Source organism: Dipodomys merriami, unplaced genomic scaffold (genome assembly GCF_024711535.1).
Source record: "Dipodomys merriami isolate MVZ:Mamm:240054 unplaced genomic scaffold, mDipMer1.0.p SCAF_672, whole genome shotgun sequence".
NCBI classification, from domain to species: Eukaryota; Metazoa; Chordata; class Mammalia; order Rodentia; family Heteromyidae; genus Dipodomys; species Dipodomys merriami.
The window spans coordinates 1-54768 of record NW_027206260.1 but is presented as its reverse complement, the minus strand read 5'-3'; the positions used below and the strand labels follow the sequence as shown (position 1 = coordinate 54768).

Below are 54768 nucleotides of genomic sequence, written 5' to 3'. Positions count from 1 at the left end.
TATCAGTTAAGGAGATGGGCTCTGAAACAAAACTAGTTCAACTTCCAGTTCCTACACTATTATCTCTATACGGCCTCTTACATCTGTAAAACAAGGACAGTGATTTCTTTGACTAGGACTGCAGATATTTAGAAGTGGCCAAATTCTATCTATATACTTTGAAGGCAGAGTCAAGGGTTTTGTTGACAGATTGGATATGAAAAAAATTATAACTACTTCCAAGATTTTTGTCCTGAATAATGGGAAGCAGAGAATTGCCATTTCCAAGCTAAGGAAGGTGATTAGAATGTTTTTTTTTGTTTTGTTTTGTTTTGGTTTTTTTGTGCCAGTACTGGAGCTTGAGCTCAGGATGCTGGTGCTGTCCTGTAGCATTTTTACTCAAGGGCCAGCACTCTAACCACTTGGGCCACAGCTCCACTTTCCAGCTTTTTGGTGGTTTGTTGAAGATAAGAACCTTACAGCCTGGCTGATGGCTCATGCCTGTAATCCTAACTACTGAGGAGGCTAAGATCTGAGGACCTCGGTTCAAAGCCAGCCCAGGCAGGAAAGTTCATGAGATTCTTATCTGCAATAAACCACTCAGAAAACGGGAAGTGGCACTGTGGCTCAAGTGGTAGAACACTAGCCTTGAGCTGAAGAGCTGAGGGACAGTGCCCAGGCCCAGAGTTCAAGCCCCACAACCAACCAAAACAACAACAAAAAAACAGACTTTATTAACAAAAACAGACTTTATTGCTAAAGCTGGCTTTTCAAGTATTAACTGTAAAATTCTGTTTAATGATGGTGTGTGTGTGAGAGAGAGAGAGAGCGCCTTACAGACTTTTATTGCTGGGGTTGGCTTTTTAAGTATTAACTGTTAAATTCTGTTTAATGATGGTGTGTGTGTGTAAGAGAGAGAGAGATACGGTATCCTAAAAACCTACCTACAGAAGTCTCAATTTACATAAACATCCAATTCCTCATCAGAAAAAAGGGGATTAATACCATTTCAAATTGTGAAGATTAAAGCATATAACACAAAATCAAACCCAAATCCAGTGAAGTGATTAATAACACTCCTTTAGAAACCGTATTAAACATATTTTACATGGTGTCAGGCGCTTTACAGCAAGAGCAACTAATTTCTATGCCTAACAGAAACTCTAAAAGCTCTTATGTGGGCCCTCACAAGTAGGCCAGCAACTCTGTTGAGGGTTAGAAAAAAGCGAAATACGAAAGAGATTAAACACGGAGTAGTGACAGGCTGCCCTGGTGACTACGTTTCCCGGCAGCCCTTGCGCAGCCAGCCGACTTCGCTGATTGGACGCCTGTGCAGAACGGGTGTCCGGGCAGAAGGAGGGGCGGGGGGGGGGGATAGGCGCGAGGTAGTGTGGGTAGGAGAAGGCGGTCGGCGGAGTCGCCATTTTGTGGAGCGGCCGAACCCTTGCAGGAGGTTCTGGGACGCAGAACCGCTACGGCTGCTGCTTCTCTTTCTCTTAGGGGGTGAGTGTGGGTCCGTCCGTAACAACCATGGGTATTTGCCGTTGGTAGCGTTCCCTGAGGTTTCCCGACACTTGACAGGCCCTAGCGGGATCCCTCCGGGGACGGAACTACCTCCAAACGTTGAAAGGCCGCGCCCCTCCCGCCAGTTCTGTCAGCTTCCAGAGGTCGCCCCCAGCGGAGCCCAGCCCTGACTCCACTTCTTTCGAGCTGTACATTTGCCGCCCTGGCTGGAACGGAGCGGCGGAACTTGTCTTGGGTCCCGCGGGCACCACTCGGCGGTGCCCGGGGCAGACTTTGTAAGCCTCCATCGCCCCGCCACTGCAACGGAATCGCGCTGCGCCCGAGGCCGCTCGGCGGCGGCGGCGGTCGGCGAGCGGGGAGGGGGCGTCTGCCGGGGCCGGGGAAAAGCCCGACGCCAGACCCGGGGCCACAGACCCGGGCTCGCTCTCTCCGCCGCCACCCTCAGCCGAGGCGGGTGCGGGCGCCCCGACGGGTAATGCGAGGGGCGGCCTCGCGACGCCTTCGCCTCCCCCGGCGGCGCTCTCACTTATTCATTCAACACATGTTCACCGGGGCCCGGTTTTTAGATGAGGCGCTCGAGACTGCAGTAACTGGTTTCCTCGGACCTTGGAAGCGTCGAACGCGGTCCAGCTTTATGATGTTTGATTACAACCTGGGGGAGGGGACGGGGCGCTTTTCGGGGGCGCCGGGGGAGGGTGGAAGGCGAGGAGGCGGTTTGTTATACTCCGTGGTCGCGGGCTCCGGGCTCAGAGGCCCTGGTGGTGATTACAGAAGAATTAAGTCTAGGTTTGCCCTAATTCTTTCCTGAAATAAAGATTTGGATCCGGCTTGGCGTTTATAAATTGACGATTTCAGTCAGATCGTTCCAGCTGTTTAAGGTTGTTGGGTTTGTTTTTTGTTGTGGGCTTTTTTTTTTTTTTTCATTTTTCATCCGAAAATTTTGACTTTACTGTTTCATTGTTTCAGTGTTGAATTTTATGAAAATCAAGACACTTTGGTTAATAATGGTTTAACGGTCAACTACCCCCATTGATTTGATTCAGAATGCAATGAGCTAATTACAACTCTGCCCTTTTTGCTTTGTAATCCTAAATTAGGAGAAATGACTCTTCTGCATGCTTGCTTTCTGGGAGTCTTTAATACATTAAACTATGCTTTATTTTACTGCTGTGCGTATTCTTAACAAATTGTTAGCATAATTTTAATGTTGACAGATTGCTACCTTATCCCCTCCCCCCTACCTTAGATAATACCTTAACAATTTGATGAAGATTTGATGAAATCCCGGCCTCAGTAGTATCTCAGCTTATAGAACAATTGACCTAAGTTATATCCAAAATTTGCAACCATCTCTTTTGTTTCCTAGAAAAAAAATTAAAAAATTAAGCCTTTTGGATCCTCGTGTTAGATCTTCAGTAGGACAATGGGTTCAGACAAACGGTAAGTTACTACTACTTTACAGGCCATTGATCTCAACATTTCAGTAAGAACTAGCTATACAAAATTGAATATCACAGAAATATTTGAGCATCTGTTTTGTTTCAGGCATTGTTAATGAGCACCTCATGATCCTGCCCTCACGAACTAGTGAGGCATTAAAAGTACTATGTGAACCATGCTTGATGTTTTAAATGCTGTTAGAACATAGAGAGGAAGCATGTTTTTTCTTGCACACAGCAAAGAAAGCTTCCTGGAGAAAATACTGAAGGTTGAATAGGAATCAGGCAAAGGAGAGCAGGGTGAGGTAGGTCACTGAGGGTTCCAAGTACGGGCAACAGCCTATTCAGAAGCCAAGAGATCATACAATCTTGGTATTTAATAGCACAGTGCCTGGCTGGGACAAGCAGCTGTAAATGTTAGTTATTATTGTCCCCTGAATAGCAAGATGCTCCAGGTTTGTAGAGCTGAGACACTTAGAACTTTGTTGTTACATGAAGTAAAAAAGTCAAAGAATTAGTAGAGAATTAAGTTGAGGAGATATGCCTTCTGTGTCACCTATAGTTTGTCCTTCTCAAGACCATTTGACTTAAAAACACAGTCTTACTGGGCTATCCATCTTTTTTTTTTCCCCCTCGGTTGTGGGGCTTGAACTCTTGGCCTAAGGGCTGTCTCTCAGCTCTTTAGCTCAAGGGAGTGCTCTACCACTTGAGCCATAGCGCCATGTCCAGTTTTCTGAGTGGTTTATTAGAGATAAGAGTCTCATGGACTTTCCTGCCCAGGCTAGCTTTGAACTGCAATCCTCAGATCTCAGCCTCCTGAGTAGCTTAGGATTACAGGCTTGAGCCACTGGTGCCCAGCTTCCATCTTCTTAATTAATATTGAAGGCAGTCCCTGTGATAGATCAAATTGACAGCCCAGAGTAACATGTTTATGTCACATAGTGTCAGCATTTTAATGCTATGGCACATTTGTGGTTCCAAGTTAACTTACTGGGTTAACATCTACTCTTTAGACTTTCAGTCTCAAACATGAAGTATTCTGTTTCCATTTTTTTATTAAATATGCTTATTTTAAATAAGTCTCTTCCCAAGCCTTTCTTTTCTCTTTATAGTTTTATAAACGTGTTCTGTGATTTGTTGGGTTATACCTATTTTCCTACAAAGCCAGTATTGCAAGTAGCCAAAAATAAAGTAGATATTATAGGAGATAAATGTTCTCTGAGGTTGCTACTTTTGAGTATACAGTTACATCTGCAAAGAAACTATTGGATTAATAGCCTGAGAAAAAAGACTAATTTAGGTCATCTATGTTGTTCCTCCATATCCTAGTACGTGTGGTACTCTTGTGAATAGATGAGCTATGGTGTATTTATTTAAACTGGGTAAAAGTCTGTGGGGATCACCATTGGTAATGTGTGTATCATAGGCTTGAGAAAACAGAAGATGAATAAACTTTGAGAATATGACCCTTTCTCAAAAAATTTTTTTTAACTCAGCTATATTGTTTGACTTACTATAAATTCTTAAACATTATCTTACACTTAAGGATGTAGATATTTTCTCAGTGGTCATCTTTGTTAACCAGGGTTTGGTAATCAATTTTAAGAAATATATTAAACTAGTCTTGGGGGAAGGTTCTGAAGGTACAAAAAGATATAGTTTGGATTAAATGATTTTTTTTTCCCCTGGCAGAGTGAGTAGAACAGAACGTAGTGGAAGATACGGTTCTATCATAGACAGGGATGACCGTGATGAGCGTGAATCCAGAAGCAGGCGGAGGGACTCAGATTACAAAAGATCAAGTGATGATCGGAGGGGTGATAGATATGATGACTACCGAGACTATGACAGTCCAGAGGTGAGTGACAAGCAACTGTTTATGGAGTTTCTTATAAATTATATATACAAGATTCCTTAAAAAAAAAAAAAGTACACAGTATAGAAACTTACTTTGATTATTGCAGTCAAACTTTCTATTACTTTGATTTCAATTACTCTGGTATATTTGAGTTGACTATAACACACAAAGGTGTATGTTACAGCCTGTACCTGTAATCACAGGAGGCTGAGATCTGAGGATCAAGGTTCAAAGCCAGCCCAGGCAGACAAATCCAAGAATTCTTTATCTCCAATTAGCCAGCCAAAAAAGATCATCTAAGCCTAGCTGGTTTATGCCTATAATTCTGTGTCCTTAGGAGGTTGAGATCTTAGGATCTCAGTTAAAGCCAGCCCAGGTAGACAAATTTGATAGACATCACCAGTTAACCAGCAAAAGTCTGGAACTGAGATGTGGCTCAAATGATAGAACAGTAGCCAAGAGCTTTTCACCTGAATGAGAGCAGAAGGCCCAGAGTTCAAGTCCTAGTACTGACACAAATAATAGTAATATCCTGAGCCTTACAGAAATAGAAATACAGTAATAGTAAACGAAATATATCATGTATTCTTTTGAGCACTAGACTTCATGAATCCAATTAGGTCTCACTACCAACACTGTAAGGTAGATGTTTTTTACCTTCTTACACTGTTTTATAGTATATTACACCTGTTTACACTATCAGGTAGATTTATTTTAAAGATGAAATAGTGGGGGCTGGAAAGGTGGCTCAGTGGTAGAGTGTTTGCCTTGCATGCATGAGGCCCTGGGTTCGATTCCTCAGCACCACATAAGCAAAAAAAGCCAGACATGGTGCTACAGCTCAAATGGTAGAGTGCTAGCCTTGAGCTGAAGATCTGAGGGACAGCGCCCAGGCCCAAAGTTCAGGCCCACGACCAAAAAAAAAAGATGAGATAGTGAAGGTGAGGTTAGCTCAGTGGTAGAGCATTTTCCTGGCATACATAAGATCCCAAGTTCAGTGACTAGCACCACAAAAATGGGAGGGCAGAGATAAGATTATAACAGTACAGGCCCCATGTGTCTTAGACTGGTAACCTGGGGTTTTTATGTGCCAGTACTGGGGCTTGAATTCGTGGCCTCGCTGTTGTCCTTAGCTTTTTTGCTCAAGGCTAGTACTCTACCACTTGGGGTTAATTGGAAATAAGAGTCTCAGACCCCTTCCATATGTATACATTCCATCCTTTCCATAAGTATACATAGCTTTGTTTAGAAGTAATTATGCTGCCCCTATATGTTTGTACCTTTTTCTCTTTTTTACCTTTTCTGTGCACATAATCTTCGTATTATAACAGTTTCATTGTTTTATTGTGAGTTTGTCAACTGAATAGTGGGTTATTAAATAATTTTTCCTAAAATGATTGTCACAGTTCTTAGCACTGAAATGAACATCAGTGTGGAGTACTAATAATTTTGTTTTACTTTGAATCAGAGAGAGCGTGAAAGAAGGAACAGTGATCGATCTGAAGATGGCTACCATTCAGATGGTGACTATGGAGAGCATGACTATAGGCATGACATCAGTGATGAAAGAGAAAGCAAGACCATTATGCTTCGAGGCCTTCCCATCACCATTACGGAGAGCGATGTAAGAGGAAACTGATTCTAACAAGCAGTCCAGTAAATACAACAGACTTTGTGCTTCTCTTATTACTGTTTTATGTTTTTGTTTTGTCCTGGAGCTTGAACTCAGGGCCTGGTCACTGTTCCTGAGCTTCTTTTGCTCAAGGCTAGCACTCTACTCTTGACCACAGCATCACTTCCAGCCTTTTCTGTTTATGTGGTATACTGAGGAATGGAACCCAGGGTTTCATGCCTGCTAGGCAAGCACTTTACCATTAAGCCACCTTCTCAGCCTGTCTTATGTTTTGTGTTAATAAGCTAATAGCTCATCTAGTGATGCCGTTCTGTCTTTAGAATACAGATTTATAGAAGTAAATACCATTTATATATATTAGCCTTTAAAGTTCAAAGGTGAGTTTTCAGAAGTTCCTGAGAAAAAGTCTTTATTTGTTCTTTAGCTCTTTGAAGATAATTGGTGCTTTTTTGTTGATTATAATCTGGTTGCCATTTATTTGAAGAAAGTTGTACTATCTATCTGAAATCTGAGAGGATCCTGTTGAAAAAGAAAGCACATTTCCTGGCTTATTCGTTAGACCATTGAGGGGAGGGCATTGATATACTTGAAACTGCTTAGTTTCCAGCAGTTAGGAGTCCTTACCCCTTCTAACTTATCCACCACCCACTTCATCACTGGACTATTTTAGATGTGTACAACATTCTGTTGGTATGCCTTTTTCTGCTTGGAAATACCTTTATGTCAAGCCTTTCCTGATCTTCAGGCAGAATTTCTTCTCTTCCCAAGGCACTCTGGTAGATTTCTAAAAATAAACCTCTGTCAAAACCAATTACCTTTTGTTTTTAACTTTTTTTTTTTTTAGTCAGTTGTGGCGCTTGAACTCAGAGCCTGGGCACTGTCCCCTAAACTTTTGTGCTCAAGGCTAGCACTCTATCCTATCACTGGAGCTCCACTTCCCTTTTTTTGAGTAGTTAACTGGAGATAAGAGACTCATGGACTTTTCTGTCTGGGCTGGCTTTGAACTTATGATCCTTAGAGCTTAGCCTCCTGAGTAGATAGAATTATAAGTGTGAGCTACTAGCACCTAGTTTCTGTTTCTAATCTTTAAATGAAGTATGCCATCCAGCCAATATTGCCAAAGTGAATTAAAGGTTTTAAACATGTTTTGTTTTGTTTTTGGACAGTCCTGAGCTTAAATTTAGGTCCTGGGCACTGTCCCTGAGCTTTTTATTCAGAGGTAGCACTCTATCATTAAACCACGGAACCACTTGTGGATTTTTCTGTTTATATGGTACTGAGGATGCTAGGGAAGCACATTACCACTAAGCCACATTCCTTGCCTTAAACATGTTTTTTGTTTGTTTTTTGGTCAGTCGGGAGGCTTGAACTCTGGCCTGGATGTTTTTCATGAGCTCTGCAGCTCAAGGCTAGTAGTGCTCTACCACTTTGAGCCATAATGCCACTTCCTGGGGGTTAATTAGAGATGAGTCTCATGGACTTTACTTCCCCGGAGTTGACTTTGAACTGTGATCCTCAGATCTCAGCCTCCTGAGTAGCTAAGATTACAGGTGTGAGCCACCAGCGCCCAGCCTTTAAACATGTTTTTTATTTTTATTTTGTTTTATTTATTTATTTTTGTTAGTCTTGGGGCCTGAACTCTGGGCCTGGGTGCTGTCCCTCAGCTCTTCAGCTCAAGGCTAGTACTCTACCACTTGAGTTATAGCACCACTTCCAGCTTCTGCTTATATGGTCCTAAAGAATCGAACTCAGGGCCTTAAGCACTCTACCAGTGAGCCACCTTCCCAGCCCTATACATGTTTTTTTTGTTTGGTCTTTTTTTTTTTTTTTTTTTGGTCGGTCATGGGACTTGAACTCTTGGCTTGGGCACAGTCCCTGCGCTCTTCAGCTCAAGGCAAGTGCGCTACTGCTTGAGTGTTTTTTTAGAGCTAAGAGTCTCAGATCTCAGCCTCCTGAGTAGCTAGGATTACAGGCGTGAGCTGCCGATGCCCGGCATAAACATGCTTTTAAAAAGCATTTTTCTAGTACCTAGTATCCTAGAGTAGTATGCTGATTTATGTTTAAATTTTAGCCAAAGATAGTATTAGGTTCAAATAATTTAAGGTTCAAAACACTGGAAGTAGCAATTATGCTATATGTGAAACAGGATGTTATCTTTAACGGTGGGTAGTTATTTCCATTTTACATAATCACTGAACACTTACTGCACTGTATGCTATGTGACAGTGATACAGAGCTATGAATCCTGCCTGGAAAAAGTACATATGTATGCAGTGTCAATAAGAAGTTGATGTTGCCAGGTGTGATAACATGTCTCCACTACTCAGGAGGCTGAAGCAAGTGGGTACTTTGAACACAAATCCAAGGCTAGCCTGGACAACATAGCAAGTTCTTGTCTTTTGTTTTTCTTTTTAAAGGCAGAAGGGGTTGGTTTTAAAAGACATTGAATGTGGTCCTGCTGAAGGACTGTGAAAGCTTTATTAAGGGAGGTCAGGACTTGCAAAGGATAAGGCAGAGCTCCATGGAGATATTAGTTGAGCTGAGACTTGAGGGATAGAGTGATTTGGTGTGATAGAGAACTGCGGAAGTGTGTTTGGGGTGGGTCTTTCTAAGCAGGGATATCATATGAGCAGACCTGGAAATAGAAAAGGAACTGAATAAATAAGGCTTTGGACTGGCTCAGCTTGGTGGGAGTCAAAGGTTCTTGCCAGGGAAAAGGCAGGTGGGAAGGTGCTGTTGTCCAGAATCTTTGAAAGTCCAACTAAGCATGAAAGTTACTAAATAGTTTGCCTGTTAGCAGAGGCTGCACAGGTTTGAGTGATAGAGGAGATGATGCTGAGCTTAGGTAGTCGCACAGGGAGTCAGAAATTCTTTAGAAGTTGATTGAGGAAAGCTTGTGATTAATCAGGTTATGTGGCCTTGAGAGTCCACAGAGGAAGTAGATAGTATGGAGGGGAAGTTGGCTGTAACTGAGTTTTGGAGGCTATACTACTGGTAATGAAACAATTATGGCACTGTATTTTAGGCTTCTTCAGGTAAACACTGGTAGTTACTATTTAATTTCTGAAGTTCTAAATACTATGTAATATCATAGAAATTTACTTATTGGAGTCTTAGCATTTGTAAAATGTTTATAGAACATTCAAAGAATAGGAATCCCAACAGCTCTATCATTTATCAGTTTGGTATTTTTTGTTGTTGAGGTTTTGTTACTTTAGTTTGGTTGCAGTCTTGAGCATTAAACACAAGGCCTCCTGTGTGCTACTTGAGCTATACCTCAAGTCTTCTTTTTTTTTTTTTTTTTTTTGGTGCCAGTCCTACTAGTACTTGAACTGAGGGCCTTTTTTGCTCAAGAATAGGGTCTACCACTTGAGCCTCAGCTCCACTTCCAGCTTTTTTTCCCCCCTGCATTTAATTAGAGATGAGTCTCACAGACTTTCCTGCCCAGGCTGGCTTTGAACTACAGTTCTCAGATCTCAGCCTCCTGAGTAGTAAGGATTATAGGCATGAACCATCGATGCTGATGAAGTTTGTTTTGTTTTGTGGGATTGGAGGATTTTTTGTTGCTATTGGTTGTGGGGCTTGAACTCTTGGCCTGGCCATTGTCCCTCAACTCTTCAGCTCAAGGCTAGCGCTCTACCATTTGAGCCACAGTACCACTTCTAGTTTTCTGGTGGTTTATTGGAGATAAGAGTCTCATGGACTTTTCCTGCTGAGTAGCTAGCATTACAGGCCTGAGTCACCAGCACCAAGCTTGTTTTATCTTTTTTTTTTTTTTTTTTGGTCCAGTCGTGGGACCTGAACTCTGGGCCTGGGCGCTGTCCCTTAGCTCTTCAGCTCAAGGCTAGCGCTTTACCACTTGAGCCATAGCGCCACTTCCGGCTTTTTTTTTTCTTTTTGCTTATGTGATGCTAAGGAATCGAACCCAGGGCCTCAGGCATGCAAGGCAAGCGCTCTACCACTGAGCCAACTTCCCAGCCCTTGTTTTATCTTTTTGTGGTAGTAGTGGTATTTTTGTTTGTTTTGTTTGGAGTTTTTGTTTATTTTGGTGCTTGTCCTGGAACTTGAAATGGGAGCCTAGTGTTCTCACTGGGTTTGTTGCTCATGACTAGTATTGTGCCCCTTGAGCCACATCTCTGATCCAACATTTTGCTGGTTAATTGGAGAGAGTTTTCTCAGGTTGGTTTTAAACCACAGTCATCCAGCCTCTTGAGTAGCTAGGATTGTAGGTGTAAGCCACCATCACATTGCTGTATTTTTTTCTTGGGAGTAGAGGAGGTGGGCAGTTCTAGGGCTTGAACTCAGGGCCTGGGCATTGTCCCTGAGCTTTTGCTCAAGGCTAACACTCTACCACTTGAGCCATAACGCTGCTTCTGGCGTGGTACTGAGGAACAGAATCCAGGGCTTCATGCATGCTAGGCAAGCACTCTACCACTGAGCCATATTCCCAGCCCCACCTGGCTGTATTGTTGAGATAGAATATTACTAATGTTGCCCAGGCTGGCCTCAAACTCATAGTTCTCCTACCTCCTGAGTAGCTGGGGTTACAGGTACTTGGTTTATTATTTCTTTCTTTTTTGAGATTAGATCCATTTTGTAACCCAAGCTGGTCTTGAATTTATAGTCCTCTTACTTTAGCCTCCTGAGGGCTACCACATGATAGTTTTATTTTTTCATTAATTTATTGAGACTTGAGATTACAGGTGTGATCACCACAACCTCTCTGCCCCACATACCTCCCCCACCCCTTTATCCCCCCACTCCCTACCAATCGATGAGCTAGTAAACCTCAGCTTCCTTTGTTTAGCAAGAGCAGATTTTGTGCTTTTTCGTTGGTACCTACCTCAATCCCTAAGGAGCATCCTAATATCCCCTAGTCTTCATGGACAGGTATTCAAAATGAAAGAATTGCATGGCTAAGAAACTTAACTCTGAAAACTCTAGAACAGAGTTGGGAACATCATGAGGAAAGACTTGAACACAATGGGAATTTTGGATTATAGCGTTCCTACTTTAATTTGGGTTTAGGGGGGTTGTGTTTTGCTATTGGCTATGTTAGGAATTGAATTTAAGGCTTACACTTGCTAGTTGGCAGGTACTACTTCTGAACAAACCTTTTTCAATTTCATTTATTTTTGTTTTAGTTTTTATTATCTTAATGATTAAAATTTTATGATTTAGTCAGGGTTAGAGATCACCTGGCCATCTGACCATATAAAGCCTATATGTCATTTGATAAATGACAGGACAAGACTTAAATGCTTCTAGTAGTCTGCATATAGTTATTTGCCTGTGTTAATTTTGTATGGCCTACCAATTCTGTTTTAAATATCCAGATGTCCCTTGTCAGAAAACATGTTCGCATGGGCTAGGAAGTTGGCTCAGTGGTAGAGTGCTTGCCTTTTGCATGCATGAGGCCCTGGGTTCGATTCCTCAGCACCACCACATAAGCAGAAAAAAACGGGAAGTAGTGTTGTGGCTCAAGTGGTAGGGCATTAGTCTTGAGCTGAAAAGGTGAAGGACAGTGCCCAAGCCCAGAATTCAGCCCCCATGACTGACTAAATAAATAAATAGATAAATAAATAAATAAATAATGCAAAGGTAAGAGCCACTTAGGAAGATAGCTTGGCAAATTAAAAAAAAAAAAAAGAAAACATGTTCCTACCCCTAATTGAGTTAGAATTTGTTGCCAGTATTGGTTCCAGCTCTTCAGGCTGTTCAAATCTGCTTTGTAACACTAATTCTACAGATACTTCAGAATAAAAGTAGGATGTAATGACAGATCCTTAAAGTATTAATGAAAAATAAATGCTCCTTGCTATTATCCTCCCCTCAAAAAAAATCAGTAAATAGTAAATGTAAAATGTTATATTAATATTCTAAACTTCAGTATATCAACTGTTAGTCTTGTTTCTCTTTTTAGCTTAGCATCCTTTCCTTTGCAACATGCAAATCTTTAGAAAAACTATCTCTAGTTACTATGTTGCTATGTTACTTTATCATTACTGTTATAGTAACTATATTTACTCTAGTGATTAACTTTTTACTTACTATAGTATGGTCAGTATCCTAGAGACTTACTATACCACTTGTATGTGATAAAATAGATACAGTCCATTTTCCTTATAGATAATTATGCTTCACAGTTAACCATGAGTGCTGAGCCATTACTTCTAAGGAAAATAGAGCCTACAGCTTTCTGGAGTTAAATTTTTAGGTGATCAGTGAAAAAACTTAGGTGTTCCTGTTTAAAATTGCATTTGAAGCCAGGCACCAGTGGCTCATACCTCTAATCCTAACTCATAAAGTTAATATCTGAGGATCCTGATTTGATGCCAGCTTGGGCAGGAAAGTCTGTGAGACTTCTCTCCAATAAACCACCAAAAAGCTCAAAGTAGACTGTGGCTCAAGTGGTACAGCACTAGCTTTCAACCAAAAAAAAGCTCAAGGATAGTGCCCAGGACCTAAGTTCAAGCTCTAGGAACGAACACACACACACACACACACACACACACACACACACACACACAACGCACGCACGCACGCACGTTTAATTGATAATATTGCTGGTTACTTAACAATGAACTCACAGTCAACAGTACTATAACTCATATTTGAATGAAGCCAATGTAACATATGTAACATGTATTTTCTCCATGTGATAAACAACAGCCTTTTGTGCATGGAACACTAGCTTTAGCACTGTGCTTCAGCAGATTCACCCACAAAAAAAAGAGGAGGGAAACATGACAGTAGACATTTATTTACAGTAAGAAAATTGAAAAGACAAACAGGGCATTGTTAGAAAGATCTCAGGATCATGTTCACTAATGATCATGAAAGTACTTTTTTTTTGTTATTTTTGGGGGGGGTCCAGTTGTGGGGCCTGAACTCTGGGCCTGGGCGCTGTCCCTCAGCTCTTCAGCTCAAGGCTAGCGCTCTAGCACTCGAGCCACAGCGCCACTTCCAGCTTTTTTCCTTTTTGCTTATGTGGTGCTGAGGAATCGAACCCAGGGCCTCAGGCATGCAAGGCCAAGCGCTCTATCACTGAGCCACCTTCCCAGCCCCATGAAAGTACTTTTAAGAACTGATTTGGTCAGGCCCTGGGTTCGATTCCTCAGCACCACATAAGCAAAAAGAAAAAAAAGCCGGAAGTGGTGCTCTGGCTCAAGTGGTAGAGCGCTAGCCTTGAGCTGAAGAGCTGAGGGACAGCGCCCAGGCCCAGAGTTCAGGTCCCATGACCAGACCCAAAAAAAAAAAAAAGTCACAAACACATTCTAACTTTCCGGGAGCAAATTGTCTATCACAGACTATAACATTTATGAGTTCTATGAGCTTTGTGATGCAGTTATTTCTTCCACATTGGGTGATATGTACATTTCTTTTGTTTTGCATAACATCAGCTGTTCCCTCTTTCCCACGTGTTCCCTCCCTCTCATCGCTGCCATTGAGTTGCTTGAGCCTTATATTCTTTAATGTACCACTGAGCCATGCCTCCGCTTTTGGCTTTTTGTGGGTACATTGGAGTCTTTTGGGTTTGTTGCTGGGGCTGGCTCCAAATTATGATTCTTAGGTCTGAGCTTCCTGAGTAGCTAGGATTATGTATTGCCTAGTGCCTCTTTTATATCTCATTTTTCTTTTTGTTTGTTTGTTTTTTTTTTTTTTGGGTCCGGTCGTGGGGCCTGAACTCTGGGCCTGGGCACTGTCCCTCAGCTCTTCAGTTCAAGGCTAGTGCCCTACCACTTGAGCCATGGCGCCACTTTCGGCTTTTTTCTTTTTTGCTTATGTGGTGCTGAGGAATCGAACCCAGGGCCTCAGGCATGCAAGGCAAGCGCTCTACCACTGAGCCAACTTCCCAGCCCCTCATTTTTCTTTTTTATCTCATTTGTCATTTAGGACAAAGAGTAATGAGATTAGATTATAGCAGTGAAGCTTGAGGACCATCATGCCATGAGCAAGACTCTGTAAATATAAATAATACCATGAGCAAGATTCTGTAAATGTAAATAATGGTTCTTGAGGGAAATTTATAGGAAGCGTACAATGAATCCTTCAAGGCTTTTATAATACATTTAATTTCTGTGAAAAAAGTTTCTTTATGCCTTTTAGGATGCATTTTGATATAAATTTAAAAGGGTAGAGATTACTCCCTAATCCTAGAGCTTTGTAAAATAGTGTGGCTTTAACTGTAAATGTGTAAAACCTTGTACAGATTCGAGAAATGATGGAGTCCTTTGAAGGCCCTCAGCCTGCGGATGTGAGGCTGATGAAGAGGAAGACAGGTGAGAACTTCCTTAGTTCCTGTTATTCTGGCTCTCTTCCCCATTCCCACTTCAGTCCCTAAAGAACATCTTGATTATCCCCCAGTCTTCAAGCACATGAATTCAGAATGAAAGGTTTGCCATGGCTAAGGAATGTGACTCTTTGAAAACGATGTTAGCATCTGAGGAACTATTTAAAACTTTGTTTTTAGGGGCTTTCTTTTCCTTCGGTAAGTATGAACTCCTTGTTTGACTGTTCATAGTCGGTTGCATGGTTACTTTAAGCGTGGAATCAAAAATCAAGTGGCATTTAGTTCAGGCGGCTTTTTCCTTGCCATGGCAAAGTATCAAGAAGATCCCAAACTCAAGTCACATTTGTAAAGCTGCTTCCCAATTGGCTTTGTCACGAAGTGTTGAAGCAGTGGGAGAGAGATTCACCTGTTTAAAGGAACTGACTAACACGAGTATCCCGTCTATATCTGAATGCTGTCTCTAGGTGTAAGCCGTGGTTTCGCCTTCGTGGAGTTTTATCACTTGCAAGATGCTACCAGCTGGATGGAAGCCAATCAGGTTGCTTCACTCACCAAGTCTAGATATTCATGAAAATGGAACAAGTCTGTACAATTAAAAAAAACGGTTAAAGGAGTGGTTTGTTCCAAAGGAGTGATTTTTAAAAAGCAAAAAGAATGCTTTGTATATATTAAAATTGACTAAATATAGTACCACAGACTTCCTTGCAGAATTTATTCTGCTTTTTAATATGGCTACCTTGCAGATCTTTAACTACTAAATACCTGTCTGGTAGTTAGCAAAATATCTTAATGTTCCTTTTCCTTACCTGATGCCCTTTGAGGGTAAGCTTAGAATATCACACTCTTCTGTTTGACAGTGAAGGAACATACTGGAAGTCTGTGGCAGTAATTTTTATAATTATTTCTGGCCGGAGACCTCAAGCAAGCCTCTTGGAGACAAAACTGCTTGGATGGATCTTCAGGAATTATTTAAGGACATAATAGAATATGTGAAAAAGTCTGATGAGATTAGTCTAAGAAAGATGCCCTGCCACTATCTATAATCTAGTTAAAAATAACAATATTACAGTCTCCTCACAATGCCTTTTATAATCTGTTCAAAGCAAATCATTGGTGGTTCTTTGATAATGACTTTAAAGTTTTCCTTGATTTATCAAAATAATGTTCATTGCTTGGAACTTAAAAGTTTTTGCAAGAACTCCAAAGCATAATATTGAATGACTTTAAGCAAGTATATTTTGCTCATTGCATTACTTTTCTACAGCATGTTATGATTTGAGTCACCCATGAATAAGAGTGACATTTCTTTGATAACATAACTTTATAACAAGACATACCAATAAGGCTGTTGCTTTGATTGACTGACTTAAGGTTTTTTTAAGCCTCTCAATTTCTTTCTGGGAATGTTGGCTAATGCCTGTATTCTCAGCAGTCTTGAGGCTGAGGCAAGAGGATGATGAATTTGAGGCCACCCTGGGCAGCAAAGTAAGACCTTGTATCAAAAACAAATAAATGAATGACTTTATAGCCTAGAAATCACAACCAGGTCTTCATTCATTTATATCATGGCTGCCATCCCAGTAAATCCAAAGCATACACAATAAAAGTCTCCACAATTTTAATGTATACAAAGCTATATTAATGTATAGTACAGTTCATATTCACTCCAGAAATTAAAGGCCAGTAGGATTAGGGATTCAGTGGTAGTTTGGAGTCTTCTCCCAGCACACATCCCTCCTAGTGGGATGATCTGTTGACATATCTCCCAGCTTATATTTGCTTTAGTACATTACAATGAGTAGATGGCCCTTCAGCACTTCCCTATTGGCCAGACATAATGTACTTTTGCCTTTAGATACCAAAGAAACGTATGTCTTAAATCCTTAAGGATTTGTAAGAATCAAATTGCTCAACACTGTTTAAAGGGTTAGCTTCCTTTTAACAATCTAGGTGTCTAACCTAATTAAATTTGTTCTGCTAGTGTCAGAACACCATCCCATCTAAAAAGGAAAGATACTTATGTAAATGAAGGATCTTTTGGGGGCAGGTCTTAGGTATACTTTTGTCTAGACAGCTTCAGCTTAGAGTTTTAAAGTTAAGTCCCATTTAGTCACAGGTTGACTTGAAGGATGAGGTGGTATATATTTTTATGAACTTCCCTACCCCCCTGAAGAAACTTCATTGGCCTCCTGATGACTTATCCTAAAGAGAGTACCATCCATTTCAATGAAAAGCACATCTATCACCTAGGACATGACATAATCACATTTGGCAGAAAGAAATCTCATTTAGCTGTTTTAGAGTTGGTGGCATTCATAATAATTCCTGAGAAAGAATTGTAATAAAGTTCCCTTTAAAATGTGTTCCCCTCCTTTTGTCCCCCACAAAGGACACATCTTGAAGCAAGAGTTGGGGAAGGGGGAAATACAAAGTCTTGTACTTTTCATAAGGATGGGGACTGGGAAAAAGTGAAGCAAAGCTCAAGGATATTATTTTAAGGTCTAATGTAGGAGACAGTCTCAGAACTGGGAGAGGTCTGTCTTCTGCTTTTGAAATAGACTGTTACTCTCAGGCAGCCTGTCAATGCTGAATGTAAGACTTCTGTCTCTGCTGGAGACACAGCCTGGTGCATGTCAGTGTTTAGTGTTTGGCAGCTTTTTCAACATTCCCTGACTCCGTTTACCTTTACTCCACATCCCATTCTCTTACTGCCTATCTGAAGGATTGGATGGGCAGAGTATAGGTGGCGGTGGTTGGTCCTCCCCGTATGTTGTCCATTTAATTCCAGAGCACTGATTTTTCCGAAGTGTGCTCTGCCCTGGGAAAATGGACACATGTTCCTCACAATGGAAATAACTAATTACTTTTTTTTCTTGCAGAAAAAGTTGGTGATTCAAGGAAAGCACATTGCAATGCATTATAGCAATCCCAGACCTAAGTTTGAAGATTGGCTTTGTAACAAGGTAAACATGTGTTCTTCCCAAATAAAACTAATTCAGTATTTTACTGTTTTTCTGTTTATCTGTTTGATGTCTAAACAAGGAAAATAAATGCTTAATCACCAGCTCTTATTATAAGGTAATTTTTATCTTTTTGTACTTTCCCTGTGTCCTGTGCTGGTATTGAAGACAGAAGCCCAAGAACTGTACAGATTTTGTTATATAGAGATTCAGATTTCCAAGCTATTTCAATTAAGATTTTAAGTGTTTTTCACTTTATTGCTTATTGAATTTTTGAGGTCTCAACTTTGGCATGGCCTCTCAACTGCATTGGCAGATATCCTTGAGAAACCTGATAACAAAAATGTGGTCCTGTCACTGGTACATCATTTTGAACTTTGTTGTCAACCTTGCTATTTTTGGGGGGGGAGGGAGGTCCGGTTGTGGGGCCTGAACTCTGGGCCTGGGTGCTGTCCCTCAGCTCAAGGCTAGTGCTCTAGCACTTGAACCACAGTGCTACTTCTGATTTTTTTTTTTCTTTTTGCTTATGTGGTGCTGAGGAATCGAACCCAGGGCCTCATGCGTGCAAGGCAAGCGCTCTACCACTGAGCCACCTTCCCAGCCTGTCAACATTGCTATTTTGAGAGTGCTCAAATTTATTCCTGTATATGATTATCTAGTAAGGGACAAGATGCAATTCAGATTACATTATGTCTGCATATAATAGAATGATCTATATTGCACTCTTAATATCAGGCATAAACTTTGTCAGTGTGTTTGAGCTAAGAGTTTTGGGTGAACTGTCTTCAAGTTGATAAAAATAGAATTCTGCTTCAAGGTACAACAAAATTTGTTTTTCTTGGAAGAGTTCGTGTGATCTAACATTTAAACTTTTTGGGGTTTATACCCTTTTTTTATCTGGAATGTATATCATTTCCTGCTTTTTTTTAATATTAGTTGTTGGACTTACCTGTGGCCTCACTGCTCTAACCCACATTGTTACTAGAAAATCTGGCCTAATGTAAGAAATAACCACAAATAAAACTTTTTTTTTTCCAGTGCTGCCTTAACAATTTCAGGAAAAGACTAAAATGCTTCCGATGTGGAGCAGACAAGTTTGGTAAGCATGGATTCAATTTGGAAAATGCAATGAAACTTGATGGGTTGAGTTACCTGTCTGTGAACCTGAAGAAAAGTATAGATTTTAGGAAGTTTAACAAGCAACTTGAATATTTTCCTTAAGCCTTTTTAACCTTAGGTTATATAGGTGCTGCTGCTCATTGTGAGAGTACAGAAAATTATTTTTGTTTTCCCAAATTAAGTCTGCTCACCTGGTTTGCTTTCCACAATTGTTTTTTTGGGGGGGGTCCAGTCATGTGGCCTGAACTCTGGGCCTGGGCACTGTCCCTCAGCTCTTCAGCTCAAGCTAACGCTCTACCACTTGAGCTAAAGTGCCACTTCCGGCTTTTTTCTTTTTGCTTATGTGGTGCTGAGGAATCGAACTCGGGCATGCAAGGCAAGCGCTCTACCACTGAGCCACCTTCCCAGCCTCGACAATTGCTTTTCTTTAGTGCCGGGGTAAATGTCATCCTGTCCTGGCCCAATATTTGTATTATACATTAGCCAAGTCAAAATAAGGAGGTTTTACTGTAGCTACAGATGTTTTTAAAAGGAAGAGGGGGGAAAAGTCTGCTGTATGTACTTAAAAAGATTGGGGGTATTATTTCCTTACCAAAAATACTTTGTTAGTCTTCAATTGAGTCTTCTTTTCTCCAACTTGTAGACTCTGAACAGGAAGTGCCCCCTGGAACCACAGAGTCAGTTCAGTCTGTGGATTACTACTGTGATAGTAAGTTCAAACTTGGCTTTTGTGTGAATAGTTCACATCAGTTGGAAATTCAGTCCTCTTTCTAATTCGTGTGTGTGTGTGTGTGTGTGTGTGTGTGTGTGTGCGCGCGCGCGCGCGCGCGCGCGCTTCTGGTGATACTTGAACTCAGAGTCTTACTAGCTTTTACCATGCAAACCTGGTGCTCTACCACTTAAGCCATATCGCCTCTTCCTACTTTTTAGTGGTTAGTTGGAAATAAGCATTTCAAGATTTTTCTGGTCCAGACTGACATTGAATCAGGCTCCTCAGATCTTAGCTCCTAAGTAGCTAGGATTACAGGTGTGAACCACTGCCACCTGGCTTCCCTTCCCTTTGATATCCCCCCCCCCTTTTTTTTTTTTTTTGGTCGGTTGAACTCTGGGCCTGGGCACTGTCCCTGAGCTCTTCAGCTCAAGGCCAGTGCTCTACACACGAGCCACAGCACCACTTCCAGTTTTCTGGTGGTTCATTGGAAATAAGAGTCTCATAGACTTTCCTGCCTGGGCTGACTTTGAACCATGATCTTCAAATCTCAATCTCCTGAGTAGCTAGCATTACAGGCTTGATGAGCCACAGTGCCCAGCTTCCCTCGCCCCTTTTTTTGTTGGTTGTGGGCTTGAACTCAGGCCTTGAGGCCTTGAGTGCTGTCCTTGAGCTCTTTTGTTCAAGGCTAGTGTTCTACCACTTTGAGCCACAGTGCCACTTCCAATTTTCTGGTAGTTAACTGAAGATAAGTCTCACGGTCTTTCCTGCCAGGGTTGGCTTTGAACTATGATCCTCACATAGAGCTCAGCCTCCTGAGTAGCTAGGATTACGGGCATGAGCCACTGCTGCTGTCCCTCTTAGCCCCTTTTAGGTGAGCAAGGGCAGCTTAATTTTTTCCAATAAAAGATTTTAGGGGCTGAGAACTTGGCTCGGTGGTAGATAGTGCTTGCCTTCCATGCATGAGGCCCTGGGTTCAATTCTTCATAAGCAGAAAAAGCCAAAAGTTGTGCTGTGGCTCGAGTGGTAGAACGCTAGCCTTGAGCTGAAAAACTGGGGGACAGTGCCTAAGCCCAGAGTTTAGGCCCTACAACCAACCCCCAAAAAAAGATTTTTCTCCTTGTCAGAGTGAAAAATATACTAGGAACTTACCAAAATAGATTTTTTTTTTTGTATTTTAAACCTGTGTGAAAAACATTGGTGATGGGAAAGCATGGTTATGTCTTTTGTCTCATTTTCCCTCCAGCGATCATTCTTCGGAACATAGCTCCACACACTGTGGTGGATTCCATTATGACAGCACTATCTCCCTATGCATCTTTAGCTGTTAATAACATTCGTCTCATCAAAGACAAACAGACCCAGCAGAACAGAGGCTTTGCATTTGTACAACTGTCTTCTGCAATGGTGAGGTTCTTCTAAGCTACTCTTTCCTTTGAAAAAACAAAAATAACTGTATTTGGAAGATGTAGCCCAGTGGCAGTGCACATATGTAGCATATTCCAAGATTCTGGGTTTAATCTCTAGCCCCCAAGAATTAAAAAAAAAAAAAAAAACAACTTTAAGAGGTAAATGTGACTTAACTAATTTTGAGGTTTCTGGAACATAAAGTTCAAGGCTGTATAATAATAGTTTAGTGATACTAAATTATAGGACTTTTTTTAGGACCTGGGTGCTGACCCCAAGCTTTCTTGTTCAAGTCTAGTGCTCTATCACTCTACCCCTTGAGCCACATCTCCACTTCTGTCTTTTTTGGTAGCTAATTGGAGATGAGTCTCATGGACTTTCCTGCTGGGCTTAGCTTTGAACTGTGATCCTCAGATCTCATCCCCCTGAGTAGCTAAGATTATAGAGGTGTGAGCCACCAACACACAGCTGGAATTGATTTCTTTGATATACAGTAAAAATGTCTATATCTGTAAAGAACTGACAACTGAAATTTGAGTTACAGTTTAGTCTTTGTGCTCTGGTTTATTTAGCCTTTGCTCCTTTAATAATACTGACTACCTTCATAACCTGGAGGTATTTCTTTTCTCAGTTTCATATTTCTAAACAGATTATGTCTTATACAATCGATGGTAGAGAGATTTTTTTGGAGTGGTACATTTTTTTTTTTTTGTCGGTCGTGGGGCTTGAACTCTGGGCCTGGGCGTTGTCCCTCAGCTCTTCAGCTCAAGGCGAGCGCTCTACCACTTGAGCTACAGCGCCACTTCCGGTTTTCTGGTGGTTTATTGGAGATAGGAGTCTCACGGTCTTTCTTGCCCGGGCTGGCTTTGAACCGCAATCCTCAGATCTCAGCCTCCTGAGTAGCTAGGATTACAGGCGTGAGCCACCAGCGCCCGGCAGAGTGGTACATTTTTATTGGTTTATCATGAGAGATTTTTAATTCTTAAACTGATGAAATTTCTTTTCTTCACATTTTCCTTCAGGATGCTTCTCAGCTGCTTCAGATATTACAGAGTCTCCATCCTCCTTTGAAAATTGATGGGAAAACTATTGGTGTTGATTTTGCAAAAAGTGCCAGAAAGTGAGTGGCTTTATTTTCTTTATTTCAAATTACTGCATATGCATACTTTTTCAAAGATACTTTGCCAACTGTACCCCAGTTCTATGTTCTCAACATTGATATATTCTCCTCTCTGATTGTATATCAGGAGGGAAATGACTGTATTTCCTAATAGCCAGTTCTCTTCTATCCTGTGTAGTTACTTTATAGTTGCCAGAAATTCCTTCAAAGCAAGACAAAGGCAAGATGACAGATGAGAATATGTTTTAGAGCAGGCAAACTGAAGAGGTCTAGTGTCACAATCTAGCAATATTCCTAGCTTTCCAAAGAGCATTTTAATAGCTCCATGTATATAGTACTTTAATCTAACACTGTAAATTTCCCCTTTTGTTAGTACCATTGTTCATTCAACAGATGCCTTATTAAATGGCAATTATGAACTAGAGCAGTAGTAATACTGGGACACTTGTCCACTGAAGAGTTTGCGTAGAAAGATTCTTCCCCCTGTGAAACATGGCCATTTGAGACCTAACTGCTCTCTTGGCAGCACAAAGGCACTAATTGGGGGCATGCAGAGATAGGATCACATGATTGGATTTTTGTGGTTTCAGGGACTTGGTCCTTCCAGATGGCAACCGTGTCAGCGCCTTTTCTGTAGCTAGTACAGCCATAGCTGCTGCTCAGTGGTCATCTACCCAGGTAAGAAGAGTCTTTTTAGTCTTGAAATTCACAAATGTGATCTCTCCCAAGATACTTGCAGAAGTTTTTAAGGGAGTTGTTTGAAGTTTTTCATTTGTTTGGGAGAGTACTTCCTACCTTCTTTGTTTGAAATTCACTTTGTTTTTTGTTTTTGGGTTTTTTTTTTTCCCCCATTTTCATAGTCTCAAAGTGGTGAAGGAGGCAGTGTTGACTATAGTTACCTGCAGCCAGGCCAGGATGGTTATGCCCAGTATGCTCAGGTAGGTTGAGTTAACTAGCTTTCAGTTTCTAGTCTTTAACTTCTTCTATTGTTCAAGTAGCAAATTTAATAGTGAACTTTTCCTTAGTATTCACAGGATTATCAGCAGTTTTATCAGCAACAAACTGGAGGATTAGAATCTGATTCATCATCTACATCAGGTAGTAAAGTTCATCTCCTTTGTACCTTTTGCTTAAATATGCTTGAGGAAACATGACAAGGTGTCTTAACTAGACCCAAAGCTGAAGTCCATATCTCTGCAAGAATGTGAGGGGCATAGAACTGTTACCATGTGTCCACAGTGAAGGGGGGGGGGGAAGTGGGGGAGAGAGAGAGAGAGAGAGTTGGTTGGGAATTAGATCACATTTGTAATGCCAGCACTTGAGGAAGGAGGATTCCAAGTTCAAAGTTAGCCTGAACTACATAGGGAGACTGTCTCAAGAAAAGAAAAAAAGAAAAGCTAACACACTAACTAAGAAGATAGATGAGGCATTACAGGTAGGTAGTTGGCCTGCTGTTCAGTGCATTTGACTCTCTCTAATCCCTTTGTTCATCATCAGGCACAGCAGTGACCACCACCTCAGCAGCTGTAGTGTCCCAGAGTCCCCAGCTGTATAATCAGACCTCCAATCCACCTGGCTCTCCGGTAATCCTATCCTCTTACATATAGAATTGATAATTCTTGGGGAAACTTTATTATATTGATGTGCAAATACTATCATTTCCTGCTGCAAAAATCCGGATTGAATAATACACATTCCATCCTGTTCTGTCTTACAGTATTAAGTAATAAAATAATTTTATTATGTATATTTTAAGTATAAAATACCAAACATGAGTATCTTTATACTTTATAAATGCTTCAGCTTGACCTTTAGAAAGTTGTCAGCATGTGTTTTGCTGAAGGATTTCCTTAGGTCCTTGGCTGCAGTGTATTTTCAGGGGAGCCCTTCTTCCTGGATGATTGCAGTGTTTTAGTTCTCTTAAAAGACTTTACAGTTGAAATTATATTGAAGCTGCTGTTCTTTCCAGACTGAGGAAGCACAGCCTAGCACTAGCACAAGTACACAGGCCCCAGCCGCTTCCCCTACTGGTGTAGTTCCTGGTACCAAATATGGTAAGCCAAACCTCATGGGGCTGTTGACAGTTGGAAGGTCCTAGTTGTCTTTGTATAATAAAAGTTTTTCTCCCTTTGAAATGGGTGTCAGAGGGACACTTGGGAATGTGAGGAAAAGAAGAACATTAAGGCCTGCTGCATCCCACTGCCTTAGAATTGAAATAAAGCCAGTTTTTTACCTGTAATAATTATATGCTGGATTTTGTTTTTGTAGCTGTACCTGACACATCTACGTACCAGTATGATGAATCTTCAGGATATTATTATGATCCTACAACAGGGCTGTACTATGACCCCAACTCACAAGTAAGTACGCTCTCTTCTTCACTCTTGCTGGAAGAATCTGAGCTTTCCTTAGAACATTGATGAGGCACAAGAGGAATAGTCAAAATGAACTTTCCATGCAAAAGGAGTAAGATTTATCTTTATCTTTATTATTTATTTGATACTCATACTAGGCTTGAACTCAGGGCCTGGTGCTGCTGTCCCTTAGGGTTATCATTCAAGGCTGATGCTCTGCCACTTAAACCACAGATCTACTTCTTCTAATAACCATTTTTGGTGGTTAACTGGAGTTAAGAGTCTCAGAGACGGGCTGGGAAGGTGGCTCAGTGGTAGAGCACTTGCCTTGCATGCCAGAGGCCCTGGGTTTGATTCCTTAGCACCACATAAGCAAAAAGAAAAAAGCCAGAAGTGGCACTGTGGCTCAAGTAGTAGAGCGCTAGCCTTGAGCTGAAGAGCTGAGGGTCAGCGCCCAGGCCCAGAGTTCAGGCCCCACGACCGGACCCCAAAAAGAGTCTCAGAGACTTTCCTTCCTAGGCTGGCTTCAAACTGTGATCCTTGGCTTTCTAAGTAACTAGGATTACAGGCATGAGCCCACCAGTGCTATTTTGAAGCTGTAAATCAGTGGGTCATACCTATAATCCTAACTACACAGGGGGCTGAGATCTAAGGCCCAAAGTTTGAAGCCCCAATACACACACACACACACACACACAAAACATTTTGAGGTATGTTACATATTACATGTACAATACAAAAGTGCACAGGACCAAAGTGTGCAGTTCTTTTAAATATTTACATGGATACATTCCAAGCACATCTGCAAGATCCCTTGTAAAGAGCCAGGTATTGGGGCTGGGAAGGTGGCTCAGTGATAGAGTGCTTGCCTTGCATGCATGAGGCCCTGGGTTCGATTCCTCAGCACCACATAAGCAGAAAAAAGACAGAAGTGGTGCTGTAGCTCAAGTGGTAGAGTGCTAGCCTTGAGCTGAAGAGCTGAGGGACAGCGCCCAGGCCCAGAGTTCAAGCCCCATGACTGGCAAAAAAAAAAAAAGAGCCGGGTATTGGTGGCTCGTGCCTGTAATCCTAGCTACTCAGGAGGCTGAGATCTGAGGATTGTGGTTCAAAGCCAGCCCAGGCATGAAAGTCTGTAAGACTCCTATCTCCAGTAAACCACCAGAAAACCAGAAGTGGTGCTGTGGCTCAAGTGGTAGAGCACTAGCCTTGAGCTGAAGAGCTAAGGGACAGTACCCAGGCCCACAGTTCAAGCCCCACAACTGACCAAAAAAAAAAGAGTATGTAGATCATTACTTTTTACTATATTCACAGTGTTGTGTTAACTCACTGCTCTCTAAGCTCAGAACATTTTCATCAGCTCAAATAGAAGCCCTGCACATATTACACAGTCACTTTCCATTCTATTCCCCTTCCTCAGTAACCACTAATCTACTTTCTCTTTCTTTAGATTTATACATAGACACAATAGGTGAATTCTAGACATATATAAATAGATTCAGACAATATGTGACCAGTATGTGATTGAACTCAGGGCCTTGCTCTTGCTTGTCTTTTTCCCTCATCACTGGAGTCCTATCCCCTTGAGCCATGTCTCCAGTTCCAGCTTTTTGTTAGAAGTCTGATTTGCCCATCCACACAAATAAGATCTTCAGCCTTATGAGTAGTAAAGGCATGATTAGAGGCATGAATCCAGTGGTACCTGGCAGCCTAATATATTCTGGGTAGAATTTAGTAGGTCTGGAGTGATATTTAATTTTGGTGCCATACATAACTTTTAAGGAGCAAAAGCAACTTTAACACTCCATAAATATTTATGACCTGGAGCTGTATGTATAAAATAGTAAAATAAATATTTTAAACAGGAAGTTGACATTGAAAACTTGTGGTTTCTTGGGGGGGAGGGATATGTGACACACAATATACCAGCTTCCTAAGCAGGTTCAACCTCTGTACAGCTTTCTTATTCCTCTCATTTGTGTAGTCTAGTTCCTCTCAGTTCAGCTACAGAAAAGGATAACTTCTGTATTGTTTTCCCATCTCACCCCTTCCCTGCAAGACACATCACAATCTCTCTCTCCTGGGTGTCTGTTGATCAAGTAGACTGAGTGGCAGGAATAAAGAGGAGAAGAGAATTGTTACATGTCTTGTTTTTGTTGGTGGTGGCAGTGGTTGTGGGGCTTGAACTCAGGGCTTGAGTGCTGAAGGCTAACCTCTACCACTTTGAGCCACAGTGCCACTTTCAGTTTTCTGGTGCTTAATTGGCAATAAGAGCCTCATAGTGTTTTCTGCCTTGGCTGACTTCAAACCTCAATCCTCAGCTCTCAACCCTCTGAGTAGCTAGGATTACAGCATGAACCACCAGCATCTGACTTGTTTTTGTTTTTGACAAATAATTACTTTTTACCTTTTTAACAAAATATTACTTTAGGTTTGACACAGAGATCTTGGGGTACATCACAGGATAGCTGTGATGCCTAGCATGTATAAGGTCCTGGATTCCATCCCCAGTTCTCCCCCCAAAAATGTTTGACATAACAGAAAGTGTGTTAATTGTATGCTTTTTCTTCTAGTACTACTATAATTCCTTAACACAGCAGTACCTTTATTGGGATGGAGAGAAAGAGACCTATGTGCCAGCTGCAGAGTCTAGCTCCCATCAGCAGGCAGGCCTGCCTCCCACAAAAGAGGGAAAAGAGAAAAAAGAAAAGCCCAAGAGCAAAACAGCCCAACAGGTAATGAGTATGGCTCATCCATAGCACCCATAAATGTTTTCTTGGAATATTGAATGGCTTAATTCTTCATTTTTGGGTGTTAGCTTTATTTGGATTCTTAAAAAACTAGGCTGGGCTGGGGATGTAGCTCAGTGGTAGAGTGCCTACCTGGGTGTGATCTTATGGAGGGAAAAAAAGTGTCCTAGAAGTCTTTAGTCTTTTAAGAAGTATTTATAGCCGGGCGCTGGTGGCTCACACCTGTAATCCTAGCTACTCAGGAGGCTGAGATCTGAGGATCGCGGTTCAAAGCCAGCCCGGGCAGGAGAGACCATGAGACTCCTATCTCCAATAAACCACCCGAAAACCGGAAGTGGCGCTGTAGCTCAAGTGGTAGAGTGCTTGCCTTGAGCTGAAGAGCTGAGGGACAGCGCCCAGGCCCAGAGTTCAAGCCCCACGACCGACAAAAAAAAAAAAAAAAAAAAAAGAAGTATTTATTAGCCAGGCACGGTGGCTCATGCCTCTAATCCTAGCTACTCAGGAGGCTAAGGTTCAGAGCCAGCCTGGGCAGTAAAATCCATGAGACTTTTTTTTTTTTTGTCAGTCATGGGGCTTGAACTCTGGGCCTGGGCGCTGTCCCTCAGTTCTTCAGCTCAAGGCGAGCGCTCTACCACTTGAGCTACAGCACCACTTCTGGTTTTCTAATAGTTTATTGGAGATAAGGGTCTCACAGTCTTTCCTGCCCCGGCTGGCTTTGAAGGGCTGGCTTTGAAGGGCTGGCTTTGAACTGCAATTCTCAGATCTCAGCCTCCTGAGTAGCTAGGATTACAGGCGTGAATAACCAGCACCCAGCTCCATGAGACTCTTATCTCCAATAAATCACTCAGAAAACCAGAAATGGCACTGTGGCTCAAGTGGTAGAATGCTTGCCTTGAGCTAAAGAGGTGAGGGACAGTGCCCAGGCCCAGAGTTCAAGCCCCATGAACTACTTATTAAAAACTGGTAATAAGCCAGATGCCAGTGGCTCTCACGCCTGTAATCTTAGCTACTCAGGAAGCTGAGATCTGAGGATCATTGTTCAAAGCCAGCCTGTGCAGGAAAGTCCATAAGACTCTTCTCTCCAATAAACCACTAGAAAACCGGAAGTGGTGCTGTGGCGTAAGCGATAGAACTCTCGCCTTGAGCTGAAGAGCTCAGGGACAATGCCTAAGCCCAGAGTTCAAGCCCCACGACTGACAAAAAAAAAAATAATAATAATAATAATAATGGAAGTTTGCCAGGCACCAGCGGCTCACACCTGTAATCCTAGTTACTCGGGAGGCTGAGATCTGAGGGTCACAGTTCAAAGCCAGCCCGGGCAGGAAAGTCTGTGAAACTCTTATCTCCAATAAACCACCAGAAAATCACAAGTGGGGCTGTAGCTCAAGGGGTAGAGCACTATGCTTGAGCTGAATTACTGAGGGACAGCACTCAGGCCCAGAGTTCAAGACCCAGGACTAAGCAAAAAAAAAAAAGGGAAGTTGTCATAGGCCATTTGATTAAGTCCTTAATTGCTTACTGTAATAGTATACAGGATTAAATGTGGGTTTTTTTTGGTGGTATTTCTTTTTGTTTGACATTAGATCGCCAAAGACATGGAACGCTGGGCCAAGAGTTTAAACAAACAAAAAGAAAATTTTAAAAACAGCTTTCAACCTGTTAATTCCTTGAGAGAAGAAGAAAGGAGAGAATCTGCTGCAGCAGATGCTGGTTTTGCTCTCTTTGAAAAGAAGGTAATAGCAGAAATGGCCACACTGCGTAAAGAGAGCCTATGTAAAACTTGAGGCTTATGGTTTATTTATTCTCCTTTCCAGGGAGCCTTAGCTGAAAGGCAGCAGCTCATCCCAGAATTGGTGCGAAATGGAGATGAGGAAAATCCCCTGAAAGTAAGGAAGTACCTGTGTTTTAAAGACTATATCTGCAGTTTGAATCCCAACTATATCTTGGCTAATGTGATTTCTACTTAAAATGGGGTATAGTCTCTGTCAGTGGGTATTTGGAGCAGGCTCAGCACATAGAAGCCATATTCAGGGCTTTATTTTCTGTGCCTGAGCAAGTGTGATGGAGCAATGAATGAAGCCTGATACCCTAAGCTCACTAAATTGAATTTACATTGCATCTGTAAACAGAAGTTTTAATGATCTGGAAAGAGAAAATTAAGCCAAGACAAACACAGTCTACTTGATAGATACTGATGCAGCCATTACTCTAACCTCTGTTGTATTTGGGGTTTTTGTATATGATCAGTGGTTTGAAAACAGTCATCTAAGAACCCATTTCTTGAGCTCTAAGACAATTGGTGCTAGGAGTATGATACCTGACTCGCTACTTTTTGGGGTGGGCGGGGGGGAGGGTCTGGTCGTGGGGCCTGAACTCTGGGCCTGGGCGCTGTCCCTCAGCTCTTCAGCTCAAAGCTAGCACTTGAGCCACAGCGCCACTTTTGGCTTTTTTCTTTTTGCTTATATGGGGCTGAGGAATTGAACCCAGGGCTTCATGCATGCAAGGCAAGCGCTCTACCACTGAGCCACCTTCCCAGCCCCAATGACTCACTACTATTAAAGGTTGACACAGAGTAATGAGCATCACTTTTCTTTTTCTTTCTTTTTTTTTTTTTTTTTTTTTTTGTCAGTTGTAGGGCCTGAACTCAGGCCTGGTCCCTATCCCTGAGCCTCTTTGTGCTCAAGGCTAGCACTCTACCACTTGAACCACAGTGCCACTTCCGGTTTTTGAGTGGTTAATTGGATATGAGTCTCACAGGGATTTTTCTGCCTGGGCTGGCTTCATACTGCAATCCTCAAACTCAGCCTCCTGAGTAACTAGGATTACAGGCGTGAGCCACCAGTGCCCAGGAAGGGCATCATTTTTTGTATTACAATTTAACATTATCTAGGTCCATAGTTCTTGCCATCTTCCTATTGTACATTTCCAGTGACTCATCCTTCTTTTGTCTCTAGAGGGGTCTGGTTGCTGCTTACAGTGGGGACAGTGACAATGAGGAGGAACTGGTGGAAAGACTTGAGAGTGAGGAAGAGAAGCTGGCTGACTGGAAAAAGATGGCCTGCCTACTTTGCCGTCGTCAGTTCCCAAACAGAGATGCTCTTGTCAGGCATCAACAGCTCTCAGACTTACACAAGGTGTGCTTGCTTCTCTGAGCCAATTGAAGGTAGAGAAGGGAGACAATGAGATAATGGAAGTGCCCTGACCATGTTGAATATTCAGAACATATCTGCCGTTGAATGGTTGCCTTTTAGGAAATTGTTCCAATTGTTTTCAGGCCCTAGTGTATTGAGCTTCAACCCTTAAAAAACAAAAGATAGTGCTAATGTTGGGAGGGTTCATATTGGCATAGTCTATTCTAAATCTGTCTGTAAACTCTTTTATAGCAAAACATGGACATCTATCGAAGATCCAGGCTGAGTGAACAGGAGCTGGAAGCCTTGGAGCTGAGGGAGAGAGAGGTGAATGGGAAACTTGTCACTAGGGAGAGTTGTGTTAGGCTATGTGTCTTTAGTAGTTTGGGCTTTTTTTTTTTTTTCCTTTTTTTGGCATTGCTCCTGGGCCTTGAACTCAAGAATTTAGGGCCTGAGCTTTTCTGCTCAAGACTAGCAGTCTGCCACTTGAGCCACAATTCCACATGTGGCTTTTTTGGTAACTAGCTGGAGATAAGATTCCTGCCCAGCCTGGCTTTGAACCATGATCCTCAGATCTCAATCTCCTGAGTAGCTAGGATTACAGGCTTGAGCCACAAGCGCCTGGCTTGTTTTAGTTTTTATTTGAAGCGTTTAGTTCTACATTCCTGGGACAGGGTAGGAGGATCTGTCACATACTTATCACCCAATCCTTGTAGCTCATATAGATTAGATCAGACCGTATGAATTTTTTTTTTGAGCCCCCACACTATCCTTCATGAGGTTTATAGAATAGAAAGACACACCTCAAGACTTAAGTTGCTCAAGGTCCCAAATGCTTACTAGTGATACACACTGGGTTTTATTAAGGGGAGAATGTTCCATTTTGCCTGGTCAGAGAAGTCGTCTTAGGCAATGAGAGAAGCCACAAATTAGACCCAGGAAACAAAGGATATGAAATGATTGTAAGTAATATAGAAGGAAAGAGCAGGCAGGGCTAAGAACAAAAGTCTGTAATACCAACAGTTGACAAGCAGTTGATGATGGTAGTTGAAAAGGCTAGTAGGAATCCTGAAATTGTACAAATAAGACCTATAGATTAGAAATAAATAAGTGGATTAGAAACTTCCCATGATGAGATAATTCTGAAGTATTTGTCTATACTTTGGCACATCCAAGGAGTGTTGAATAGGTCTCTGGAAACAAGACATTTGGTATTTTTAAAGTTACACTAAATGCCAAGTTCTAGAGTAAAAGATACTTAGGGTAAAAGTCTTGAAGTCTATACATTAGATTATTACAGATTGAAGTCTGCATGTATCTAACAGTGTTCTTTCTCCTGCGTAGATGAAATACCGAGATCGAGCTGCAGAAAGACGAGAGAAGTACGGCATTCCAGAACCTCCAGAACCCAAACGCAAGAAGCAGTTTGATGCTGGCACTGTGTATGTGATGTGCACCATTTTCCAGTTCATTAGCTGGGGCTCTAGCTGTTTTAAGTAACTGTGTGTTTGCCACTGGCAGGAATTACGAGCAACCCACCAAAGATGGCATTGACCACAGTAACATTGGCAACAAGATGCTGCAGGCCATGGGCTGGCGGGAAGGCTCAGGCTTGGGAAGAAAGTGTCAAGGCATCACAGCTCCCATTGAGGTAAGCCTAGGGTCAGAATCAGTGTTTGGGTGCTAAGTGTATAGGCTTGTTAAAGAGATAAGCCAAGATAAAGTATCCAGAAGGTCTGAGCCCAATTGCAGCAATCTTACCTTAACACAGTTGCAGATCATGTCATTACAACAGTATAATTCTTTCTCCAGTCACTCTCCTTATGCATTTAAACAATTAAAATGTAAAACCAAGCCCAAGTAGCTCATACTTCAAACCTCAGCTACTTGGTAGGTAGAAATATGAGGATAATGGTTTAAAGCCAGGCCATACAAAAATAAAGACTCTTAAATAATAAATCAGGTATAGTTGGCTCATGCCTGTAATCACAGCTACTCCTACGGCATATGTATGTAGGAGAACCAGTCTTGAGTCTGGTCTGGGTTAAAAAAAAAAAAAACAACAAAAAAAAACACAAGACCTGCAGGTTGCCAGTGGCTCACACCTATAGACCTAGCTACTCAGGAGCTACGCTGAGGATCATGGTTCAAAGCCAGCCCTGGCAAGAAAGTCCAAACTACAAAAAAAGCCAGCAGTTGCTCAAGTGGTAGAATACATGCTAGACAAGTATGAAACCCTTCGTTCAAACCTCAGTACAGTGGGCCCCCTTTCCTCTGCCTAAGAAAAGTATGTGGTTTTTTTTTTTGTCAGTCGTGGGGCTTAAACTCAAGGCCTGGGCACTGTCTCTGAATTTTTTTTGGTCAAGGCTTACTACCACTTTGAGCCACAGCTCCACTTCCAGTTTTCTGGTGGTTCATTGGATATAAAGAGTCTCATGGCCTTTCCTGCCTAGGCTGACTTCAAACCGAGATCCTCAGATCTCAGCCTCCTGAGTAGGATTATAGACGTGAACTGCTAGTGCTCAGCAAGATTTTTCTTTTTACTTTAATAGCATTTTCATCCATGAAAGACATCCCTAAATCGGTCATGGCCCATATTAAGACCTAATCCTAGAACCAGAGGTCTCCACCCACTGGCTTAGGCAAGTGTTTGACCAGTGATTGTGCCTCCTTGTCTTGACAGTACAGCTTATGTCAGTCTCTAATAGGCCATGTTTATTCATGTGAGTTATCCACATGAGTTCTGCTGACATCAGCTGTTCTGCTCTAATTTATGTCTACAAGATACCAGGTCTTCCCCCAAGTTTCAGTGAAATACTATGGGACCCTTACTAAGCATAGATGCTTACTGAGCAGGCATTGAGGAGTAGGGGTCATGGATTCACCTACTTCGTGTGTGTGTGTGTGCGCGCGTGCGTGCGCGCACGCCAGGCTTAGGCACTGACTGAGCTTTTGTGCTCAAAGCTAACACCCTACCACCTAAAGCCATGCTCTATTTCTAGCTTTTTGGTGTTTAATTGGCGAATCTCACAAGACTTTGCAGCCTGGGCTGGTGTTGAACCATAATCCTCAGATCTCAGCCTCCTGAGTAGCTAGGATTATAGGTGTGAGCCACTGGTGCCCAGCCCTTAGCCCATTTTGTTGTTCTAGTTCTTAACCCTCGCCAGTATAGAAATCTTTTTCATACAGTCTCCTGGTGGGTGGCCCTGCATAGTAAGTAGTAGTCTGGATGAAATGAGGGATCAAACCCACATCTTACATGCCAGATGCTAACCATCTTTTGTGTTTCCCCAGGCTCAAGTCCGGCTAAAAGGAGCTGGCCTCGGAGCCAAAGGCAGTGCATATGGGTTGTCAGGTGCTGATTCCTACAAAGATGCTGTCCGGAAAGCCATGTTTGCCCGGTTCACTGAGATGGAATGAGACTGAGAGGATGACAAGGAGCTACAAGGAGCGAGCCATCTTCTGAATTTCTTCTTACCACCTGTCTTTCTAAGGGCATGCCTTGTGCTGTTAATAGTTTTAGGGTGAACCTCTTCATTCTGCAGGGTTCTCCCTTTCACCTTAAAGGAGCCTCCCTTATATGGGTTATCTGGTGAATGACCTTCCTTTTCCACCTGAGGGCCTTTGAACAGACCAGAGGGGACAACGGGCTTTTTATACTTCTGTGTACATAGTGTAATGTAGTGTGTTTTACATGTGTAGCCTATGTGTGGCCCCTCCTCCTTGGGGGTTTGAGATGCCCTAGGTGGTAAGTTGACACCAAAGCCACCTCTGTCATTTGTTGTCGTGATGTCTTTTCTTGGCAAAAGCCTTGTGTATATTTGTATATTATACATTTGTACAGAATTTTGGAAAATTTTCAGTCTAGTTGCCAAATCTGGCTACTTTACAAAAGAAATACCTTAAAAAATGGCTGTCTTAAGTCTCTTTATTCTTGGGTGGGCAAAATATATTTGAGCGAGTCAGGCCTAGGAGCAGGGGTTGGGGTTTTTTTTTTTAATTTGTTTTTGAATCCTAAAAAAAAATCTCACAATGTTTATTACAAAGGTAATCTCTGATTTTTTTGTTTTGTTTTGTTTTAGTAGAAAAGCAACAAGTTAATTGAAAGTGAAAATAGAGTACAGACTTTCTGCAGAGGGAACCCAGAGTCCCTCATGCTAGGCGCTTTTTTTTTTTTTTTTTTTTGGACCAGGCCTGGGGCTTGAACTCAGGGTCTGGACTCTGTCTCCTGAGCTTCTTTTGCTCAAATGCACTCTACCACTTGAGCCACAGCACCACTTCCGGCTTTAGCTACCAGCAGGGCCTGGTCCTACTGGAGGAAAGGGGTCTTTGATCTTAGAAGCTTCATACACATAATTTCTCAGACCACCAGAGCTTTGGAGATGGACTGACAAGATAGTGTAATTCTAGGCCACATAACTACCCTTCACCCACAGATCTAGATGTCTGCACCAGCACACTGCTCTTTGCAAAAAAGCACTGTAAGCTATATGATCCTATATAACCCTAGCTATTCAAAAGACTGAATTTTGAGGATCACAGTTTAAAGCTAGTCTGGACAGGAAAGTCTGTGAGATTCTTACCTCCAATAAGCCACCAAAAAGCCAAAAGTGGAGCTGTGGCTCAAGTGCTAGGGCGCGCACACACACACACAGAAATGGGCTTCTATATCTTGTACTCCAGTGTGTGCTACTTGATCATTTCTGGCCAATGCCTGTTCACCTTGGAGAAGCTGTCTAGAGATGGTTTCTGTTTTTTCAATGTGAGTAGTCTTGTAACCAAAGACTTGCACAGACTGCATCTGGTCTTTAGGCAGCATGGCTGTGAACATACCCAGGAGCTCCAGCACCACCCCAACTGGAGAAAGCTTTTTAATTTTTTAAATTTTAGTTTGTTTTTTCCTTTTTTTTGTATGCCAGTACTGGGACTTAAAATAAGTACCTGGTACTTTTGTTGCTTGGCTTATTTTATACTCAGTTAAACCACACCTCTACTCTCTGGTTCTGGATTTTTGAAACGGGGTCTCATTTTTATAGCAGATTGTTTTCAAGTTTTATATCCACCTGGGCTGATGGAGTGAGAACCTATCAAAAGCAAGAAAAAATGGGTTGAAGTATATATAGCTCATTGGCTAGCAGGTTTGATACCCAGTACCATTTAGAAAAAAGAAAAAGTTTTAAAACATTCTAGGGGCTAGCAGAGCCTAGTGTGAGACCCTGAGTTAAAACCCTAGTTTAAAAAAAAACCTACTATGTCCTCTCTCCATCCCCCAAAGGAAACAACTCATGGAAACAACTATAATGGAATGAGCTTTTCCACTTTGAGTTTGTGAAGACCAAAGTGTGTGTGAGCACATCTCCAGTTTTCACAGATTAGACATACCAGAAGATATACTACTCCCCCCCCCCTTTTTTTTTTTTTTTTTTTTTTTTGTCAGTCATGGGGCTTGAACTCTGGGCCTGGGCGCTGTCCCTCAGCTCTTCAGCTCAAGGCTAGTGCTCTACCACTTGAGCCACAGCGCCACTTCTTGTTTTCTGGTGGTTCATTGGAGATAAGTCTCACAGCTTTCCTGCCCAGGCTGGCTTTGAACCTTGATCCTCAGATCTCAGCCTCCTGAGTAGCTAGGATTACAGGCATGAACCACCAGAAGTTGTGTTGTAGCTCAAGGGATAGAGCACTAGTCTTGAGCTGAAGAGCTTAGGGACAGTGCCCATTCCCAGAGTTCAAGCTCCAGTACTGGCAAAATAAATAACTTCCAAGCTTTTGACTGTGATTCAAATTCTGCCTGACCCACCCAACAATGAGATAAAGAAGCCTAGACTGAATTTTTCTTCCTACAGCACTGCTAAGGAGATGCTCAGGAACATTCTCTTCTAGATGCTGGCATTCCATCCTGTCTACAGCACTAGGTAGGACAGAGGAAATAATTGTGGCTAGATAGACCTTACTTAGCAAAAAGTAGGACATGTGGCTGGGTCTCAGAGACTTCTGGAGGTCAAGACCGTGAAGGCTGCTCTCATACTACTAGTGTGACGAGACTGATGGAACTCCACAGATTTGACATATTGTCAGGGAAGGTAGTCTTGAAACTTGCTCCATGGCTTCTGTAGATTTTCTATGTCTGAGCAGACCTGGTCCCTAAACAATTGGAATAGAAAATAGGAATTTTCAAGGGCACAGATCCTCCAGGTCAGGCCTTGGAAAGTTTCGCTAGGCAAACGCAGGATTTTCTGAGAGAAAGTAAATCAGACCTCGTTTCTGAAGCTCAAGCAGGAAATGGCTCATCCAAGGCAAGCACCTTACCAGGACTAGTAACCCTAGGGACAGATCAGCCTCACCTCCAGATACTTCAGGGGAGATACTGATGTTTCTAGTACCTAAGCAGCAGCCCTAAGCAGCCTAATTAGCTACTTCTCACCTAAGTATAGTTCCTTAGATGAGCACAACCACAATGGGATCTGGGAAAGTCTTAATTACCTGTATACAGTACATCAAAGGCTCTTACTCAGCCATCTCTAGTCTTGGGTTAACTTCCCCACAACAGGAAGAGTACTTAAATGACTCCTGTTGTTGCTTGATCCCTTTCTCCAAAGTTGCTCAAGGTTGCTTCCAAGTTGACTGCTTTGAATCACAGCATCTGCTGTCAGTACTGATATGACCTTATAAAATCAAGAGTTCCTATGAACATGATTCCTTCTCCATCTTTCAGTTTGTTCTTCCTGCCACATCTGTCTCCAGCCTACTTAACCAGATTACAGCCCTCAACTCTGCATCTGAAGTGACAGCTCCAGCTCCTGAGTTCCAAGGCTGTATTCCCCAAAACAGGTTGTACCTGGGGGCTTGGGTCTCAGATAAAACCATCTGTCAGGAGAAGGGGGGAGTTTCTGCCAGTGCTAAATAGCTCTTGCCCTGAAGACCTACACCTTATGCCCAAAGGTTATCTTCTCACACACCTGTCAGATTTGGCTTCAACCCCAACCCAGTGATGTGTGTGCTTTCCTACCCCTTGCTCACAGGGCTGAGAGCCGTGCAAACTTCCCAATTGGGGAAAACCTAAATACCACATTTGGAAGGGGCTTTTGCTGACCCGGAGGGAACCTCCAGGGTTCTGAAGTCCAGACTGCCCTTGGCTGGGACAGCTGCTGCAATATGAAGGGCTTTGAGGGCCATCCAGGAGCAGCTGTCATGGCCATGCATCAAACAAGTTTCAAAGCCCAGATGAGCAGCCAGGCCTGAGCTAAGCTTCCCAGGCATGCACAGTCTGGCTGGGGGGGTTCTCAAGGGCGCCCCAGAGTCCAGCCACCCTGATTTTCCGGTGTGACGAATGCCCTCAAGGACAGATGGGATGGGGGGGGGGGGGGGAGGGGGAAGGAGATTGTCCAGGAGACAGACCCTTACAGAAGAGTAGTGTGCTTCTGGTGACCAGCAGGTGGCGCCACTCCACCATCTATCTGGCCAGGCAATTCCTTAGGATCCACACCCCCCTTCCCCCCCCATCCCCACACACACACAACTACTCCCACCAATGATCCCAACTAGCTAGAAGAAGTTGTGCCCATTGTATCCAGCTCTGAGGCAAATACCAGACTGGTCTAGTGCATATTAAGTACTCCTGTCTCTTGGCAATCATTTCTAACACAGGTAAACAATTACTCCAGTCGATAAAATGCATTTCTGGCCTCTTACACTCCCTTAACCCATCTTACCCATCTGCATGATTATTGACTCCTAGAGAAATACTCCTGACAGATCCCATATCAGACACACAGCCAAGTCTCTATTGTCCATGGAGACTGAGGCAAGCTTGCTCAGGGATCCCAGATGAAAGCTGGGGATACCCACAGATCCTCTCTAATCCACTTTAAAGGGGAAACTGAGGGCTGGGAGTATGGCTTGGTGATAGAGTGCTTGCCTAGCATGTATGAAGCCCTGGGTTCGATTCCTCAGTACCACATAAACAGAAAAAGCCAGAAGTGGTGCTGTGGCTTAAGTGGTAGAGTATCAGCCTTGAGCAAAGAAAGGGCTCAGGAACAAAGCCCAGGCATTGAGTTCAAACCCCAGGACCAGCCCCCCAAAAAAGGAGGGGGCGGGGAGAAACTGAGGCACAAAGCCAGTGGCTAGAAGTGACTGAATTGGGCTGCCACTGGCTAATGCTGAGTCTAGACTCCAGTCTGAGTGTCTCCTGAGGTTTAAAGGTTCAATGGAGATGAATCTTTCCTGTAGGATAGTCCCTTCAAAGTGTGGGTTCCAGCACCCACACACATAAACCAACTTGGAATAAGCTGGAGCCTTGGGATACCCCTGCCCCTCCTCACCCCCATTGCCCTGGGGAGAGAGAACACAGACTAAAAGAGAAGAAAAAAAAAAAAGACAAAGAGCAAAGCCTAGAGGATGCTGGGAAGAGGAGAGGTCTGCAGAAGCTTCTAGGGTGAGAGGAGGCTGAAAAAGATTAAGTGGGGGAAGGGCTGGCAGTAAAGGGCCTGGGGGAGTCAGTTTCTTTCTGTCCCCAAGGCTGTTAAGATAAGATGTCTGAGCTGTGAGTAAAATTTAAAAAAAAATCTGCCTGCTGATGGAGGGGGGGGGCTATCAGCAGATGAGGGGGAGCGGGGCACGGAGAAGATAGGAAGCTGGCAGATACTGGTAGCTCATACCTGTAATCCTAGCCACTCAGGAGGCTGAGATCTGAAGTTCAGGGTTCAAAGCCAGCTCAGGCAGGAAAACCTGTAAGACTCTTATCTTCAATGCCCACGTTGGGCTAACCACCACAGACTACCAGCCCACAGGCCCTGAAACCAGATGTTGCTGAACTCCAACCCTGAGGAGTATCTTGACTAGGGATTGTTCCTTTTCCACTTCCTTGTCTAAACTGAGGGGCCCTCCTTTGCACTCACAAGCATGCAGTGTGTACGTGTGCACACGCATGTACTAGCCCAGCTAGTCATCCAGCTGTAGCACCATAGCAGGTATCTTTCTCTAGTATCCTTGAAGCGTGCAAGGCCCCTACATGCAGATGTCTGCAGGCCCCAGCACAACCCCCTCCAAGGCATGAAGCATGTTTGCTCCATATCCCTTTGCCCTGGCCACCAGCACGTAGGCAGAAATAGTCATGAAAACTCATCCCCTCGGGACTGGGAAGGTGGCTCAGTGGTAGAGTGCTTGCCTTGCATGCATGAGGCCCTGGGTTTGATTCCTCATCACCACATAAGCAGAAAAAAGCTGGAAGTGGCACTGTGGTAGGGAACTAGCCTTGAGCTGGAGAGCTGAGGGACAGTGCCCAAGCCCAGAGTTCAAGCCCCATGACTGACAAAATAATAATAATAATAATGTAATGCAGCTACACCTCTGGTGGGAGCTGAGGTAATAGTAACAAACTGGTAAACTGAGGCTAAATTGGGCCTCAGTCTATTCAGCTCAAAGAGCTCCTAACAGATGGTACAAACCTAGGGCTCTCACTCACAACCCTAGTCATATTGCTGGGTCTGTGCCCCATTGTGCCTACAACTGGGCTCTGTCATCCCCCTTCTCACACTTGAGTTTAGGGGTCTCTGCTGCTCCCTCACAGAGTCTTAGTTGGGGGAAGCTGGGGTCTCTCTCCTCTTCCATCCAATCCCAACCCCCTGGTAATACATGGACTCTTATCTCTTCCCTAGCACCTCAGCAATGATGTGGGTGGGTCTCTTCTCTAAAACTAGAAGCCGCCAGTTGCAGGTGGCTCACGCCTGTCACCCTAGCTACTCAGGAGGCTGAGATCTGAGGATCGCGGTTCAAAGCCAGCCCTGGCAGGAAAGGCTGTGAGACTCTTATCTCTGATAAACCACTAGAAAACCGGAAGTGGTGCTGTGGCTCAAGCAGTAGAGTGCTGGCCTTGAGCTGAAGAGCTGAGGGACAGTGCCCAAGCCCAGTTAAAGCCCCTAGGACGACCAGGGGAGCGGGGGGAGGGGGGAGTAGAGAGCTGGCCTTGAGCTGGAGAGTTCAGGGACAGCACCCAGGCCCAGAGTTCAAGCCCCACGACCAACAAAAATAAAAATAGATGCCCCTTCTAAAGCCCCCTCCTATGCCTCCTGCTGCTGCTGCACTCGACTAGACTCAAATGCAAAACTGTAAGCAGTAACCACACACCCGAGCCGCCACCACACCCCCCTGCAGATTTTTCTGGTTCTTATTAATGTAAATGAAATCTGCTCCAAGCGTCCTTAATGGAAAACGTTCCTGGAATTTGACTGCACACGTGTGTGTGTGTGTGTGTGTGTGTGTGTGTAGGGGGTGTGTGAGACTGGAATTAACCCTTGTGTAGCCAGATGCAGACTAGTCAAACAAGACCTTAGGACTAGATCTGAGGTGGACTTTAGTAAATGATCGGGACAGTCATTCAACCCTACCCAGAATTCTATCCTAGCACCATCCATAGTTTATGCCTTGTTCCTGGGCAGGTGTGGAGGTTTCTCAGAGCCTGAGAAAAGGTATCCTGGACAGAAAAGGGAACATAGCAAATCTTTGATCAAAGAAAGGGCCCAGCCCAAACTGGGGGCGGGGGGTGGGGGGGTGGGAGAGGTTGGGAGAAAGGGGAGGGGTAGCTGGTAGTCTCTTCCTCATCCAGCTGTATCTTGATTTGGGACACCCAGACACCCAGCCCAGAGAAGCCTCTACCTCTGAATTAGATCTGCCAGTCCCATCACCCAGTGGCGACTCTGGGGTGAAAAGAGGGAGTTTGGGCCTCAGCTTGGATTCCCAGGGCCAGTTGGCTTCAGGAATAAGGGGGGTAGAAAAGCCCTGGCCTGGAGCCTACAAACGTGCCCTTCTTGGCTCTCTCCCCAAATCCTGATGCTTGTTCTGGCCCAGCCGTCGGCCCGGCCCCAGTGGAGCCGGGTTTTACTGCCTTTCGCGGCGGGGATAGGGATGTCTGCTTCATTGGCCAGGATAGGGGGAAAGAGGCTAAGATTTCAATTTCTCCCAGGTGTGGCTCAGTCTGCAAGATGCCTTGGGGAGGCTGGCTGAAGGGGGCCCCCCACACCTGGGGGGTGGGGGAAAATGCAGAAAGAGGGAGGAGCTAAGAGAGGGGGGGTAGGAAAAGGAGGGGGCCACAGAAGGGGTATCCCCTAAAGCAGACAGCAAAAAAATTCTGTGAAGATCCGGGACTGGAGATGGGGGGTGGGGACAGGGGCTAGGGGTGATGGGACGGGGGCTCCAGGAAGGGGGGGTGGGCAGAGAGTTTAGGCTTTGGAGATGGACTCAGGGAGAGGGCTTTGGGGTTGGGGGAGACTGGGGGTAAGGAGACAGAGGCCCTGGAACAAGGAGCAGAGGGACAGGGGCTCCAAATGGGACTCATTTTCCTGGGGGACAATAGACTGCGGATCTTCCCTGCCACCCACACCTGTCAGGCAGCTGGGGGGAGGGGACTGACCCACTTTACTGCCAGTCCCCTCAGGCTTCCACTAATGAGTACTCTGGGCTTTGGAAGGCAACCTTCCCCTCCTAAGGCTGTGCCTGAGGCCCTGCCTTCCCCCCAACGGCTGGCCCCCTCATTAGCTACTGGGGTGTTCATTAGCTCAGGCTGCCCCCTTTATCCACAGCTGGGCTTGCCTGTGGGGGAAGATGAGGTTTATTTCTGGGCCTTTCCTCCCCCCTCAAGAAAAAAATATGCCATCTCTGCCCCTAGTTCCTTCTCCTGACGGAGGAGACAAAGGATTCCCTGCTGTGCATCTCAGCTCCGGTGCGCAGAGCTTTGATTCCACCAGTGGGTCCCACCTGCATGCCAATGAGGAGACAGCAGGGTGCTGAGCTGAGGTGCAGGGAAGGGGAGCCCCTCCCCAGCCCCCCCCAATCCCTGGAAGATGCCCTTTCTGCATAACTCACACAAGGGTTTATAGTGCTCCTTGTCCAGAAGGAAGAGGGCTGTGGAGGGTGGGGGGGGGGAGGGGAGCATTTACTGGGAAGGGGGGGGTCTAGGTCTGAGGGATGGAAGATAAGAAGTGGAGGGAAGCAGGGCAGGGAGAAAAAGTAGCATCAGGGGGGATAGACTTGTGGGAAACTGGGAGCAAGGCTCATGGAGAATGGAGGCTGGGCATAAAGCAGTTGGGGGGGCGGGGGGGCGGGCATGGGTAGCAGGCATGGAATAAAGAGGAGAGGTTTTTCAGGGACACATCCTTGGGGAGAGCATAGGAGAGCATGGCACTGTAGGCATGCGTGTCCCCTTAGGAACAGACTGCTGGGAGGATATAAGGCAGAAGTACTTAGGCAGTGCAATTTGGGGACTGTGTGGGAAGTATTAAGGTAAGGAGAGCTGGGAGCTGGTGGCTCCTGTCTGTAATCGTAGACTCAGAGGCTGAGATCTGAGGATCACAGTTTGAAGCCAGCAAGGGTGCAGCAAGAGGGATAAGGTGGTTATACAAATCTGAGAGTTTTTTTCTCTTATTGTTAGTGGGGTTTGAACTCAGGGCCTGGGCACTGTCCCTGAGCTCTTTTGCTCAAGGCTAACACCCTACCCCTTGAGCCACAGTACCACTTCCAGTTTTTGAGTGGTGAATTGCAATCCTCAATTCTCAGCCTCCTACGATTATAGTCAGGAGCCACCAGCCCCTGGCTCAGAGACACTTATCTCCAATTAACTAGCAAAAAGCCAGAAGGAGAGCTGTGGCTCAAGTGGTAGAGGGCTCACCTTGAGTGGAAAAGCTCAGGGATGGCACCCAGGCCCTGAGTTCAAGCCCTAATATAGACACACACACACACACACACACACACACACACACACACACACACACACAGAGATGGGGGGGACAGCTCTCAAGGGGGCCCCAGGAGAGAACAGTCCAGGGAGGACTCAATGTCTTTGTAGCCTTAGCCTTATCACCTAGACCTTCCCCCCCCTCCACATTCCTAGGGTGCATGGAGGGGTCTGATTACTGGATTATGCCCAAGTCTCCAAGGCTCTCTGACTGTCCCGCTATCCATCTGTCCTTTCTGTCCCCCAGGATCCCAAGCCCAGGTGGCACTCTCCTCTCCCAGCACCCTCATTAAGAAAGGGCTTTGAGATCCTTCTGCAGCATCTGCCTCCTCTTGTGACACTCCCCACTTTCCAGCCAGCTGCAGGCTTTGGCCTCTGGAACCTGATAAATATTTATGATGAGATAAGCAGAATCTGCCAGGTCCTAGCCCAAACCTTTGTCCTGAGCATCGGAGAGAAAGGCAGTCTCAAACTCCCAGGAGTTTGAGCTTCCAGGGGTACAATCAAGTCTCTTAGGACACAGGGTCCCTGTGTCTAGCAGCCCTCCTGGATTGTTTCCTGATACTGTACTAAGGGAGAGGGTAGACTCAGGAAAAAAGCCATCAGACATGGGGCAGAGCTCAAGAGCCTGTAATCCTAGCCACTCAGGAGGCTGAGATCTGAGGCTCATGCTTTGAAACCAACTCAGTCAGGAAAGTCCATGACAGTTTTGTTTTGTTTGGTGTTTTTTGTTTGTTTGTGGGGTTTTTTTTTGTCAGTTGTGGGGCTTGAACTCAGAGCCAGGGCTCTGTCCCTGATCTTTTCTGCTCAAGGCTAGCACTCTACCACTTTGGGCTACAGGTCCACTTCTAGTTTTTCTGGTGGTTCATTGGAAATAAGAGTCTCATGGACTTTCCTGCCCCAATTAACTTGGAAATACGATACTTACATCTCAACCTCCTGAGTAGCTAAGATTACAGGTGTGAGCCACCAGCACCCCGTTCCTTCTCATTTTAATGGCTCCCTTAACTCAGTAAGCCAAGCAACCCTGGCGAGAAGGGGTTATCAGTATCTTTCTGCCACCCCCAGCCAGCAGAAGAGGCTAAAGGTTTCCAGAGCAGGAGGGGAGCACACTGTATTAGGGATCAGGAAATACTGACCTCAGCTCCCCCTTGTAGGAGTAAACACTACCCCCGTATGGGCTCAGTTCTGTACCAGACTGAAGCCACCATACAAGGTCATGATGGGAATTAATATTACACCTTAAAGGCAGGCAGATACTGCTCTCAGCATCCTGAGAGTCTTCCCTGCCGTCTGGCCACAGGAACCGAGGGCATGGCCAAGCACTGCTCTATGGATCCAAGGAATAGCCTGGGTAGGCAATGGGGAACCAAAGCCACCAGCATGGAGTAAACACTATTCCATGTTGCTAGGCAAATGCTCTATCTGAGGGGAAGAGAAGTGCAACTCCTCCCAAGCTCTGTGTGGGTGGAATGTAGGTAAATATTGGGGCTCTGTAGACATAAACATTGTCCTATGCTCCTGGGCATATGCAAGACACTTGGAAGGAGATGCTGGAGATGGAGTAAACATTGTGTAGGCTATGGTAAACAAGATGCGCAGGTGCAGTTAGGGCCTGTATACTTCAATCACATTTAACTTCTTCGTGGACAGCTAGGGTTGAAGTCCTGTTTACTTATTTCCTATTGATTTTTTTTTTTGGGGGGGGGGTCGGGCATGGGACATGAACTCTGGGCCTGGGCGCTGTCCCTCAGCTCTTCAGCTCAAGGTGAGCGCTCTACCACTTGAGCCACAGCGCCACTTCTGGTTTTCTGGTGGTTCATTGGAGATAAGAGTCTCATGGCCTTTCCTGCCTGGGCTGGCTTTGAATGGCAATCCTCAGATCTCAGCCTCCTGAGTAGCTAGGATTACAGGCATGAGCCACCAGTGCCTGACTTATTGACTTTTTTTGTGCTGGTCATGGACACTTTGGGGCCTGGACATTTTGAGCTCTGTGTGTGTGTGTGTGTGTGTGTGTGTGTGTGTGTGTGTGTGTGTGTGCCCATCCTAGAAAGGGCCTGTGTGTGTGTGTGTGTGTGTGTGTGTGTGTGCCCATCCTAGAAAGGGCCTGGGTGCTGTCCTTGAGTTTTTCCCCTCAAGGTGAATGCTCTAACACTTGAGCCACAGCTCCACTTGTGGCTTTTTGGTGCTTAATTGGAGATAAGAGTCTCACAGAGCTAGGCGGAGATCTGAAGATTGCAGTTCAAAGCCAGCCTGGGCACAAAAGTACATGAGACTCTTCAATAAACCACCAGAAAACCGGAAGTGGCGCTGTGGCTCAAGTGATAGAGCACTAGCCTTGAGCTGAAGAGCTGAGGGACAGTGCCCAGGCCCAGAGTTCAAACTCCATGACTGACCAAAAATTTAAAAAAAAAAAAAAAATCTGTCCAGGCTGGCTTCAAACCTTGGTCCTTAGATCTCAGCCTCTTGAGTAGCTAGGATTACAGGTGTGAGCCACCAGTGCAGGCCTCATGCCAGACTCTTAATTGAGGTAACAACACTGGAGGCTAGGATACTTCTTCAGAGGCAAAAAGCATCTCTTTCCTTCCTGATGGCTGCTTTTACTATATTACCCCAGATAGCTCCAGGGTTTCACAGCCCATATGGGAACCCCAAATACAGTAGCCTGCCTGATATTCCTAGGTCTCTTCAGAATCCTTTGTGTGATGTCCTCCACAGAAAGAAACCCTGGGCACAGATTAGAGAATCTAGACTGGAATGAGCCCACTGAGAGCTGGTAGCCTAGCATAGAGCTGACACCTTCGCTTCTTCTGTTGACCTTTCTGTAATGCTCTTCTTCTACCTCTTTTCTCTCTCTCTCTCTCTCTCTCTCTCTCTCTCTCTCTCTCTCTCTCTCTCACACACACACACACACACACACACACACACACACACACACACACAGAACCAGGTCTCCAAGGCCACAGGCAGACTTTATAATCTCCAAAGCCGGCTACACTAATGCATTAATGGAAAAGCCCGAGACTCCAGGAGCCATGATGCTCCCAGGTGTGTCTAACGAGCATTGAATGGCGTCACTGGGTAACCCCAGAGACTCACTTTAATGGTAGACTGGAAGGCCATGGGGCCAGTGAGCCTGAATGTCCAGCCCTTAGCATGGGGTCTGTGGGTATAAAAGGATCCTCCAGCCACAGTGAGGGCTGCACAACCAGGAATGAACCTGCACCAAGACCTGTCCAAGTCATCTGTGCTTGCTGACTGGCTATCCTGAGAGCATGCTCAGTGATGACAGAATAGGAGCCCAGAATAGGAGCTGGGCACCCATGGCTCCCACCTGTAATCCTAGCTACTCAGGAAGCTGAGATGTGAGAATTGTGGTTCAAAGCCAGACTGGACAGGAAACTCTCCATGAGACCAAGTAACCTTCAAACAAAAAAAAAAGCCAGACAGAGCTGTGGCTGAAGTGGTAGAGCACTAGCCTTGAGCACAAAAGCTCAGGGACAGCATCCAGACCCTAAATTCAAGCCCAGGACTGACCCCTTATCCCCCCCCACACACACACACTCATAGGAGCCCTTTTGCCTCTCCCTGAATCATCATGCTAAATCAGATTTCTGATGACAAGTCTCTCTAACCTTGGAGACCAGGTTCTTGGAGGAGATGACTGCTACCTTTGGAACCATCCTCCAGGTGTGTGTAGTCATAGAACAGGTGTGTGCAGCAACCTGCCAGGTGTGTGTTGCTGGAGGGAATCTGTGGTTCTTTTCTTTCCTCCTCCTCCTCCTCCTCCTCCTCCTCCTCTTCCTCCTCCTCCTCCTCCTCCTCCTCCTCCTCCTCCTCCTCCTCCTCCTCCTCCTCCTTCCTCCTTTTGTTTTGGGTGGTCATTGAGAATAAGAGTCTCCATAGATTTTTCTTCTCGGGCTAGCTTCGAACCACAGTCCTCAGATCTCAACCTTCTAAGTAGCTAAGATTACAGGTATAAGTCACCAGTCACCTGGTTCTGGCCATGTACTTCTTTCTTAGATCCAGAGGGCAGAGATGGTGTTTCTTAGACTGTAGTGAGCTCAGGAGTCAACCTGGATGGTCACTATGCTCTGGGAAGCCCATCTAGGAAGCCAGATAATCAGGCTCACTTACTTCCTAAGGCTGGAGATAGTGTGAGATAGGAGTAAGTGATGCAAACTAGGGGGTTACACCTCATAATTCATACCTGTGACCCCTCTCCCAAGGAATAGGGGTCTAGCCTTGCCTTCTGGTCCCTGGAAAGGTGGCAGTAATTCCAGGCCTCTCACCCCCCCTACCTTCAACTACTCTAGTCCAGGCCCACCGCCTCTGCCCACCCCCTCCGGCCATATCCCAAATCCCCAATCCCAGCAGCAGACCTCGGTGTTTTCCTGTTGCCATGGTGATGGGATGCACCTTTCTGTTTCCATGGCAACCAGCCAGGGGTTTTTAAAATTCAGTTGAGGTAATTTCCACCCCTCAATCCTCATCTTCAGACACCTCGTTTCTTGTCTTTTCTTCTGTGACTGTTAGAATGCTGTTGGGGAGGGGAGCAGTGCCCACAGACATCAGCCAGAGAAGTAGGGCCAGAGGGGCTGATGGGAAGACTGAGGCTCATTCCTCCCTGACTGGTCCATCCAGACCAGACCCTGGAGAATAGGACAGCTTTCTCCTCCCCCTCCCCTCTTCTCCCAGAGGCCCAGGTCTAGAGTGGGAAGATGATGGCTTTGCATAACTTAACAGGCAGAGGCCGGCACACCTGGGAAGCTGGGTGAGTGTGTATGTCTTTGCAAAGACCCTTTCCAGGCCTCCCTCACTGTGTCCCCAGGGCTCCTCTGAAGACCTCAAGACACCAAGGCTCAGACCCTGCAACAACAGGGGACAGATGTTGTTTATGCTGAATCCTGGTGCTAAGAAGCTTAGCATAGCAGAACCCTGGGCTGGTTGGATTTGGGCAGAGGGCATCTGAGAAGGATGAAGGTGTTACAGGCACTGTCCACCAGCTCCCCCAGCCCCTCCCACTAGAATCCTTGATCCCTAGACATCTGCTTCATTAAGTCTAATCATTGTAAATTCGTGAGAGCCAGCATCCCTTCCCTGACCCTCCTGCCTCCTGGCTGGAAGAAGAAAGGCTGACAGCCCAAGACAGACAGGTAGATGTCCTCACCTCTCTTCTAAGCAGAGATGACTAGGTTTAGAAGCCAATGGGACAACGTACACTGGCCGGCTTAGCTGGTCTGCATGTAACTCTTTCACACCTTGGTTTGTCTCTGTAGCAGGCCAAGGATTTTTCTAAAGATGGTATACCCTCTTTCCCCAGGAAGAGGTTTTGGGGTGTTCTTATTTTGTTTTGTGCCTTCCTGGGGCTCGAACTCAGGGCTTGGGCGCTGCCCCTGAGCTTTTGTGCTCAAAGCTAGCGCTCTACCACTTGAGGCATACATAGCACCACTTCTAGTGTTTTCTGAGTGGTTTATTGAAGATTAAAAAGTCTCATGGAAGCCGGGCACTGGTGGCTCACGCCTGTAATCCTAGCTACTCAGGAGGCTGAGATCTGAGGATTGCCATTCAAAGCCAGCCCAGGCAGGAGAGACCGTGAGACTCCTATCTCCAATAAACCACCAGAAAACCGGAAGTGGCGCTGTAGCTCAAGTGGTAGAGCGCTCACCTTGAGCTGAAGAGCTGAGGGACAGCGCCCAGGCCCAGAGTTCAAGCCCCACGACCGACAAAAAAAAAAAAAAAAAGTCTCATGGACCTTCTTGTCTGGGCTAGCTTCGAACTGCAATCCTCGGATCTCAGCCTCCTGAATAGCTAGAATGACAGGTGTGAGCCACAGGTGCCTGGCTTCAGAAAGCAGTTTCAAGGAGACAGAAATGGCAGTTCCAGACAGCCTTGCAGCAGGAGGAGCCCACCCCCAAGCACTTTCTCCCTATAACTCCAGCAGCCATAGTCCTGGTTTCCCAAAGCTAGGGACTCTCAGACCATCAGGTGGGCACTAAAGACAGAGGAAAATTTCTCCTAGACAATATGTCCCTTGGAGACAAAGGCAACCACCCTTCTAGGAATATGGAAGGCTTGGCTAAGCCGGGTGCCAGTGGCTCACGCCTGTAATACTCGCTACTCAGGATGCTGAGATCTGAGGATCATGGTTTAAAGCCAGCCTGGGAAGGAAAGTTTGTGAGACTCTTATCTCCAATAAACTGGTAGAAAAACCAGAAATGTCGCTGTGGTTCAAGTGGTAGAGCACTAGCCTTGAGCTAAAGAGCTGAGGGACAGAGCCTAGGCCCGGAGTTCAAGCCCCATGACTGACCCAAAAGAAGGAGGAGGAGGAGGAGAAGGAGGAGAAGGAGGAGGAGGAGGGTCGGCCAGCCTTGAGATGCTACAGAGAAGTTGAAATACCTGCCTGAGACTCTCATCCCTCTTTTCCAAAGCAGGAAAGTCCCAGAGATCAAATGAATTGTTTGGCTGTTCCAATTTCGTCTAGTAAATAATGGCACTGATCCCAGAGTCCTCTCCACCTGGGTCAGAGGGGGTCCTTGCTGCCCTTCTCACCGCAAGGTCTTCACAGGACCTAGAAGTGCCTGAACACCTGAATCTGTGACCCACATGAACAGGATATACAATCCTGGGCCTGGCTGCTGTCCCTGAGCTTCTTATGCTCAAGGCTAGCACTCTACCACTTGAGCCACAGTATCACTTCTGCCCTTTTCTGTGTATGTGGTACTGAGGAATGGAACCCAGGGCTTCATGCATGCTAGGCAAGCGCTCTACCACTAAGCTACCTTCCCAGTCCCACCACCTGATTGTTGATGACAGGTATCGTTTATTCTTCTGTCTTCTTAGGGTTGAAGAGCTTAAACCAAGGACCTCATATAGGGAGATGGTAGGACTCAGGGGAGAATGTAGATGAAGGACTAAATTAGCTACTCAACCTGCCCACTGTTTTTTTTCCCTGCTAGTTACTGGGGCTTGAACTTAGGACCTAAGCTTCTTTAGCTCAAGGCTAGTGCTCTACGCCTTGAGCCACAGTACCATTTCTGGCTTTTTCTGAGTGGTTTATTGAAGATAATAGAGTCTCTTGGACTTTCCTGCCTGTGCTGGCTTCAAACTGCAATCCTCAGATCTCAGCCTCCTGAATAGCAAGGATTACAGGCGTGAGCTACCAGTGTCTAGCTCCTGCCCACCTTTCTTTACATCTTGGTCCTTCCTAGATTCCCAGACCAGAGCAGCCCTAATCTAGGCTGAGAGGAGGAAATCCAGACCACACTCTAGGAGAAGGAAGATAACCCAGGTAGAGAGAAACTTGGGTCCCTGAGCCTTTCTCCCCACCTAGGTGATAAGCAGCTAGAAAAGCAGAGGAGGTGGTCTGTGTCCCAGAAACCTCTTCTCTATAGCCAGGGTTAAAGAACAAACATCTTTGTATCCAGCAATCTAGGGGTCCTAGACACCCCCACCCTTCCAAGATCTCTCTGAAATTAGGGACTTGATTGTGAACCTACTTCTGCTCCACTGGGGTCTCCACAAGTGAGACTCTATGGCTAACATCTCCAGGACAGGCTACTAGAGGTTTCTATGTGAGTAGCTGGCAAACCCATGAACCTTTGCTCAAGCTTGCCATCAGCTCTATAGTAAAGTCCAGCTGAAGAGACCTGCCAAGAAAGTCTCTGGCCCTGGCAAGCTTATACAGAGCTAGAGGCCCCTGTCTGGTGTCAGATGAGGCATGCAGGTGAGGAAGGAGAGATCAGAAGGACATGTTAGGCAGGTCCAAAGCCTTCTGCTGGGGAGGACAATGGTCAGTAAAATGGGAATGTAGGCAACTGAGATTCTGGACAGCACCTTGTCCTACCCCTACGTATTATGTGTCATGAAGGAACAACCTTCAAACTCCACCAGTGATTTCCCCAGAACAGCTTGTTCACAAGTATCAAGAAATCCTAGGCTGGGAAGGTGGCTTAGTGGTAGAGTGCTTGCCTAGCATGCATGAAGCCCTGGGTTTGATTCCTCAGTACCACTACACAGAAAAAGCCAGAAGTGGTACTGTGGCTCAAGTGGTAGCGTGCTACCCTTGAGCAAAAGAAGCTCAGGGACAGTGCCCAGACCTTGAGTTCAAGTCCCAGAATTGGCAAAAAAAAAAAAAAAAAAAAAAAAGAAAGAAAAGAAAAGAAAATGGAAGTGGCGATTTGGCTCAAGTGGTAGAGCTCTAGCCTTGAGCTGAAGAGCTGAGGGACAGCGCCCAGGCCCAGAAATCAGGACCCATGACCAAAAAAATAAAAATAAGCCAGGCACCAGTGGCTCACGTCTGTTATCCTAGCTACTCAGGAGGCTGAGATCTGAGGATTGCAGTTCAAAGCCAGCCTGCACAGGAAAGTCCATGAGACTCATCTCCAATTAACCACCAGAAAACCGGAAGTGGCACTATGGCTCTCAAGTGGTACAGTGCTAGCCTTGCGCTGAGGGATAGCACTCAGGCCCAGAGTTCAAGCCCTATGGCAGACCAAAAAATAAATTTAAAAATACATAAATACATAAATAAAATGGGGGCTGGGAAGGTGGCTCAGTGGTAGAGTGCTTGCCTTGCATGCATGAGGCCCTGGGTTCGATTCCTCAGCACCACATAAGCAGAAAAAGCTGGAAGTGGTGCTGTGGCTCAAGTGGTAGAGCGCTCGCCTTGAGCTGAAGAGCTGAGGGACAGTGCCTAGGCCCAAAGTTCAGGCAACATGACTGGCAAAAAAAACCAAACAAAAAAAAATGACTGGGAAGGTAGCTCAGTGGTAGAGTGCTTGCCTTGCATGCATGAGGCCCTGGGTTCAATTCCTCAGGACCACATAAACAGAAAAAAGCAGGAAGTGGCACTGTGGCTCAAATGATAGAGCGCTAGTCTTGAGCTGAAGAGCTGAGGGACAGCACCCAGGCCCAGAGTTCAAGCCCCATGACCAACCCCCCCCAAAATATATATATTATAAAAAATAAAAGAATCTCACTAGGGGCTTGTGGCTCATGCCTGTAATCCTAGCTACTTAGGAGGCTGAGATCTGAGGATCATGGTTCAAAGCCAACCCAAGCAGGAAAGTCTTGTGAGACTTATTTGTATCTCCAATTAACCACGAGAAAACTAGAAGTGGTATTGTGGCTCAAAGTGGTAGAGCTCTAGCCTTGAGATAAAAGAGCTCAGGAACAACAGTCAGGCCCCAAAAGAAAAAAAATCTCTTGACTTTGTCTGCCCAGCTTAGGCTGGCTTTAAACTGTGAGCCTCACATCGCAGCCCATTTAGTAGCTAGAATGACAGGTATGAGCCACAAGTATCCTGTCTACAAAGGCTGTTCATATGGGAGGCAGTGAATAAATTTACCTCTAAGTTTTGGACAGGTGTTTATACCTTGTTTTCTGTCAGTTGTGTGGCTAAGAACAGACAAAGGATGACTGAACCAGAGATGGTCTCCATCTTGCCAGAACTCACAACCTTTAGAAAAGGACAAAGGACAGATAGAGTTGTTCCTGATCTGTTATGGGGGGACCAAAGAAGAGGAAAACTGCTCGGATGAGCTAGTCAGGTTCAAATGTCTCCAACCTATAGTTCAGAGAGAAGGCTGGTCAGGATTTAGGAAGAGACATCGGGCTGGGGCAACTAGAGCTGTCTCTGAAAGGTAGACTGGGGGTGGGGCTAGGAATTTGGCTTAGTGGTAGAGTGCTTGCTCTAGCATGCATGAAGCCCTGGGTTCGATTCCTCAGTACCACACACACACACACACACACACACACACACACACACACACACACAGAAAAAGCTGGAAGTGGCGCTGGGGCTCAAGTGGTAGAGTGCTAACCTTGAACAAAAGAAGCTCAGGGACAGTATCCAGGCCCCAGGACAAGCAAAAATAAAAATAAAAAGATTGGGGAGGTGAGGGGGGATAGAAGGAAGAGAGGTCAGAGGTGCTAGAAGGCACCCGTGTCTACAATGGATAGTCTGGGAATATGGAGACAGGATAAGCCAGAGGCAAGGCTTTGGGTCATTGCTCCTCAGTGACCTGAATGACAAGCCAGCTCAGATCTCTCTAGCAGCTGATCTCCAGTGAGATCAGTGAAGTCTCCAGTCTCTCCAGGAAGAGATCAGGAAACGTGCAAGCTAGAAACATTGGTACATCAGTCTTAAGGGCCTTATCACCTCCACCTTATCTCTATCAGTCTTAGGGCTTGAACTCAGAGCCAAGGCACTGTCCTGGAGCTTTGTTGAGCCACAGCTCCACTTCTAGCTTTTTCTTTTCTTTCTTTTTCTTTTTTTGGTGGTTAATTGGACATAAGAGTTGCATGGACTTCTCTGTCCAGGCTGGCTTTGAACCACAATCCTCAGATCTCAACCTCCAGAGTAGCTAGGATGACAGGCTTAAGCCATCAGCACCTGGGATACAGCCAGGAGCTAGTAGGCAGCATAACTCTACTTTTACTGTAGCAGGAACTCAATTCTAAGGAGGGTCTTTCTTCTTGAGTTTGCAAAGGTGACCCCAGATGCACCAGCTAGGCACATACTTGCTCCATAGCTTACCTACTTCTCCCAGAACACAAAGGTCAATTCCCTCACATCTGGACAGGTGAAACCCATTTTTCACCAGCCGCCAGAATGGAGCCAGACTCTTTCCTGTCTACCCAGCTCAGGTTGCCTGAAATGGGCACCAGCATGTGAACAAACAGAGCCTGGGAGGTGGGTGGGGCTTGGGGCCCTGGGTGGGGTGTGCCGCAGTGGTGGAGAATCTGCCCTTCAGGTCTGTCCTGGAACTTTCACAAGTTCCCACAGCTCTGCCCATGACCCTGATCTTGCCCAATGACTGCCGATCTAGACCTCTAACCTACTCCTTGTTCACCCAAGGTCAGCCAGGCTGAAGTTCTCAGGTGAGGGAACCCAGGAGCTCCCCAAACAACCTAGCTCCTCTTCCTGTTAGATAAAACAGTGCCTGGCTTTTCTCTAGGAAAACTCTTCTAGGGCCCTCTATGCCCAGACATTATACCGATGGGGCTGGCCTGTCCTTCCCAGCATGTACCTCGGCACTAATACCAAGGTCACAGTGGGGACTCAGTCAGCACTATTATCCTGGTGATGGCTCCAGAATGGGTGTTCCCAGGGTTGACAGCTAACTAGTTCAAACCTGTCATACATCCTTGCTCCTTCAAGCCCATGGTTTTACCTGTTCTGATGTTCTGGTCTAGTAGTAAAACTAGACTCAGAATCCCATGGAGCCCTGTGATGAGTATGAGTCATTGGGCCTATCTGGTTCGGAGCTAGGACATTGGGATCACTGTCTCTTTCTACAAGCTGCTGGGCCTCTGGAGGGAAGGGGTAACCAACTTCAGTGTTCTCTCAGAACTGGAGGCGTGGCTCAAGTGGTAAAAGCCAAGCAAGAAACTCAGTGAGGTCCTGAGGTCAAGTCTCAGTACCTCAGACTCTTATCACCAAAAAGATGCTAGAAATGCAAACCTTGGGAGCAGTGGGGGGGAATCTCAGGACAGTACCCAGGCCCTGAGTTCAAGCCCCAGGTCTGTCTGTCTGTCTGTCTGTCTGTCTGTCTGTCTGTCTCTCTCTCTCTCTCTCACACACACACATACACACACACACACACACACACACACACACACACACACACACACACCCCTCAATGCCTTCTAGGCCATGGTGGTTCATGTTCAGATAACATAGTATCAGGAATCTGGGTGGTGGGGTTCGGCATGCATATGGCGTTTGAGGGCCCAGGGTCATCAGACAGGAGCCCCCTGACTGTGCTCTT

General features: G+C 44.9%; 1 protein-coding gene across 2 annotated transcripts; it reads left to right on the top strand.

Moving 5' to 3' along the window:
* The first annotated feature begins 1369 nt into the window (after positions 1–1369).
* Positions 1370–34186, top strand: LOC138815826 (RNA-binding protein 5). Of its 2 annotated transcripts, none has more exons than XM_070005176.1 (25): positions 1370–1482; positions 2870–2943; positions 4635–4800; positions 6269–6424; positions 14646–14715; positions 15191–15264; positions 17606–17689; positions 18725–18785; positions 19449–19514; positions 20761–20921; positions 21944–22041; positions 22632–22719; positions 22902–22979; positions 23067–23139; positions 23539–23624; positions 24011–24095; positions 24310–24401; positions 26966–27127; positions 28726–28875; positions 28957–29028; positions 30097–30276; positions 30526–30600; positions 31618–31715; positions 31795–31924; positions 33568–34186. In XM_070005176.1, the coding sequence occupies exons 2-25, from the start codon at positions 2927–2929 to the stop codon at positions 33691–33693; spliced, it is 2448 nt and encodes an 815-aa protein (XP_069861277.1). In that variant the 5' UTR covers positions 1370–1482; positions 2870–2926; the 3' UTR covers positions 33694–34186. The 2 variants fall into 2 exon arrangements, with proteins under 2 accessions (XP_069861277.1, XP_069861278.1); XM_070005177.1 differs by lacking the exon at positions 1370–1482 and adding an exon at positions 2217–2381.
* Positions 34187–54768: the final 20582 nt, after the last annotated feature.

Coding starts and splice junctions, on each gene's coding strand:
- LOC138815826 (XM_070005176.1), top strand. Junction 6,425..14,645: donor TCACCATTACGGAGAGCGAT/GTAAGAGGAAAC, acceptor AACCTTGTACAG/ATTCGAGAAATGATGGAGTC. Junction 18,786..19,448: donor ATGTGGAGCAGACAAGTTTG/GTAAGCATGGAT, acceptor TCCAACTTGTAG/ACTCTGAACAGGAAGTGCCC.